General features: G+C 43.1%; 2 protein-coding genes across 9 annotated transcripts; one reads left to right on the top strand and one right to left on the bottom strand.

Moving 5' to 3' along the window:
* Positions 1-17,150: 17,150 nt before the first annotated feature.
* Positions 17,151-36,038, top strand: CCSAP (centriole, cilia and spindle associated protein). 5 transcript variants are annotated; one of them, XR_003254794.1, is made up of 4 exons: positions 26,798-26,885; positions 28,102-28,209; positions 28,553-28,667; positions 29,758-29,847. XR_003254794.1 is itself a non-coding variant. In XM_026073423.1 (3 exons), the coding sequence occupies exons 1-3, from the start codon at positions 17,205-17,207 to the stop codon at positions 29,929-29,931; spliced, it is 810 nt and encodes a 269-aa protein (XP_025929208.1). In that variant the 5' UTR covers positions 17,151-17,204; the 3' UTR covers positions 29,932-36,038. The 5 variants fall into 5 exon arrangements, 1 of the variants encoding a protein (XP_025929208.1); XR_003254793.1 differs by having other exon boundaries at positions 28,102-28,294; XM_026073423.1 differs by lacking the exons at positions 28,102-28,209; positions 28,553-28,667 and adding an exon at positions 17,151-17,556 and having other exon boundaries at positions 26,602-26,885; positions 29,758-36,038.
* RAB4A (RAB4A, member RAS oncogene family) lies at positions 35,014-64,586 on the bottom strand. 4 transcript variants are annotated; one of them, XR_003254792.1, is made up of 10 exons: positions 64,331-64,586; positions 53,450-53,635; positions 49,880-49,960; positions 48,488-48,602; positions 46,864-46,926; positions 44,945-45,099; positions 43,839-43,934; positions 39,840-40,002; positions 37,513-38,465; positions 35,014-36,720 (listed from the first exon to the last, which is right to left on the bottom strand). XR_003254792.1 is itself a non-coding variant. In XM_026073420.1 (9 exons), exons 2-8 carry the CDS (start codon positions 53,559-53,561, stop codon positions 39,887-39,889), a joined length of 738 nt encoding a protein of 245 aa, XP_025929205.1. In that variant the 5' UTR covers positions 53,562-53,635; positions 64,331-64,586; the 3' UTR covers positions 35,014-38,465; positions 39,840-39,886. The 4 variants fall into 4 exon arrangements, 3 of the variants coding, with proteins under 3 accessions (XP_025929205.1, XP_025929207.1, XP_025929206.1); XM_026073420.1 differs by having other exon boundaries at positions 35,014-38,465; XM_026073422.1 differs by lacking the exon at positions 53,450-53,635 and having other exon boundaries at positions 35,014-38,465; positions 64,331-64,584.
* Positions 64,587-71,083: the final 6,497 nt, after the last annotated feature.

The following is a 71,083-nucleotide window of genomic DNA, read 5'->3' as shown; positions in this document are numbered from 1 at the left end:
TGCTTTCCAGGCGGCAGCTGCCCTGGGCGAGGGCTGAAACCCCGCTGCAGGCAGCCCGGGGAGCCCACCTGCTAAATGAGCATCGTTGTTTAAAAATAAAGAGGGGTAGGTTGCTGCGAGGGGAGAGCAAAGCATAACACGGACAATAATTGCAAGGCTGGCCCCCAGCGTGAGGAGCGCTGGGCGGGGGGTGCGTTAAGGCATGGCGACCCTCACAAGGGCCTTGGACCCGGGCAGATGTCCGTGTAAGGGGAAAAGGGACAAGTCTGCCATAATCTGCAACACAGAAATGGTGGAGGAGGCTTCCAGAGGTCCTGCATTAACACTGCTCTCGGCATTACTTATTACTGTCTGTTCAGGTTAGATTTGACCTATCACTTTTTTCAGCAAAGTGTCAGCACATTTGTCCAGTCTGAACCCTCTGCTGGGTTATTCAAACCCTCGATTTAACTATTTGCCAAAGTGCCGAGCTTGATTCATGCAAGTGATCCTCACTGAAGCCACTGAAAGGATGGCTAATTTGGTTAAAGTTTTAAATGTTCGCATGATCAGGTCCCAGAATAAGAAGTAAAGCTGTAGCAATAAAAGCAATGACAAGAGGAAGGTTAAGTCCAGAACTTGGCAGGGTTTGAGGCCATGAAATGATCAACTGGAAGTAAAAGGCAAAAGATTAAACTGCTGCCTGTTTCTTTTCCTGAAATTTGTTAACTGTATGTCTTTAATCTTTTGGTTGTTCTCTGGGCTTCTTATTGTTGATTTCATGTTTACATCTTTTTTTTTTTATTATTTTCTGTCAAAGAATCAGCCTGAATTAAGGCTGATGAAGAAAATTTTAAAGCGATAAGATGTAAGTCCAGACTGCAGATATTTCATGGAAGTTGTAGGTTTGATAAATAAGATACACCAGTGGAAAAGAGGTAATTAAGGAGAAAATGTAATTTGACATAACTGTAGAACCTGAAATAGTTTTGCCAGTAACATTAGTTTTGTTTTGATCTGGAAAATGGTGCTGAGTTACAGACTGGAACTGAGGGCAGGCTCAGGCTCTGAGGAAGCAATTTCCTTTCAAACCCTGGTTTATCTCTGTCCGGCAAGATGGTAAGTGGCTTCTGAGTAGTTTTGGAGAAATTACCATAAATAAACTGATTGCATATGGCAATGGTGTTTTTATATGGTAAGTGTAACCGTGAGCAGGGTTTGGTATTGCAAAATGAATATTTAAAGTGAATGTCTGATAAGTTCTTCACTGTCAGTTTGACCTGTGAGTCACGTTGCACAGTCCCCAGCCATGCCCCTCTCTATTTATAAATTCATGCCTTGCTATATCTGACTCGTTAAACAAACATTCCCAATTGTGGAAGGGATTCCGGTGGCATATTATGGGATGGAGGGAATAATTTGGAAGAGTAAGTGAAATTAGAAAGGGCACAGCAAATCGCTGCAAGAATTCTGCCTTCGGAAGAGTGGAGCTAATGCATTATTTGGCTTTCGAACAGGGAAACCCTTCCCCGGCAAGTCCGGGAGAGCCATGCCGCCAGCTTCAGTGGGAAGGGGTTTCTCTGTGAGCCTGGTGGGTGTGAGGATGGCAAAGAAGAGCAGAGCAAGGGTTCGCTTGAACCAAGAGCGCGTTAGGAAATGCCACGCTGCAAAGCCCCCCTGGACACCACATCCGTGACTGCCTCCGGCACAGGGTCCCTGGAGCCGTCCTCGTTGCCCCTGCGGAGGAGGCTCCCTGCGCCCTGCCAGGAATTGTGTGTGTGGTTTTTTTTTTAATTCATTAAATGCGACCTCCAGCATCATGGTGCTGTAGGCATTGGAGCAGTGTTTCCTCAGAAGGAAGGAGGAAGCCTCAGGTATTCCTTTAAGGTTTCACTCAAAGGTAGCTCATTCTCAGGTCTTGCCTGGGTTTTGAGAATATGATGCCGTGCTTCATTCTGTGGTAGGCACTTTCCCACCAATTTCTCTGATTCCTGTTTTCACAGAAGAACAGGGAGAGCTGATGTTGGGTTTGGAAGGGAAAGCAGGCCACCAACCAGAAAGAAGGTGACTGCAATGTGAGGTGACCATAAATTTACAATTTAATCTCAGAGAGAAATGGAGACTAAAGGAAAAAGGTGTCTGTGAGATGAAAAATCTAAAAACTTGTGTGAAAAAAATCAATTTGGGGGAAATCTTTTTGGATTAAAAAGTCAAAATAAATAAAAGCTTTGAGATGGCATGTGCATTTAGAATGATTCTTTGAAATCAGTTGTCATAGATAAATAAGCAAATACTAGGCTTTTATGGTTGTCCTTCCAGAGGAAATTTCTAGGCCATTATCTGTTCTTTGGATCAGCCCAAAGTAATTTTATTTAAATATTTTTATACCTCTCTTGAGGGGAAATCTTGATGAACTAGGAGTAAATGTTTTCTCCAGCAAGGAGAATTTAGCAACGCACTGAAGGAATGAAAGGATTATTTCTCTGTGACATTTGTTGGATGCCCATCATTGTAGCTGCTCTGCCAGAAACCAGGAAAACATTTTATGTCCACTAGGATGCTATGGATTATTTCTGCTTCAAAGCGTCCCTGCGTTTTTACCAGCCTTCTGTGAGTTTTCTTGGCGATGTGAAGGAGGACATTACCTCCACAGGAGTATGGAATAATCCAGCTTAAAAGAGCTGCTGTATTTAAAAGCAGTGCCTTATTCTTGTTGCATTCACACTTGATTAAGTGAGGAAGCTGTCCTTGTTTCCTAGGGAGAGATGCATAAAGGTACTCAGTAAAAATTGTGCTGGGGGACCACAGCGAGGGTGCCACTAAATGAAAAAAGGAGAGTCCCGGCCTGCTGTACCTGTCTGCTCTCCAGAGCCAAAGGGCAAAGAGGCACAAAGGCGTTCAAGAGATTTTTAAGAGTGGTTTGGTGGAATACATGATCATCTTGTCACCTGTCAGTCATTTCTCGGTCTGCGAATGCTCTGGGCAAACAAGAGCAACCAGGGCTGAATGAGAGATGTATGCCTTATCTGTGGATCTGCCTTGGGCCTGAGGATCATGTATGCCTTCGAGGAGGGAAGCACCTTGAAGCTAATGTGCTTTAGGAGTGGCCTGTAGCCCCTAAGGTCTTTAATAAAACCCAGTTTGGTAGGATACGTGGTAAAAGTGACAAAAAGTCCCCTATACAGTATTTAGACCTTGTGGAACAGTCAAAGCCTTTGGATCGGCTGAAGAAGAACTGCAAGTAATCAAAGTCCTCTTTAAGAAGCCAGCTCAGACTGGGCCTTCCTATTTTATTCCCTGGTGACTCTGAAGCAGCCAGGCCTGGTGCAATGATGAGCTCCAGTGCCGGGGAGTGCTGTGTTTGCACAGCTGCCCTGTCTCGGGAGCGGAAATCGCTATTTGGTCGCTATATTTAATGAAGGCTCTTTCTACTTTTCTCTCTTGGCCAGAGCTGTGCCCTGAGGAGCATCCGGGGAGAATCTCGCATCAGTGAGGCCCTGCCGGCACCGGGGGCCAGGGAGGACGATTTTCCTTGTGGACACCACTTGTCTGCCTCCCTTGGTGTCTTAGAGGGCAGCTGTAAGGTGGAGAAGACCAGCGCAGGAAAGTCCAGCACATTCCTGGCCTGTCTGGGGAAGCAGGGCAGGTGTGCTGCAGGGAGAGCTGCCCGCTGCTGCGACGTTAGTGATGGAGGCTGCCGATCTTATTCTTGTTCTCCACTTTCTGTGCGTTGCCCAGGGCTAATGGCTTTTTGCTGTGCATTGGTTGATCCTGCGGTATGTTACAGGATGGCGATTTCTCTGCTACTGGGGTTAGCGAGGCTGGGCTGCCGCGGAGAGCCCATGCATGCTGCCGGGGTGAGCAGCCAGCCCAAGCACCGCCGGGGCAGCGTGCCGAGACACATCTGGGCTGTTCACACAAGTCTCCAGGGCACGGGGCAGCTGCTGATGGATTAGTATCTCACAGCCAGAGGTTGCTAATGGAAGTCCAGGGGAGGCAGGGGCCCGAAGCAGAGCGCAGAGTCCTGAATCCCCCGTCCCCTGCCTCAGGTGTGAAACCATCCGTCTCGTCAGCCAGTGGSAGCAAAATGCACAGCTTAATTCTGCTGGTGGATGATACCCGCATCTCCTTTTGGCGTCGGATGAGCATGCGATTGGTACCAAGCTTGTCCAGACAGCTCGGTTCAGGGCAGCCTTTTTCCTTCTGTATCCCTGAATTTCCTCCTGCTCTCTGTTGGCGCTGACCCAGTGACGGCAGCCAGCCTAACGGGAGTCAAGTATTTCTAACCAAGGACTCAGGTGAGCTTCAGCGTCGGGGCAGAAGCGGGGCGGATGAGCGGGCCCAGAGCGTGAGCTGTGCCAGGCAGCGGTGGGTTGGGAGAGGAAAGGCTTGGCTCCCTTGCGGCTTGGGCTGGACGCAAACCAGCAAGTCAGGGAGATGAAAGTTAGCCTAGCACCGCTCTTCAGAGCCAACAGGTTCCCTGTGCCGAGTAGATAATTCATTATAAACAGTATACACAGATGTCAGCACTCTCGAGGGGAGCTGCTCACAAGTGGTGCACTATTTTTTTTCAAGGGCATCCATTTGTCAAAACCATTCCCGAGATAATTTCTGGTGCACTGGGACAATCGGATATTTGAGCCTCGGACTTTTCCCACGGGACGCGCAGGCCCCTCTGGGTGTGTTTGCTTTGGGTCCTCTCAGGATCAAAATCCTGGCAGCGACCTCTGTGATGGCAGATTGGAAATTTCCTTTCCATGAGGATGTTGCCATGCCTGTAAGAGCTGTTTGAGAGCTGCTGGCCTTTCTGTGACTGTGCCGGTGGAACGACTGCTGCAAAGCAGGGGGCTTTAGGATGGGGAACACCAGGGAGGACAAGCAAGGGTCTGGAGACAAATTTATTAAAAATTTAGAGTGGAGAGGCCTGGAAAACTTGCTGTAGTGTTTGCTTATCTGTATTTAAAACTGGTTCTGTCTTTTCCTGAACAATTATGCCTTCTACCAGAAAGTGATAAAGGAGCCTTTAAGAGGTGATGGAAAACCGTCAGCAAAACGGCAACCAGTGCGAGGGGCTGTACGGAAAGCCCTCTCCATGGCAGGTGAGCCTCCGCACYGGCGCCAGCCTCCCAGCGCAGCCCTCAGCCAGCCGCGGACCTGCATCTCCCCCTGCTCGGGGCAGCTCGCGGTGGGGTGCTGCCGCTGGCTCGGACACGTGGGCAGGGCCAGGCTGACTGCAAGGTTCAAAATTCAGCCCGAGCTTGGCCCTTTTGGAAGGAAAACTGTCAATCTGATGCACAGGCAGCAGCGCTTAGCACATGCACGCGTGTTCGGGCTGGAGCCGACATCGCTGCAAAGCCGAGGGAAGAGGCACCATAAGACTTTAATCTCCCTCACAGCTAGAGGCTAAATTAACCCCGAGCACACTGGCACTTTCCAGTCTGAGAGCCAAATGGCTGCAGAAACCCACACATACAGGATTTGCACATCTGCAGACTCCAAAGGGTTAAAAATAAATCCCACCCTGCTGATGGCCCACTTTGTGTCCATTTAAAGGTGTGCCATGCTTTCCCTGCATTTCCTCCCAGTGCTTCTCTGTGACACCTGAGAAAATGCCTTCACGGTGGTGACATTTTGTTCGAGGCACTTTTTTCTTAACGATCGGTATCTGGCCTTGCTGCTGTGCATCATTTCACCAAGAGTGCATTTAGTGCCTACATGCCTTCTTCTAAACTGGGAGCTAAAGCATGTTTGCTAGCACATTTATGGCCCTCTCTGCTGCTACTGGGGTGGCGGCTGCTGCTGCTGCCACGTATTTGGCAGCTAAAGATTTTATATTCCTGAGCTAATGGCAGAGGAAGGCAGGGACTTGTTCCATAGAATGATTTAAACCTTTTTCTTCATTTTTCTTCTTCCTTTTCTTTTTCTTTTTTTCCTGATGCTCCAGTGCAGAGAAGACCTGTTCATAAGAGTGCTGTCCTTTCTGACACATCTATGTTAGCCGATTAACAATTAAATCTTATGTCCCTTCTGATGCTGGGACCCCCAAGGTGATACAGCACTGGCTGGACCTCTCCATCAGGGCATGGCGTGCTGCGCAGATCCTGCCTGTGGCGGCAGTCGGCAGGATCTTGATAAGAAAATGACTTTTTGGAAAAAGGATAGCAATGCAGAACAGCGTGAACGGGTGCGGGCTGGCCCCGCAGGAGGTGTGGGGGCCGGTCACACAGCGTTTGGCCTGGGTGGCCTCCCCAGTGAGCTGGGAAAATGAGGAGGAGTTATCTGGATGTCCCACCTCAGCTGAAATATTAACTTGTCTCCAAAAGCAAGAGGCAGGCAAAGGGAAAAACTAGCAGTATTTGCATCGTAATTGGTTGTTATTAACATCCTTGAAATGAGTGTGGGAGTGTTTTGATCAGATAGCAGAGTTACAAAAGACTAGTAAGATCTGGGAAGAGGTAGCGTGGGTGTCCCAGCAAGGGGAGACACTGGCAAAGGTGCCTCAGCATAAGGCCTTGGGGCAGGATTGCGCCCCAGGAGAATTGCAGACCATCGATGAAGCTTCCTGGCAAAAAACAGGGGAGCAACGGGGGCAGTGGCTAGCATGAGAGAGTGAGTGAGTGCGTGAAATAGTCAAATAGAGTAAAAACGCTAATCCTATGAAGGGGGCCCTCCAGCAGGAGTGAGTGTGTGTGTGTGTGTGTGTGCCAGCATGCTGCGCTACAGTGCTCATCACTGTAATGCTTTGGGGCAGCAAATGTGCAGATCATCTGGCTGGTCGGAGTCTCCTGTGCCGGTGGGGACCGCGCTGGGGATCCCTTATGCCTTGGGGCAGCAAGCCTATGGGTCTACCGGCTGGATCTGCGCAGCGTGCCGTGCCCTGACRGAGAGGTCTGTCTGATGCTGTATCATCCTGGGGAGGTCCCAGCATCAGCAGGGACATGAGATTTGATTGCTAATCTTTTCTTCCACTCCTGTCTTTGAGTATTCTGATTAAACACTGTGTTATACTGAAAGACTTGAGACCCAGGGAGAGCCTGTCCCTTCCCGGTGCACAGCAGAGGTAGGGGCTGGTGTGGCGGCGCTGCTGTGCACATTTTGAGGAGGCTGCAGCGCTGGCCGTGGCAGAGGGGGAGGTTGAAGGGAGAAAGGTGGGAAGGGATAGGCAAACTTTCTGATATGGGAAATGTGCAGGGAGAAGAATTCAAAGAGCTCCTTCCCCATCCCAAGGGAAATGGCATAGGAGGGGAGAGGAAACCCATTGCTTGAGTGTTCATGTCTCTTAAGATTAAGCTTATACTTTGTGGAGAGGGGAACTAAAAGCACAGCAAAGCAGCAAAGCATAACAAAGTAACTGAGCTTTTAAGTGAGAAGAGGTGTAAATAGGGTATAAGGTGTAAATCCAGCTTAACTGCCAGAGAGGATGCGCTGGGACTGCTGGGGCTGGGTGCAGGAGGATGCAGGGAGCTTGCAGTAGGGCATTGCCAGCAGGTATTTTCTGCAGAGCAACACTAGCAGAAGCTGTGTGCTGCCTGAAAACGGACTTCCTCTGCCAAAGACCCCCACGTCCTGGTCACTGTCAGGTCACACATAGCCCAGGCAACCTCCCAGTGCAGTGCTGAAACCCAAGAAAGCCTGGATAATCTCCAAGAGGCGCACAAAATTCCCATATTGAGCAAGCCTCCCTCTCTCTCTGCTAAATCCCAGGAGGGTTTGCATTCATGGGAGGACCTGGGTGCTTTTATAAGGGGCCCCCGTTCCTCCCGCGGGAGCCCCCAGCCAGTCAGCACAGCTGAGACCATATTAGGGATGCCATTCACCAAACCCCGTCCCATCCCTGACCCCAACCCCGGTCCCCGTCCGTCCCTGCAGGAAGGCTCTCCGGGAGGTCCCAGCTCCTCTGACTTAAAGAGGGAGACGAAGGTAGCAGCTCGCTGATAAGACGCGGGGAGGACCGGGCGCACTAATCCTCCGGGCCAGCACGCTTCCCAAACGGGTAAAAGCAAGGGCAAGCCCGGCACCCTCCCGCAGCGCACTCGGGGCAGCTGGAAAGCCTGCCTTCGTGACCCTCTCCTCTGCTCCCCAGTTTCTCCCTTCTCCCCCAGGTGCGATTTTAGGAGCTGCAGCTCAGTCCTTTCTCCATTCAGCACGGAGGGAGATAAACTTTAGATATGAGTCGCTTTATCTGAGACCGAACCATGACCCTGTCAAGAGATGAGTGTCCAGCCTGCTGCATACCCCTAATGGCAAGGAAAGCAATTAAACCTAAGTGCTGCTGTCTCTCAGAGCCTCCCGTCTGTGCCTCCTGCCTCCGGGTCACGAGCCCGCACCTTGCTGCGCTCTCTGCTGCCGTCCCCCCTCGCGCTGAAGCTGGCAGCTTGTGCAGATCTGCAGCCGCTCTCCTTCTGCCACGGCACTGAGGGAGGGAGGGGAAGAGCTTTTAATAGCCAGGCTTTTCTGAAGTGGTGCTGGAAGCGCTTCAGAAAAAAAGTAAATTGGTGTGGCTGCTTTTATGGAAGACCTCAAAGCACACGGACATGCCACTGTGGCCTGTAAAGGGAGTTTATGCTGGGATGAGATTTGTTCTGCGTTGAAGACCCACAGCTTCCAGGGGGAGGAACAGTGTTTGCCATGAGATTAGGTTACACAGATTTTACAAACTGACAGTGAAATCGGGCAAGACTCAACACTGAGCTGCCACTTTTTTCTGGTGTTTAGAAACAGATTCAGGAATATGCTGTTGTTGATTTGAGTTGGGCTTGCTCCTTAGCCCTTCAGTTGCAAACTTTATGAAGATTTTTCAAGCATTAAATTATTTTCCATGACTCACACATTATTACCCATCAATTTGCTGCTAGGGAAACTGAGGCCCATCACAGAGCAGGCTGGTGTTAGATTGCAGATTAGTGCTGAGCCCCAGGACAGGCAGATGCCCAGTTTGCCTCTGGGGGAATGGTAGGGCCTGCAGGCTCCTCTCCAGAGATTAGACCAAGACTACAGAGGGGCTTATACCACACCTGTGCTGTGAGGCACCGGCCCTTCTCCAGTGGCCTTCTGGATTTCTGCAGAACATAGGGTTTCTGGCAAAGAAGTGAAACTCCCGTCTAGGTCTGAGCAAATGAGGATAACTATTTTCCTGAATTTGCAGCTGGCCATTTTGGAAAAAGCTGCCCTAAGCAATAGGGGGCAGGCCTATTCAGACCACCAGGAGCTACCGCTGGCCCAGGGGTGACAGACTTAAATGCAGCTCGCAGTGCTGGTGATTTCAGCAGGGCTCCCTGGTGCCATGAGGTGGTGAGCAGGCTGCAGCCCTGGCGCATCCTTTCCTCCTCTGAGGTTTCTATACCCCCGGGACGGGTTGGCTCTCAGAGGTGGCCAGCCCATGCCAGAGGCTGCTAAACCCTTACCCGTGTCAAATCAGTGCATCCTCACTGAAGCTGGGCCAGCTCTCCCAATTTACCCCATTGCTGCGCTGCTAAACAAGAGGAAGAGATGCAGGAACGAGCTAGGAAGGTGCAAGGTGCTGGACAGAGAGCTGGGGCAGAGGCGCAGGAGCACACAGAGATGCTCTTCTGGAGTGGGATCTTTGTGAGTAGACCCAGGAAATCCACGAGAGGTGACAGCCGCTGAGTCTGCCYGGGCTACGTCGGCTGTAACGAAACACATCCTGTTCTGCAGGAATTAAAGGCAAGCGGGCAAGGCCGCCTCCGCCGCAGAAAACGTACACGTGCGTAGCTGAGGCCAGGCTCTCCTGCACTGTCCGGGCAGGGCTAGCAAACCTGAAAGCTGATTCCTCACTGTAGCCCCAGAAGTTTGCCGCCGGGCAAATGTACCCAGGCTCTCCCGCCAGCACGCTTTGGCTCCGACCTCGAAGGGCCATTTCAGGAGTCAGGGCAGTGCAGTTCGGTCTGCGAGGTCTAGCCAGCCCCTTGGGTACGGCTGGCGAGAGAGAAATGCCTGTGGGGAGCTAACACGACGATCGCCTTTTGGAGGGCATCGGTCATTTCCAGCTGGTGCCTGAGGTGAAAGGGCTCTGCGTCCTGAGCTCTCCTGTCCTCTACACAGTTAATTCCTACCAAAGCAGTGATATGCACTTTAGGAATGTTTAATTCACCGATACCTGGCTCTGCAAGGTGGGGGCGGTCAGAGAGGCTGTCGGCCTGGACAACCCCTTGCGGGGAAAGTCGCCCGGGCAGCCCTCCAGGCCGGAGCGCCAGGGATCAGCAGAGGCGCCGGAGCGCGGACACTGGGCTGTGCTTTCTGCAAGCCTGTGGTGGGGAAGGTCCCCAGCAAATGTGGGGTGGGAGGGTACATCTCGCTCCCCTGGGCTGCCCGGTGAGGGCAAAGGAGGGCAAGCAGAGCAGCGAGTCTCTCCTGCTCCCCCTGCCTCTCTCTGGGCTGGCATGTAAACGTGGGTTGTGTCAGGCTGAGATGGAAGTAGCAAAGGTAAGGGGAGCTTTGTGGCCACTTTAATTCCTCCTACAAATATGCTGCTGAGGCCAGCACCTTGAATTCACCCCCTCACTGCTGGCCGCAGGATCTGCTCCCTTGCAGGGGCCCCCAAGAGCCATCAGCAGTGGTGGGCAGCTATTAAGGAGCAGGAGCCAGGAAGAAAAGAAAGGGAAAAAAAGAATTGATGCTGGTAAATAGGAGGAAGAAAAGAGAGGCAAGCTCACTGATAAGTGCAGAGAGCTTTAAAAAAGGGTTTGAGCTCCAGCAGCGCAGTGGTTCACCTGTGGCAGTGACCACCGCTGTGGAAGTACAAGCTGCTCTTTCAAAAGGCGTGGGACGAGCAAGACTATTTTAAAGCCCGTGTGACCTGTCACTATCTCAGACTGTCAATATTCCCTCCCTCTGCTGTGCAAAGGAATATGGCTTTGCATTAATAAATCTGCAGGAGAAATCACAGCCCTTTTCAGCCTGGTGCTGCTCAAGGGACCTCATTCTTTGCCCGCTGTAACAGTTTAAAGCTGGGAGCCGAGCTGCAGCCACGGCACGCAGTGCAGAGCCRTATCCCCAGACTTGCCGTGTGCCCCGCTCAGGGCTCGCTGCTGCAGCGACCAGAGGGTGGCTCGGCGGTGGGGACACCCTCTCCCCTCGCTCCTTGCCCCTGCCCGCAGCCGCAGCGCGCCGCCCGAGGGGCTCGCTCTGTGTCCACCTCTTGGAAAGGTGCCTGGAAAGCGTGGGCCTTGCTAACAAGACTTGGAGGAACCACTGAGGTTGTCGTAAACTGTGCTGATTTAGGTGCTTGGAGACGCAACCAATACCGTGCCTTTGAGCATGTGGTTTTCTTGTAAATCTTCTTTGAGATAGATGTCTTTTTCTCCCCATATGGTAAAAGATGGTTTTGTGGGCTAGTGACAGATGTCCAAGAGCTGCTGTTTAGTAGAGCAGCCAGGATCCCTGCTGGGATCCTGTGATGTGCCTATAGAGGGGTGTCCGGGATACTTTCAGCTTCTGGGATCAGTTGTGCTGAGCTCGAAAGAAATTGTTTGTCAGGTATAAGGGTTTATAGAGATAAGTGGGTTTACGCATACACAGATGTTAGGCAACACAAAACAACCTACAAACTACAAGTATAATAAAGCTAAAAATATAAGAAAGCTAAATAAATATATATAATAAAGCCCTATGGTTAAACCAAGGGTGCACGGTACAACGACTGTTCTTGACCTTTCCTTGTCTTTATGGGGTCACTCCTCCAGTACAGTTTTCCCGGGTTTGTTTTCACCACACTCAAGCTGTGCCTGGATGATTCGTATCCTGCCTGGCAGTCATCATCAGGGCTGTCTCCACTAATGGGTGGGTTGTGGGGTTCACAGGCCAGCTGATGGCGAGTCTGAGTCCGCGCAGGGGTATGTGGCTTACTTTCTTTTATCCTTCCTTTGCCTCTGGGTTTAGTTCATTATCCAGTCGAACAAGGCCAGACCACAACTACACAGCACTCGTATGGGCTCAGTGGGTAACAGTACGCCTAAGAGCAGATAACCCAGGGCTCAGTGGGTAACAGTATGCATATCAGCAGATAACCCCGTTCTGAGTCTCACCAGTTTGAGCACTTTTGCAGCAAAGTGTGCTACTGAGGGGCAACCTGCCTTGCAGAGCATCTGAACCAGCTCTTCTGATCTTTCTCTCCTGACAGTGTTGCCCTGTGTGCARCTGGTGCAAACCTAAAAGGGATTATAGCCCATGAAACCAAAGACCCTGCATCTGCTGGATTAACTATTAACAGCGTGCTGGCTTGTTTTGCGAGGTGGTTGGGACAGCTCCCCCTGGGCCTTGGCAGAGTTTCGGTGATGGATACACATCTAGGAAGTCTCTGTAATGGTTTTACTTTCCCTGACCGTCAAAATATTCTTGCCGGTTTGGATTTTATGCTATTAAATACTTAAAAATACATCTCTTTGTGAGAAACAGCTTATTTCTTTTCCCTGTTTTTCTATCTCCCCCCAGGTTTTACCTAAGAGGTAGCTCAGCAGCCCAGTTGCAGGTTACCACTGCTCCTGTTTCGGCTGTGTGGCCGCAAGACAGGAAAGAGAGGGTTGGATACCGGTGTAGAGAGACACATATAAACCAGCTGCTATCCTCCCTTATTACCTAGAAGCACCAAGAAGTGCCATGGCAAAAGATTGCAAGCCAAAAGTGTGTGTAAACCACACACATAACGGCACTGCATCTTTCTGTGATTGCATTGTGCAGAATAACCTCTGGGCTCCTTTTTTATTACCCGCTACTTTGTGCATAAGAATCAGATGCTCTTTGCTGTGCCTGCTGACTTTGTTGCGCCAATTTTAGACCAAACTACAACTGTTTCCTAGCTGAGGCTGCACTCCCCTCTTTCCTGGGAGAAGCAGCGCTGCTCCCATGCAAACTGAGGCAGTGGAGGAAATCAGGACGCCTGGGTTTTGTTCCCAGCTCTGCCGCTGATCTGCTTTGAAACTCTTGACTTACCTAGCTGCCTGCTTTTCTATCTGTAGATGAGCAATAGTAAGTATTAAGTAGCTTAATTAAGATCCTTATGGGAAAACTGCTTTAAAAAGAAAAAGTATGTTTAGAATTTCAGTGTTACGGTATGAATGGTCTCTTTCCTTAATTTTTAATGAAGAAAAAACCCAACAGAATATGCAAGGGTGGAAATTTTCAGACATTTTAGCATTAGTATCAGCATCATAAATACTGTAGAGTCTCATTCAGGAATCTGTAGGGCTGGAGGTATTTAGTAACTGAGGAGTTTATTAAATACTCTCAGCCTGTGGAAGTCTCTGCCACAAGCTATTGAAGCCAAAAGCTCATTAGGATTAAAAAAAAAAGGAGTGTTTATGCAGCTATCCTGAGAGCACACAGAGCTGCTGCGGTGAGGCCCAGGGACTACTCTTGAGCAGTGCACGCGGAGGCACCAGGCTCTTGCCAGAGGGGCTGGGGAGCAGCTGCCTTTCGCCCAGGACAGGGCTTCGGCATCTATCCCTGGTGCCTCTGAACGTGCTCCGGGGCCAGGCACGGCCGGCCTGGAGGAACATCGGGCCCTACTGCTCGGTGGAGCCTGTGCTCCTAAGCCAGAGGGCTGCACACAGGGCAGCTGCGGCACCGTTCGCCAGCCGTGGGGGAGCACTGCAGTGCCCAGCAGGGCCGTCTGCCCCACYGCCACTCGTTGCCCTGCTCAGCAGCCACCACCACTGCTTTCCCCAGCCCTGCCTCAGGTGCATCTGATTTTCAATATCCCCATTGCAGGTGTTTTTATACAAACGGCACCCCACTGCTTTCCAAGTGCAGCTGCTGCTGGTTGGCCCCTCACGGTGGAGGTAGGTGCAGGTGGATGGGAGGGCTCAGCTGTGTGGAGCAACTGGTGTGGTGGTGTGAAGGTGCAGCTCCCTTGTGGCACATGGGTGGCTCTGCTCTGGCTTTCATGCCAGCAAGGGATAATGATCCTAACATGGTCCAGTGGAGGGGGGCAGATGGAGGCATCTAATAGCAATTTTGCAGCATTTCTGAAGCGCTGACATCCTGCTGGCCAGTGAGAAGATGAAGGCACCTGCCCTGAAGAGTGCAGAGTCTAGGGAGAAAATGCAGAAAGTGGGAACTGGCAGGGTGCATGTCAGGTTGGAGCTCTACAAAAGGTGAATCCTCTCCTCTCTGGCAGCAAGGGAAGCTGCCTGATGGTATCCCCTTCCCCCTGGTGTAGCTGTGCCTTCCTAAGTCAGGGACAGAATTTCCTCTGAGAGGGAGAAGCAGGAAACAACTCTTGCTCTAAAACAATACCTGGGGAGAATAGCAGCGTTTTCATGATCATAATTGCCAAGCTACTATTTTGCAAATCAGCTCAAAATGACATTTTGTACATTTAACTGAAAACAGTATTTTCTAGACACAAAGCAAATATTGCAGACTTGAGACCTTGACCATTTATATGAAATCCATTAATGTCATCTGCCCAAAGGGAGTGAAAGGAATATCAGAGCAAGAAATCAGTGTCCTGGTTTATCAAGGAGTAATCAGCTCTCCTGGCTGACCAAGGGCACTACTGGAGCCTACTCTAGCGATGTCTTCAGTTACAGGTATTTTTATACAAATTGTACCCTGTTATTTTCCAAGAAACAACTGCTGTTACGACAGGTGGTGCTGAGGGCATAGCTGGATTTCAGTGGGATCAAGGAGGTATAATTAAGGGCAGCAGGGGATGGGAGCAGAGGTGACCCAGCTGCTCCCAGAGCTGCCAGCGGGGATAATGAATGAGGGAGAAAGAAAATAGGTTGGTCGCCCCTCCTGAATGTAAAAGCCAGGCTTAGCACTGAGAGAGGAAAGATGGTTTTATGGCTCTGTATCACTAGCTTCCTGTGACATTAAAGCCATGGATACTTTTGTTAAATTCTAATAATCTGGGCCAAAATTTTCCAGTGTGGCTGTCTGTGTCAGCTTGGATTTTTTAATTTGCACCAGGTAAGGCAGGCTAGCCATTTATTGCAAGAAAACAAGGAAAAATATTGTTTTCTCCATGCTTTAAAAAAAAAAAAAAAAGTTTCCCAACTGTTTCTGCAAAGCTGTCAGTGCCCCCATGTGTTGGAGCGGGGATGTGGAGGCAGCGGGAGCCCTGCTCCACCAGTCGTGCCATGGCCTGAGCCCATGAGGCTCTGCCCCAGTTTGTGGGGCGATGAGCGAGGACGGCACTGCATCACCCAAGAGGGGGTCGGTCCCCGGGCTGGGGCAGCTCAGAGACCACGGTGGAGAGGTGCGGAGGGTGTGTTTGGTCAGTTGATGCGCTGTAAAATCCTGTGTATGGTGGAGGAAGAACAGACTTTTAAATGTCCAAAATGGAGCATTTACAGCCTACTGGTGTACACTGGGGCTTGAATCGCTCTCTGCTCGCTGTACCAGCTGCAAAATGAGGATGATAACACTGTCTAATCTTAGATGAGTGTTTTGAAGTATTCCCAATACTGTGGCGATGGCACCATAGCAACCAACCCAAGGAAAATAGTAATTCACATGCAGGATTTGGGTGCTATGCCTTAAATAAGGATTGTGGCATGAGAAAGATAAGAAGAAATACCTGGTAATTGCTTATGGAGTGAGCGATGCAGATGCAGGATGGAAAAATGGTGTGTGGTCATGTCATTAAAGGCTGTGTTGTGCTGAAAGTATACAGAAGGGCAAATTATTGCAAAGGCCCCCTCATTTCTGCATTTACCTTGGAAGTGCTTCATTTCCCAAGCAACCACACCACTGCCTTCACACGCAGCTTGCCTGTGCAGCGCTGGATTAGGAGATTCCTGTTCCTGGTTCCCCGGAGATGGGTTTTAAAGCAGATCACAGCCAAGGGGCAGACACGGCTTTTGCTGCAGATGCCTGCCTCCCAAGGGCGGTGGGCAGTGCGGCACAGCTGGCGTGGGCCAGGGCTGGGTGTGGGGGACCGGTCGGATTGCAGCTGCCTCCTGCCCACCTTGCTCCTGCTGCCAACTTCCTTCCCTGTGTTTTGTCTTCAAATACAGCTCACACACAGAACTTAAATCCAGTGATCATCCCCGCAATGCTGTAGCACAAAAAGGGGATAGTTACTGCAGGTACACTAGTTCAAACGCTTTGTATGTACCTCATGGTTTTAAATATCTCCTGGCACAGACGGGGCTGTATCATGCCATCATCTCGCCAGGGACACAGAACATATTTCTCACTTGAGCCAAGGCAAGGGAAATGGGCTCAGCACGCCTGAAGTCTGACACCATTTATTTAGGGACCTGAATACAGCTTTAGGAGGCTAATGCATGGCACCCAGTTTTGCAGATTCAGCCATCTGATTTTAAATTGAAGCGAGAAAGATTTGTTCTTGCATGTAACRTAGGCTGGAGTTAAGGGGATGAGTATGCTATGCTTTAGTACGTTTGCAGAAATATGTATTTGTATTGTACTCAGAGAGCAATCCCTAAACACTGAAGGACAGGACTGCTGCCTTGTTTTGCCATCTGACGTTTATTTGCTCTTCTATGATTTTTCCATTTTGTCCAGCAGAAGAGCAGGACTGCAGCATCCTCCCCCTCTCACAGGGACAAACTCGGTCGAAGCGGAGCATTTTGAGCCGGGCCACAGCGTGGGAGCTCCCTTGGGCAGCCAGGAGATGCGAGCGGTGGGCACGTATGCTGCATGATGCGCTGCACCGAGGGCTGGACCCCTCCGCTCTGATGTCAGGGCAGGAAAAGGCGATAGCAAACCCTGCCTTGAGATCGTTCCGTTCCCAGCGACCTGAGGTGGTGCTGAGAGCAGAGGGTAGCGAGGAAACCAGAGAAAAAAAAATCTGATTTTTAACTGTGATACTGCACTGTAATTCACTTTATCCCCCCCTCCCCGATCGGAGGCGCTGGCGGCCGCGATGGGGCCGTGCCGATCCGATGCGATCCAGGCCGGGCCGATCCGATCCGATGCGATCCAGGCCGGGCCGATCCGATCCGATGCGATCCAGGCCGGGCCGGGCCGGGCCGCGCGCCCTCGGGTCGCTGGGCGCGCCCCTCCACCTCACTCCCCGCCGGCATCCCCGCGTGACGACAACGTACGCGCCGTGACGCCACAAAGGGCGGGGAGGAGGGAGGCAGCGGCGGCGAGCTGCGATTGGCGCGGGGCGGGGCGGGGGCGGGCGCAGGACGCCGCTGTTTGGATTTAAACGTTGCAGCGGGAGGGGGCGGGTTCTGCGGGCGGCGGCGGGGGCAGAGCGCGGAGTGGCGGCAGCGGCTCCTGGGCCCGCCATGGTGGTGCCGGCGCGTCGCGTCAAGACGGAGTACATGAAGCGTTTCAAGGAGCCCAAGTGGGAGTCGTGCGGCGCCTGCTACCTGGAGCTGCTGCGCTACCGCCTCAGCCGCCGCCTGCTAGAGCAGGCGCACCGGCCCTGGCTCTGGGACGGCTGGGAGCAGGACGGCGGCAGCGGCAGCAGTACCGCCGGCTCCCCCTCGCCGCCGGTCGCCGCCAGCCCCGCGGCCGCGCAGGAGGAGGAGGAGAAGGAGACGGCGGCTGCAGCGGCGGCGCCGAGCGAGCCGGCCGGCAGCCGCGCCGCGGAGGCGGGAAGGACGAGCCCGGCGGGGCCCCCGCGCCGGAGCCCCGGTAGGAACCGAGGGGAGAGGGGGATGCGGGACTCGGCCTGCCCGGAGGCCTCGCGGGAGCTCGGGGCTCTGCGGTGGGGCCGGGGGCGCGGCGGCGCCGAGGTGCGCGGCCGTTAGCGGCGGCCGTTAGCGCCTTCCCTAACAGCCTCCGCCGGGCGCTCCGGCGGGAGCGGCGCGGGGCCGGGTTTGACCCCCGGGGCCGCTCCGCCGGCCCGGGGCGCTGGGCCGCCGCGGAGAGCCGGCGGGGCTGCCCCTGCCCGCGCGGGGAGCAGGGCCTGTCGCGGTTGCGGGCGGCAGCGCGGTGGGGACTGCAGGCTGAAACTGCGTGTGAGCGAGCTCGGAGGCTCTGCCTGCGTCATCTGCCGGGGGTGTCGGAGGTGGTCCCGTGCCCTGGTCTTAGGGACGTGCCTGGTGCAGCGCAGGGTTTCAGGTTGGCCCTGCTGTCTGCGTGGCTCCCGGGACGCTGTAGGAGTGTGATAATGTGGCCACCGCTTGGCTCTTCTTCCTAGCAGCGATGACTTGCCTTAGGTCAGTGATGCCCCCAAAGCATTCATCATGGCTCTGGCTCGCGATGGAGGCCTGAAGGATGTTGAAGTGAGTGAGTACTGAGTGACCAGTGCTGAGGAAAAGCAGGCTCAGATTCATGTATGGAAGAGGACAGATACATTACACATTCTGCATTGCACTCTGTGAAGGAAATATGCTGTGCATAGACCAGGGCATGGAGAGCATAGACCAGTAAGTGCTCAGGAATAAAAGCTCTTAACAGCTGAGGTTCTGGGACCTTTGTGGCACAGTAACTGTTTCTGAAGTACTAGCCCTTGTGGATTGAAGGTTGTATAAGTGCTGTGTTCAGGTTGTCCATTAATCAGGTACTTGCTAGGCTAGCAGAGAAGCTGTAGCTGCAGCATCTGTGAGGTGTCTCTTTAAAGAAACAAGTTGTGGTAACTCTCATCCTGAGTCACAGCTACTTATGTAAACTGTTGCCATGGTAGCAGTGCATCTCTGCAATTATATAAGCAGGCTCCCTGGCAAAAGCAGCAGCAAGTTAGACTATGTGCCAGTGACTGGCACTTGACAGCATTGCTTTTCTGGATCTGCACACACAGCCTTCTGTCTCATCTAAATGCTTGGTTCCTAGAGGTTTGTGGTCATGGGTTTGTAGCTGAAGTGCAGACAACTGCATGAACCTAATCGGGTGCAGAGCTGTTAATATTTTTCTTTTTTCTAGAATGTCACCTTTTGGCTTTTGAAGAATTAACTATGCAGATTATGTTCTGAGTAGGCAGGTAACAGCATTGTCAGTCAAGCTCTCTAATGTCTCTCATAGCATATTGGCCCTTAATAATGAAAGAAAATTTTATCTGGCAGCCATTGGTTGTCCCTCTGCAATGTATATGGAATCAGTTGTATACCTGGTATCGCCCAGGAGCAACTCTGTGCAGGAAAAGTCCTTGAATTGTTTAGTTAAGCTTTATGCTGTCTGCAAGTTGTGCTTGACTTGATTCTGGGGTTGGATATGTGTTTGGACTGAGGAGACTAATTCACCTGCTTCAATGTGCCTTGCGGTCAGAGCTTACCAGAATGATCTGTACTCTGATATTCCTGGCTAAACTGCATTCATTGTCCTTAAGTACTGTGTTATACCAAAGCTTTAGCTATGCTGTTTATCTAAGGCCTGATGTTTCAGAACAGGCTAGTGTTATGGAGTTTTGTAGCAAGCTGTAATCCTCAGTTGTGTGGGCTTGCGTGATACCCAGCTGCCATATTAGTTAGCTGTAGTAAAATGCTATTGAGCTGAAACATGGTGACTCAGTGTTAGGAGAAAATGCCAAGGTATCAGAAATGGCCATGGATACTCTTAAAAACATAGTCCACTGGGATTGAAGAGGTTGGAGGGTACACAGCTGTTGGCTTGCAGGATAAATAACATTCCCTCTTCAAAGCTGTGCAGTGATAAAAGCACCCCAGTTAACTTGTGTGTAGCAAAGTATTAGTGTGTCTAATTTTGCCCTCCTCAAGCAGGGTTTGGTAGTGCCTTGAAAGTTAGACTGGAGTATGTGTGGAAGAAGTAACTACTTAACATTTCTGTGCAAAGAAGTGCTAAGGAACCCCACTGTTGGCAAAAGAGTGGGGAAGGGTTGTGTGAAAAAAGGAAATGCATTCTGGTGGGACAGGCTAAAGGCTTAGCTTTTAGCAAAAGGGAGTCCCTCACTTCTGGGAATCCCAGAAACCAGAATAGAAGTTGTTCAAGCTGGACTTGGAATTTAAGATTCTTAACTTTCTGATGCAATTTGAATATGAGCAAGTCTGGGGCAGCTATGGTAGGGACCAGAACATTGTTCTTCTCCTGATTGAACTGGTGGGGTAGAGCAGGTAGCTTGTAATCTAGACTGGAGCAGCTGCTGCTACAGGCTCCTTGTTTCTTGCCAGGAGGACACTTTGATCAGCCTTGGCATGCTCCCTGCTGCTCTCCCTGACTATTCTCTGGGAGTGGATCAGGTTGGTGGAGTCCCTTGGTAGCTTGATTCTAGTTAGATCGGTTTTGGCGGCTGATTAAAACCTTTAGTTGTAGATGTGCTTTTCATGAAGGCAATCAAACAGGTGTGTTACACAGTCAGATAGTGTGTGACTATTCAGTACATGCATAGCCRTCTCCTGCTGTACATGCATAGCCTCAGTGGCAGAGGGATTGCAGAGCAACACTGGTCTGCTCAGTTATGAGGTTTAGAGTGGTTGTGTCCATAGGTGATTCAACTTTGTCATGGCCGCTTTAATAGCCCACCTAATGTTCTATTACTTTCTTGCTACACTGCACTTACAGTGGAAGAAAAATCTGTACCTAATCTTCAATTCCTTGCCAAGTGACTTAGGATAATTATTTTTCTAAGTTCTGCAAGTATGTAAGAGCTTTAGCAAAATGGCTGAAAACAACTTGGCTTATGCAGTTGAATTAAGTGGAAACTTATTGTATATTATTCAGTATATAGCTTACAGTACAGTCAAAAGCAAGTGACTCATTCAGTATTAGACAATTATAAAGGTGTATTTTTCTTTTCCTTAGTGGCTGGATCTTTAAAAGTGCAGAGGAGATAGCATAGAAACTACAACTCCATGAATCTTGCATTATTCAACTGCTTTTTTCTGGAAGAACTTAATTATACTAAAGTGCTGTGGGGGTAGCTGAGTAACAGTTCATGTCARTGACATCTGTCTTCTGAATCTGACATCCACCCACACGCTGCAGCATCCTCATGGGGGCCTGCAAGAAGAGACCTGTGGACTCACTTCTGTGAAGAATTTGGTTTCTGGCTAAATGAGACCTAATGTGCTTATGGCTTAGCATGTTCAGCCAGCACTAATGTTGCCGAATATCTGAGGTAAACTAATTCTTACAGTGCATGTGGCTGGTGTTCTCTCTTTCCCCCTTAAGATGAACCTGCCTGTGTCTTATGTCAGTTCAGGATGCTTTTCATATGTCAGCAGGTTCAGGCCTGGTGTTCTGGCTACAGTTGACAATATATGCCTTCAAGTTGTACTATTGCATGCGGCAATTTTCTCTAGTAGAAACAGAATTACCTGTTCCTTATGCAGCTCTTAACCATAAGGGTGTATTAAAAGCAGTTTGTAAATGCTTCTGTTGTATGTAGACAAAGCTAATGTCTATAGTTTGACTTGAAGGTTTAGTGATGTTAGTCTAAAGTACCACCAGCAAGAACCCTGAGATGCTAAATAAGACAAATGCATTTCACTGTCTCTATCTCATGCTTAAGCTATAGCTGAATGATATCAAATGGCTCAGTGGCAATTTTGGCTTAATTCATGCTGGCCCTTCATTTGCAACAACTGCTTGTGGGACTGTTCTGTAAAACATGTCTAAGCATTGATGTGCTTTAAACATAATTCAGTAAAATTTTAACCTAAATCAACTGGTCTAGTGGACACATCCTCAAAACTGTCAGCAGAACCAGTTGGCTGGTAAGTGAAACAGCTCTTGACAGCAGCACTGCCCAACCTGTTGCTTTTGAAATGATGATACTGCACACAAGTACAGGATAAAGCCATCTTTCCATCCTTATTACATTTAGCCTTGAGCATTTTTGTACAGACATCTTAAATGACACCAGCTTGTCACTGCTGTCAAAGCAATTGCTGCACATGATAACCTGAAAGCCACTGATCTGGATTAGTCCAACTTAGCAGAAGACCTAATTTCAAGCTGTCATTCCCTAATACCATTTGCCATAATGTTGTATGTGTATTTGAGCTGGCCCGGGGACCTGGGAAGGAGTAGCTTATGGTAGGGAAGGAAGGCAATGGTGTCAGTTTAGGGGTTTATGGTAATATGTTACAAAGTTCCTTGAGTTTTTGTGTTGGAAACCAGCATCAACATCAAGTCAAGACAGCTGGGGCTTTCTGAACTCTGCTGAGGATAAAGCTTGCGTGAACCTAATGAAATCTGAACTGCTGTGCTGCTGGTAGTTCAACTACTATCCCAGTGCAATACTTCATACATGATCTTGCCTGAAGCCATGACAACCTGTTCCAGCTGTAGTAGATGGTAACTACTTTCTATGCAGCTGTAGTAAGCTCATATGCATTACTGCATACATGCCCCTTCAGTGGCCCCAGGGAAAACTCCCTCTTTGGAGAGGTGTATATTCAGTCCTTAGAACTGTCATGATGTGCAGAGGGGATGTTGCTTGAGTTATGCCTGCTCTGGGAGCTGGTTTTAGTGCTAAATCTGAACAGGAGAGCTCTGAAGATGACTTGGGCAGAACCCAGAGTTTCTAGCTTTAGTGCAAAATGCTCCTGAACCTGAGGTAGTGATGTAGAGGGCAAACACATGCATATAAAGATTGTACTGTTGACCTGTGGGTCTGACCAGAAGGTTGTTGATACTTCTGGTAAATCAGCAGAGCCTTAGAATGAGGTTCATGTCTGCCTGATAACACATGCAGTGCTGTGGAAGGGAGAAGAGCTCCACCAGCTCCTGCCTGAGCTGCTGTGAAGGGGAGCTGTTATGTAAGTTGGGCAACGCAGGGGGATTTAAATGACTTTCTCTGGGCAGGAGCTTTCCATGGTCATGCTGGGTTGGCCTGGCAGCCTTGTTCTGCCTGCTAAGTGCTTAATCCCCTTCTGTCCAGTGTGCTCCACTTAGCATCCCTGATGCAGTTTTAACATGTTCCTAGCTTTTTCTCTAGCCTATCTCATCCCTGTAATGCCACAGTCAGTTTTCTATTCTATTCATGGCATGCACTACTGCACTTAGTGGTGTCTGCTTGGGCTGGCACATGGCATGGAAGAGATGGGTAGCTGTTGCTGATGGTTGTGCTTCCTGAGCAGCTGAGTCTAACTCCTTCCTTACTAACAACTGCTGTTTTGCTACCTTCCTGTGAAAAGGAAGGCCTAATAAAATAGGTTGGATATCAGCTGTAGTTTTAGATAAGATTAAATCACTTATAGAATTCAGTTTGTGAAAATATCTTTATAAACTGTAGGAATGAACTGATAGACACCTGATATCAGAGTAGATATTTTAATAAGGTGCTATTGTGTGCTCAGACATGTGGCATTTACTGCAAAACTACATGTGCAGTACTCAATGCCATTTACCTGTATGCTTTATTGCTATTTTGGCACAAGCTGGCTCAAATAATCTCTATACCACCTGGGTTTATAGCTCAGTGAGTGGCATCCAGACTTGTCTGTTACTTGCCTTGAAGTAGTATCTCAGTGCTAGAATATACATTCAATTGCAGAGATGCTACTTTCCCTTAATTTGAAGTCTCCATGGGGCACCACTGCTGCTCATGAACTCCAACACTCCTCTTTTGTGCAGAAGGAAGGAAGGTGCAGTTTCCCTTTAAGGGAGGATGGAGTGGCTTCCCAAAAGAAAACTATTCTGTTTTAAAGTTGACAACAAAATCTATCCTACTTCAGCATCTTATTTTCTGAGACTTTTCACTGGCATGCTCAAAGGTGTGCCACCTCCTGATGTGACCTCCCTTTGAGGGAGGCTTTGTGCCCATCATGCCTGCCCCCCCCCCCCCCCCCCCCCCCCCCCCCCAAAAAAAAAAAAAAAAAGAGATGTAGCCAGTCCTTTCTCAGGAACAGACTGTGTAGAGAGACATAAAGACAAAGTGGATTTTGCAAAGGGATATGTGTATTGCCTGTTGCAGCTGTGATGAAGGAGCCCTCTTGCCAGAGGTTACCATGTTGAGGTCATTTAGTTAGCCAAGGCTGGATAAAAAACAAGAAGGCAATAATGGCTGAAAAACTTTGTGCACTCAATATTGAGGTACTTGAAATTCCTCTGGCTGTTTTTTTTTTTTTTGCTTATCTGAGCTTGCACTGCTTTTGCTCTCCCTTCTCTACTCATTTGGCCCTGGCTATTCTTCTCAGTTGTTTCATAGAGACACTTGATTGAACTCTAACAAATACAGCTCGCAGTGCTATAGCACTGCTAGCTAGTTTTTGACATACTTAGCCATACTGCAATAGCATCTGTAGCCAAATGCTGCACCTGCGCAGCTTGGAAGGCAAGTGTGTATAGACTAGCCTGGACAGTGCCCAGCACCAGGGCCTCTGTGCTGGCTGGCAGCAAGTGACAAACCTGCTGGCAGGACTAAGCTAGCAAGAGAAAGCATGGGCCTTACCTTCACTGCATGCCCCAGAATTCCCCTAGTCTTGGCCCCCTTCTCCTCCAAGGGCAGAGGAAGTGTTAGAGTAATGCACCACTAGATGCTTGAGCAGCCTGCCAAGCTGGTTGCTTCTACTTCAGCAGAGCTGGGTGAATGCAATATCGAATTAAAGCAGTGTAGATGGGGTGTGCGCTTGTTTGACTAGTTAAATTGTAGCAACTAGCATGGATGATTGCTGTTGTGTCACAGGATGGATAAGCCCTTTTGTTTAGGAAGATACTTAATTAAAACTTGTTCTAGTTTTGTCTGTGGTCAATCTCTCAATATATAACCAAGCTTTAAACTAGATGAATTCCTCCTACGCCAGTGAATGCCAGTGGTGGCTGAAGATGCTGAGACTTGGAGTAGAAAAGTAGCTTGCAACAGGTACCTGTTTTCTTTCAGTGACTGTATTGGCAGGCTGTGGAGACAGTCTGGCCACAACCACCTAACCCTCTAAAGCAATTTGCAGGTATTTTCTCAAATGACTGCCTTCTCAAAAAACATCTGTTCTACTATGCTTAAACAAAAATCGTGTTTCCTTTTTTTAAAAGCAGCACAGCATTCTGAAACACAGATGATTACTGCAAGAAATCTGCACTCTCAAAAGCATACCTTCTCATCTCCAATCCCTCAGTTGAGGATAGGCCCCTTTCTCCACTTCTGTACAGTGGTGGCTTCCTGAAGAGGAAGAAATAGACAGTGTGGCAGAAAACACTCTGGTGTTCAGCGTGCTTCTGTGAGCAGAGTTTGAATGCCTCACAGTGTGTGCATCCAGTGGAAGGCAGCATCTACTGCCCAAAGGTGGACACTTGAGAAGGCAGGTTACTTACTAGTGAATGTCTGATAGGCTGTTTGGTTATTAAAAGGATTTAGCTATGTTTTAAACAAAAGGCATACTTGAGTTAGAAGTCATGGGAAGACTTTGGATCACAATGCCTGCCTGTGCCCATGATGCTTTTGGATTAAACTCAGGGTCTAGCACCCTTCTCCAAATTGTGCAGATTACTGGTGAGGATTTGCAGTATGGAGAACTAAAACGGGGTTCTGTGTATTTGCTTTTTCCTGAAGTCGTGTTTCACTAAAATCCTCTAAGCAGAATATTTTGCTGGTATTAACAGATTAAAGACCTTTTGTCACCAATTCTGAACATCTTACAAATCTCAAAGGTGACAAAAAGCTTTGACCATTGTTTTCTTAGTGATTCCTATCCTGGGTGCTCACTTGACTACTTATTTAAGAAGTTATAAATCAGACTTGTTCAAAACAATTTATCACTTTGATGCCTTACAGCTCATTAGTTTTACAATAAATTCTTACTAGTCTTTCTGTCTGATTTATGAAGTATTGCAGTGCTATACCGGCTATTTGCTTCTTTCACCTTAGATGTAAGACCTGATTTATCTTGACCTGAACGGAGATAAGTGTTCAGGAAATACTGAGTGTTCGGTGCTATTGGCTCTGAGGTCCCAGGAGCAAAGGAAAACTAGTTCCTTCATAGCTCTGTAATGCAAGAAGAGCAGATCTTGCAGAACAACAGTTTCCCTTTGTTTTATCACTTAATGTCTTATATAATGCTGATTCAGCCTTCAGTGTTAGTCTTTGCCTGCAAGTTTAAGAAAGATGCATATTAAATCTTCCCTCACAAACCTCTATATACCTTATGTCTGGAGGACAAATGCTGGACCCCTTATCTTGGCAGCTTTAAAAAGCATATGTGGGGGAAACAAACCTAGGATGGTGTTGCCTGCAGTATGATGTTTTAAGTGTAAAACATACTTCACAAAACTGATAGTATGGGTGATGTTGCTTTGTAAATTTTTGCTTCACACTTACCCTTCCCATAAAGAAAACCTTCATCAAGATGTATAATCAAGGAGTCTGAAAATGAAGCACAAATTCCTTTCTTTCAGTGAAACTTCATTATGTGAAGAATTTAGTATTTTATTTACTCTGATCAGACTTGTTCTTCAGTGACTGGCTGGCAGCATCTACATGCCACTCAAGTCCATCTTTGCTCTTCTGAAAGATGGAAGGATGAAACAGTGAGGACAGAAGATCACTGGAAACAATCTTGCAGCATTCACAATACTGCCTGGGGCTATTAGGTATTTGTAGCCTCACTAGTGAGGGCATGTTTAAATATGAGGACAGTGATGTACAGAGGGACTTAGAAATTATATTGTGGTTACTAAAGACAGCAGAATGAAGTTATTTTACAAAGGTATACCTCTACTGTTAAGGAATTGGTAACCTCTTACATTTCTAAAAACAGACTGCCATGATGTGTCAAGAGAGGCTCAGTGGGTCAGATGCAAGTTCCCAATGACAACATATTTAAACTATAACTTTATTTTTTTTAGAAAAAGAGAGGGAAGATCAAGAAAAGCAGCAGAGGGAAGAACAAGAAAAAACTGTAGAACACACTTCTGTAAAGGAAACAGACAAAACCAGCCATACAGGACGACGTCCAAGTCAAAGTGCCTTGTCTAGTCGCAATGATCGAAGGTCAGCCAAAAGTCCTCAAAAGACAGATGCACCAAAGGAGAATAAACATCCCTTTGCTCTGTATGGGTGGGGAGAAAGACAGACAGATACTGGAAGCCAGAAAACTCACAATGTCTGTGCTTCTGCTTCAGTGAATGAAGTAAGTGAAAACTTTTGATTCACACTTTAAACTGCTGCTGTATTTGAACTGTTGCATCTGCAGGCTAAAAATGTCTAATATCTAGGTGAAACTTCTTAGGGATGCTTTTATTTGTGATCTTGCAGGGAATCGTGAGGACTTCAACAGCATCTGTGTTTTGCTGTGGGTGATAATGTCTTGTAAGCACTAGCTTATTGTGGTCATGCTGTATTATGCAGGAAGAGTGAGTTAGGGGCTTCTTCCCCTTGAGTCCTTTGAGTCTTGGTCTCTTTTCTCCAGGTTTGATCAAGACTTGCGCTGTATGCAAGTGAATCCCTTCAGGTAGCACTTAGGCAGTAGGGTATCTGTGAGAAAAGGCTTTCAAAGTGTCCAGGAACAAAATCCATATCTTTGGATGCCTAGTTTTGCACTCCTAAACCCTCTTTCCCAAAGACAGCCAGTTTTCCCTAGCATCTAGTTGAGTCCTCAGATTTTTGTCTTGAGGACTAAGATGACAATCCCAGAAATCCTCTATTTCTATATTTAAAAAAAAAAAAAAAGGCTTTTGCACTTCCCCTGCATCAAAATGGAGTAAGCACTAGTCCTACCTACAGCCTGCTAATGCTGAAAGTGTACAGTGGAGGCCTGAATGCATAAAATGTTTCAGGACATACAGAACTCTCTTTAAATCTAGGAAATGCAGAGCCCTCATTAGACAAGGAACACATCTGCCTACAGCTTTGATTGCCAGTGTTGCAGGAAAAATGATAATTGCCACAAGTAAAGATGAGTATAACAAGAATGCTTTTGTACAGCTGTGATCAAGGCCACTTAATTTTATGTGAAACATTAGATACAGGCTTTCATACTAGCTGCAGCAGGTATCTGCTTTTTCTAGTGATACAGCTATAACTTGTGGTCCATGTAGGAAGCTGTTAATGCATTTCTCACTAGAGTTAACACTTCTAGATGGTTTTCAAGAACTCGCATTAGGCATGGAGGAAGAAGTAGAAGAAGCAGTTTAGAGAAGTGTGTATTAACTGTTGGTAGGACTGACAGTACAGCATTGCCATTAATATTCTTATATCAAAAATTACTATATCAATAAACCTGAAGAGGTTTCACATGTGCAAAGCCAATAGCTTTTAACTACTAATCAGTTTTGAAACTTTTCATGTTTGACCAGTATTTGCAAATTCTGATTAATGTCTGGTTATCTTGTTTCTGGCTGTTACAGTGCTACCAGCAAAACTGGCTGTTATAAATGTATTTCTGCATTCTGAACTTCATGACAAGAGAAAAGCATCAGGCAGTTAGCACCAAGCATCCCAAAGCAGGCAGACAGGTACAGAAACACAGGGATAGTGTTTAAGCTGTGGAAGAGTGACTTTCCTGGGGCAATCTTTGGGAACAGGAGCTTCACTGAGAAGGTACGAATGCTTTGCTGCTAAAATGTCTGTTAGCAGCCTGCTTCAGCGGGTTGACARTGGGGAGTTTTGGCAGCAGAACAGTCCATCAGATGTCTGGTGCATTGCATGGTTGATGTAGACATTAGCAAAATAACATAATTAAAATGTACATCGTCATAGATAGTATCAGAACTCTAGTGCAGCAGGTTGTTTACTTGCTTAGCAAGCAACATTTACCTTACTGCTACAACAGTTCCATTTTTTTTTTTTCTTTTCTAGAGCTCTCCAAGCCCGGTAAAACAATCAGTAATGTGTCCCTGCCTGTCTTGTTTTATTACTGCTAATCTAGACTCTGAATCAATGACTGAGGAATAAGGAGGATGGTGTTCTTGATGTAAGATACAGCTGACTGCTGATGGGCAGTTCTGGGAAGGGCTTGAAGCAGTAGAGTCTTTCCTTTCCTAGATAGCTCATCTCTGAGAGAAATGAGGAACTCAAGGTCTTAATAATTCTTGAGAGAAGCTACCTGTCCTGATAATGGACACTACTTGCAATGGGATCGATAAGCTTTGGTCAGTGTTAGAAATAGCTGAGCAATGATTTGAAGCCTAGTAACAAGTTGAAAACTGTCTTGAGTGTTATTCATACTTTCAAAGACTTACCATTTCTTATGCTAGAAGCAAAGCTACAGAACCTTAAAGATAAGGGCTTAGGTTTGGAGTGCAAGGACAGGACACTTCTGAAACACTTACAATTATGCAAACCAATTACAGAGTATTTTGTCAATAGGGATGTTTCTTTAGGTGGGAACTGACTACTTACCAACTGGGTAGGAGGACACTTTTCTTGAATGCTTCAAAGGTGTTACCGTCCCCTAATTGAGATGGGAAACAGTGATTCAAATCTTCTGGAGATGAAAGCAAGTGAACATAGTAGCTGTATCTTAAAACTGAATTTAGGGAAAAATGTGATAATTTCTTAATATAGAAAGATGTGCAGACATTCCTATAGCATGCTCTCAAGATTAAGTTCTTTAGGGTCCTGTAAGGGGTTGCTAAGGATTAGTTTTACTACAGCTTAGTAAAGGATGCTTGGTCACATTGAGGGATGTTTAGGAATTTAAAAACTAAATTTAAAAAAAAAAACTAAAATAGTAAAAATAGGTTTTAACAAGGTTTTAAGAAGTGTCAGAACTTAAGATGCAAAGAAACATTCAAAATCTTTGTAATTGCTTTTTAATAGCATGAAATGGGAGAAATGTAGTGCAGAATTGAAGCTGAGATGTTTTTTTTCCCCACAGTTCTGTATTTCTCTTCTGTTAGTGGTATAAATAATAGAAGAAAATGCTACCAAAACAAATTGCTACCAAACCCTATTTCTTCAGGATGGGGGGCTGGGGGAAATAGGAAGTGACCCTCAGCTTTTGGGGGGGAGGGGGAATCAGAGGCTGTTTTCCTACTGTAACACTAACTCTGATCTTTTAGATTCATGAATCTGCCCTACGAGCAAAGAACAGGAGACAAGTGGAGAAAAGGAAACTTTCTCAGAGGCGAGTACGATCTGCAGAAGCAGAGACAGCTTGTCGAATAAAGCCTGCCCCACCAGATAATCCCTGGATGACAGAGTACATGAGATGCTACTCAGCAAGAGCTCGGTGAATTATGATTTCCTTAAGCATCTTCAAAAAAAGTTAAGCATATCAGGACACTGGTGCAAGGAACCAAACTACTTATGCAAGGTTTTTACAGGGAGTTTCCAGCTGTTTGTTACAATATTTGTATCTTGGCTACCTACCTCACAGTGGGGTGTATAGTTGGAGCCATAACATTTAAAGAGGCTTTTAAATATAGTTACCCAAATTTTTAAACAGTTCCCCTTTTGGGAATCTAAGTTTCAGGGCCTCTTCTGAAGGTGGGAGGGGAGATCCTTGGAGTACTGGCAGCCTAAGCAAACACTTTCTTGATCTTGGTTACAAATAATTTGTTGACCCTTAAATTAAAAGTTAAGTGCTCCAAATGATCAGGAGGTGGTTTTGGGGGAAAACTTTAAAGGTGTGATGAAGGAGCATTTGCATTTATAGTACTAACTGATTCAACACTTCTCCCAAAATAAGTAGATCAAGACAGGTAACAGGAAAGACAGCGGGCCTGGTAAACGGCACTAATAAATGTGGATGCTTTATGTAGATAACTGTCAAGTGTGGTCTGTATATAGAAACTTTCCCCCAAAAAACCCCAAAACTTGATTAGTGAATTTGCTGATATTTTCTTATTTTTTTTTATTGATGTTTCTAAGGTCATTGGAATAAATTACTTGCCAGTCTTGGAACCACTTATTTTCAGAGCAAAGAACAGTTGCAGGATTACTTTGAGTTGCTGTGACTGTTATACCAAATGACTGATGTAGACAATTGCTATGTGATAGCTGCTGCTCAATAAGCAGTTGCTTGTTGTACCAATATCAACTTGGCATCACTGTATTGAGCCTGTGGTCACACTTATTTGTGCTTAATCATTTCAATGCCAGTTTATCAATGGAGAGGGTTGGCTTCTGTGCGGTGAAGTCTATTTTTAAACTATGAATATCTTTCTATGCTCAGTGGGGTCAGAGTGCAATATGCATTCCATTTGGTGGTATTGTATAATGAGTATGCTGTTAGAGGTTTTAAACTTGAAAATCATTTTGATAAACCTTGTAGATGAAGTTCTGAGAAGCTTTCTGCCTCTCAAAATTGGTGCAGAACTCCTCGCTGAGGAGATGAGGATCAGAGGAGGACAGAAAGGTAACCTTTAGTAATCCACAGTATATAATGAAGAGTGAACACTTTCTTTATTTTTACATAGTAAAACAGTCATTTGTCAGTTTATCAGTGTGTTTTTTCCCTTCAAGCTGCTGTAAATGAACTTTTTCAGTTTGGTAGCTGAGCTTTAGCCAGATCACTATTGTACTTGTGAGCTTCAAAGCTTTGAAATGTGCTGTGTTACCTTGGTTCTGAAACTCATTTTTTTTAAACACTGACTAAACTCCAAACTTCTCACAAGAAGCACCGTTGCACTTCGGCAAAAGCCTGGACCAGTCTTAGCTTCATTCCGCAAACCAGTACTTCATAAAATATGACTATTTCATCATATAGCTAAATCAGATTAGAATTTTCTAAGACTTTAGACCAGTGCCCCAAACTGAGGTTAACTATTCAGCTGGATGCCTTTATTCTGAGTTTTTTTTATTACCCAGTATGCTGTTTTTCCTCTTTAAATAACTGCTATAAATATGCTCAAGTTGCTTCTGACGCTGTTTTATTCGGAAATCCAACCTAGCTTTGAACAGTAGCGGCAGAAATCTAACAAGCAGTATTTAATAGTCCCACTGAATAAAGACTGCCTGTTACTGTTGCCCAGAACACCATCTACACTTTTGGCTTTGTAGACTTTTAAAGTATGTAACCATAGCAACTGGACTGTGCCCTCAATCCATTTGTCTACATTAAATAACTTAATTCTGTGGGGCAGGACTCATCTTGCCATACTTTCAAAAATGTTTCTAGACTTCTCTTCCCACTGAGAATGGAGGAGCCTAGAAGACCATGTGCCTACCTACCTTAAGTACCTATTTTAGGATAAGAGGGATCTCCCACTAGATGTCRGCCTTTCAATAATTACAGAAGGTCTAAATGTCTTCTGCCTTGGATACAGGGTACCAAACTCAAGCCATCTCAAATGGGGGTGTTCAGGTGTTCTGCAGAGCATGAGAACCTCAACTGCATCAGGGCTGCTGGGTACTGAGGAGTGTTCTAAGAGTTCTCATCCTTAATTTGTCTGGTCAAAAGCTGTCCTCCACCAAAAAATCTCCTAGAAGGCAGCAGTGATGCTAATCAGGCCATGTGAGTCACTGTCATGCTTTTAAATAGTCTGTAGCTAAAAATAGTCATGAGTGCTATATTGGTACTTTTTTTAGTACTATAAAGCTTGAAGTGAGGGGCAAACTATTCTGTAGATCAGGTAGCTTTCCTGTATTTCCCAAAGTCCCACATTATTCGACTCTTAAACCCAAGGCTAGCAGATTTGCTTTGAATATGTGAAATAATATAGTCCTGATCACTGCAAGCTGTATATTCAAGATATTTGGCATGTGACAGACTGAAGTCTGGAAAATAGCTATCAGTGTTTTGATACAAATTCTGACAAAAAGCTAATTGATTTGGAAAGCAAAACACTTCAAGTATAAAAGCTTTAACTATATTCTTTAGACTTACAGAGAAGTAAGGCTGTCTTGCATCAAATCACTCATTCAAAGATGGAAAAACTAGTGAATATTTACCCAATCAATTAAAGAAGTGCTGAACTTTATCTTGCATGGACTCTTGAATTCAGCCATGTGGTAAATGCTTCTCACTCCTGTTTTAAAAGTAAGACTTTGATATTCATAAGAACACAGAAAACAGTTGTCCGGTCTTCATTAAAACAACTGTCTGTTCCTTTCAGTTTCTGAAAGCACTTAGCTTAGTGAAACTTTAAGATTTTCAGTGTGTAATGCTGCAATTTAATTATTGTGTTGTGAAGCCTAGTGTTTACAATGTAAAATGTTGCAATGAAAACTGTGTAAGGATGTCCCTGTAAAATAGAGTAGCATGCTTGTGCAGTCACATCTTCACAACTATAAATTACAGATTTTGTTAGTGGAAGCTAAGATAGTCAAAGTGATACTTAAATTTAGAGACAAACTTAAACCTGTGAGGGACAGTCCTGAATTTTTGGTAAAGAAAGAACTTTATCCAGGCAGCAGATGCACATTTTAATCAAATTTCTAGTTTGTAGGGAAATACATCTGCCCCCTGCATTTTTTTTTATGGTGTAATGCACTGACTCTGAGTTAAAGGCCTCAGATTTGTTTTTTAACCAGGATAGGGACCAAAAGCTAGCAATCTGAGGGCCTACATGCAGTAACCTGTATGTTCCAGCTCAGTGCACACAGCAGCAAAGCCATATATGGAGCCTGACTCAAGACCTTGCTGGTAGCCTCTATAAGATTAGGGGTAGAAGGGAGTAGGAAGCTGCCTCAGCTGTTGTTAGCACTGAATTCACTTTAAAAACTATAGGGAAATACCATCTAAGCTTGAAGCAATATGTGATTTTTTTTTTAAGAGTTTTTAATAGTATTTGTTTTTTAAAGCTTCTGTATTGTATGTAATAGCATAGTGTCAACTTGCATATGTGAATAAAATAAGTGACACAAAGTGCCTTGACTGCTTGTACTGTAGTATTTGGGGCTTGGATTTTTTCCACTGCAGGGCTCTTGCAGACTCTGCCTGCTGATTACAAACCCCACTAACTCTGGCTTCACTGGCTGCCTGCTTTTCCCATGTCCTAGCCCCTCATGGAGAATAAATGATACAGGTTTCTGATAGGTGCTACCAGTATAAAGACTAGTGTAGGGTAAAGCTAGATTAGTTAAATCCTTCAGAGCTGAGCTTGTCTCCTGTGTTTCTAAAACATACAACTATCTTGGAAGAACTCTCCTGTGGATTCTCTCCTGCTACCCTTTTCCCAGTGACTGGCTTTCCCCAGCAATCACTTAGGGGGAAAAAAATGGAGCCTACATTCAGACAGGCACTGTCTGAAATGCTATGCCACCTGACGCCTTTGTAAAATGTTGTTTAGAACTTTGGAAAAAGGACGTAGTGTGGGGAGAAAAGCAGGAAGGTGCATCTTCAAAAATTATAATCTTGCAAGTGTTTAAGATTTAGGAAAACTTATTAAGGAGTGGCTACATTAAAGTCCTATGTGCTACTGGCCTCTACAGAAAAAGAGGAGACAACTAAGACTAACTGGTGCTTTTTTCACTCTATGGTTTTATAACAAACTTAAGTGCACCATTTTCTTTCATGAGCTTTTTATATGCTTTTCTTCCAGCATGTAAAATGCAAATACAATGAGAATTTTTTTTCAGCATATAGAATGTAAATACAAATGAGTTGCACAAAGTAATTGGATTTTTTATAATACTCCTTTTTTAAGGTTCTACAGGAGCTGGGAACATCTGAGCCCAGATTCCTAGTTGGAAGAGACTGACAAGATAGAGGCCAGCTGTGTAATTCAGCCTGAGTTGCCTTATATTCTGGGTGGGAGTTTGAGAAGAGCAAATACAGAATTCAAGTTGTACAGAAACATCTGTGTTGTTTTTTTTAAGCGTTGTTAGCTTGTAAAAACACATTTTGCAGGAGATCTACACTGATGCTTCAAACTTTCCTAGAAAGGAACTGTCTGTGCACAGAAAAGCAGATAGAAGGAAGTTAGGTGCACTTCATCCAGCTTTGCAGCCATAAGCACTAAAGGACAGGCACAAATGGAGAGAAATTAAGTCTGAAGACACCTTGCAATTGCTCCATGTCTAACTTGGAGTAGCAGCAGCAGAGCTCAGGTGCCTGGGCCTGCTGTGCCAGAACTACCTGAGCTGTGGGGGGCCCCAGGAAAAGCTGGGGCCAGAGGGGCTTCAGGCTGAGCAGCAAGACAGGTGGTGCACAGGGCTGGGGCAGTGACTGCTCTGCTTCCAGCTCCTGGGAAATGTGCTGAAGCCCTCCAGTTCTCTTTGCTGCTGCTTTCCTAGCCCAGTACTGACTGTACCATGACTTTAGCAGAAACATCTTGTTTTTTCAAGACCATCTACAGTTTGTCTTGTTTAAAGAGGTAGCTTAGCTGGCAAAATTTGTACAATAAACAGTTTGCTATAGAACACCTAGAATATCAAGAAAAATTCTTTATTCAGTGTTAGATATAAGCATCAAATGAAATAGTGTAGTCCCAACAGACTCATTAAAAGGCAAGACAAAGGCTTTTATATGACATTTAAACCTTTTAAAGTTTGAACAGCTAAAGCTCCACAACCAATAAATTTTAGTATTTGGGTGTCTTGTATATTAAAACCCTAAGCCATTTTGCTTTGGTAGAGTAAGAACTTCACTGTATGCTAAAAACATACATGGGTTAAATATATACCACTTGATATTTAGGTGAGCTAGGGCTTGGTTTACCCTGTGAACTGTAACAAAGTTTAAAATCTACCTCAGGGCTGTTACTGGCTTGATGTTTATTTTTATAAATATAAAATCCTTAGAGGAGAAATAGTAAGCAATATAACATGCACTGCTGAGAGCTATTTCTTCTAATAGCATTTCCCTCAGCAGTTGCTGTATTAGAAATTTCTTTTTTTATGTTATAGTAAGATATGCAGCATAAAAGGTGGTAACATTTTACAAAGCATTTATATTAGCCTGCTTAATGTGTTCTAGTAGCATAAGGGTGCACTTTAAAAAAAACAGTAGAAACTATGTCAAAATGGATTATAATGAAGTTATTCCTTCTTTCCTCATGAGGAGAGCTTAAGACAACTGGTTACAGGAAAAAGTGCTTACTACTTCTTAACCCCAAAACTTTATCAAAATGATCAAAACTACTATGAACAAGAGGCCGGTCTTCTAGATAAAGGAAAAGGTGAGTGTAAAAAAATAACAAAAAACACACCACTGCAAAACCCTGAAGATTTAAGCAATACACTGCTGAAAGAAAAGGAACAGAATTAAGTAGTCCTTCCCCTTTCCTTTCAAAGGAAAGAAATTCTGATCAAAAGCCAACTCCATTTCAACCATGGTAATAGTGGCAGAAGAGAGACTGTTACCTGTGCTATGTCAGAGCTGATAAATGCTCAGCTCTRTTTTATCAGTGTACCAAGAACTTTGATTAAATTATGAGAAAGGAGGAAAAAAAAAAAAGACTCCCTGATATCTCATTTTTCTAGCATTTCAGCATTGGTTTGGGGTTTTTAGAAACTCCTCACCACCTCCAACCTCTGGCAGAAATACAACATAACTCATTTGAATAATATTCTATTTGGATCGGTAGAGGAGGTAACTACATCCAATACCTAGTTCAGTGGATTTGTTTTTTTGGTAATTTGTTTCCACTACCCAAAACTGGAAGTAATTACTTGAATGAGGATTAAGACAGGTAAGTTCTTGTAAATGCCAGATTAAGCTGCTTCAAAAACAATCTACGATCTTAACGGGAAGGGAATGCTCCTTCAGAATAATTGTTATCAATTATGTAACAAATCCAACCTTGCATGAGATAGATAGGCAATAGAGAAATATATAACAAAAAAACTCTTTGGACCCAACAGTCTTCTTAAGACTCAACCTAGGCTTTTCCAGTACAAAGCAAATACAATTCTTTATAGACTTTTAATTCAGAGATGACTTAGCTGTATAACTTCTAGAAAAGCATCCATCTGAACCAGAAATGTCAGGGTAAAGGGAATACCTTTAAACAGAATTCCTTGAAAGATGGTATATCTCTCTGCAGCATTCTTGCCTTGCTTTTGTGCTATGACTGCCCTCTGAATTACAGCATCAGTTGGGTTTTAGTTGGTAAGTGTCCCTTAAATACAAAAGATTCCTATATAGAAAATAATAAAGCATATTTGCCCTTGAGATTTCAATAGTAGGTTCCGATCAACTATCTTCTGTGTTAGCATGCATTCCCAAGGAGACATACAATTTCTAGTTCAAGTAATTAAGTAAAAATGTCACTAGTGATTTCCATCAGTGCAACTATGCTGGCCCTGCTCCCATTTCTTTACTAGATTGCATTTAGATATCACTAGAAACACTAAGCTTAAATCCACAGCTCCTTGTCTGGCAATACAAAAGCCACAGATGTCTTAATTGATCAATTGTCATGACACTATAAAAATGATATGCAATGTTTGTGGTTCTGGCCTCCCTCTTGAACCTCTGCAAGTCTCTTCCTCTTCTGTCTCCAGCAGAGCAATGAGGACAGGATTTCTAATTTGTTGTCCCATACCTTTTCCCCACAATAAAAAAAGGGTAGGAGGGAAGTCCAAATTGCATGTTTTAACATATTAACATCAATACCAAGGCTGAAAGTCCCCTTGATGAGTTTCAGGGGAACAAAGAACTACATAAGCAGTGTGCTTATTTTTTCCCCCTCCGTTATGTGAATCTCCTGGGGGCAATGCAGACAGCTCTACATGGAGTGCACTCACAAAGTTCAAAGGTAGAGCTCCAGCAAGATGGACTGCAAGTTCCCAAATGTAAAGTCTAATTTTAAACATTCATAAAGTAAAACTAAGAACTTGAAATTTTAAAACCCAAGAAATTGATATTTTAAATTTCTTACATTCAGCATACTTTGGAAGAACCCACTTGGGTTCAGTTTGTACCTTACCAGGTATGCTTTCAGCAGAAGTCTCTCTTCCATAGCTGATTGCTTTGTTAGTGATAAGAGCTTAAGAGAACTCTTACCATGATCATTTTCTGTAAGCCCATGCCTGTGGACTAGAGTCACAAATAAACAGAATATGCACGGTTCCATTCACACATAAATACTACCTCATGACATCAGTGCTATACAAGGTATCAGGACCAAGAAAACAGAAAAATCCAAAATCCAAGTAGATCCAAGTAGTCAACAGCCATTTGATACTTAGAAAGAGTTCTTTTCTAAACCTTTGAAGTTTGATAAAAGACCTTTGAAAGAGATTTATTTAAGAATTGTGAGAAAATAGGATAGGTGCACTTCAATAAAAATGTCTTTCCAAATTGACGTATTAGTAAACATAAGTAAGTGTGCTAACCATATGTTGAGTATTAGTCATGTAAACAGCTTGTAGAATGTGGCAAACAACTAAGGAAAAAAAATCCATCACTGACAGTCAATGCCAGTGGCTTTGTAATTCTGGTAATAAATATAACCTATTGTGCAACAAACAAACATGATAAAGCCTACCTCAGTTAAATTTTAGTTTATATGATAAAAAAATAAAATATTAAACTGCTTGTAGTGCAACATTCTATCATCATATATAAGTATACCATGCTTTGTAAATTTACCGTTACATTATATACAGTATAGAGCAATGCTTTAAACTAAAGATGAAGGAACAAAAATAGGTAATGGAAAATGTTTACATACAGGTATGAGCCTTAATATTGTCCACCAAATTATAAGGTTTGTTTTGCAGTCTTTTGTGTCACGTGCACATTCCTGCATCACATTACACAGTTCACTGTCAGCAGTGGTCTGCTCCTGTTTATATATAGTTGGAAGATGTTTTAAAAAAACTGCATAGCCTTCAAACCTTTTCTGTCTGTTTCTTCAAACACCATTTGCATCGACAGCTGAAAAATACACAAGAGCTCCATCACTTTTGTACATCTGATCAATATTAAAACTCAATTCCTGAAATAAGATCAGTGAACATTCACTCCTGTACAGTCATAACAGAGTCAGAGTAAACGGATGCCCTTTTTACCAGTCTTTTTGTTGAAGGATCATATTTTATGTAAGGAAAATGGGAGGAAAGGAATTTGAAGATTCCTATGTATTATTTAAAATTCTGAGCTTTAATTGGGAGCTAAGCTCCCAGAATATACAAAGAACAAAAAGTGAGATTACAGAATTGAATGCAGCCTTATTTAATGTTCTGTAAAATTTTTGCTGGCAGTTTCAGTAACGTGGTGTGCATTGTTCAAAATGATCAAAATGAATACAGTAAAAACAGTGTAATAACTCTGCTTTCAGTACTAGTTTAGTTTGATATCGCTGCCCTCATTTGTTAGAGAGGTGAGGATTAGTGATGTCAGAATAACTACACAGCAATTCCTTAATTATTCTCATTATTGACTGAGGGAGAAAGCACTGTCCTATCCATTTATATACTGCAAGGAGTTAGTTATCTAAAAACTGAAAGGTGTCAAAGAAGGATAAGTGTTTATGAGAAAGACTAACTACCAGGCTGTTTTAGGGGGTAGATTATGAGACTTCAAGCTCTCTTTGCCTATTACCGCTAAAGGGAAAAATCTCTTCCTCACTTTCCCTGTTGGGTGTCTTTGGAAGCCAGCACTCCCATGCTATAGGCTGCAAAAGCCCTAGGGAGCAGCTTGCTTGAAATAGCAACACTGCTTAAGCAGCAAATATTACTATTCTTTTGTTGACATTTCCGCTCATGGCAGTCAGAAATGGGAACTACTTTGGGCTGTTTTTCCTTTTAGGGACACAAAAAGTCAGTGGAAGTTTGGAATCCAATACTACCTTTAATTTTCAAGCCTCTTAGTCTTTAAACTTTGTATTTTCAGAAGAGACTATACAATAGCTTTTAACAAGATTCTGGTGCAAGATACTGCACCATACATTTCATGAATTCTCATTTCCAAGAATATTTTCCCATGATACCATGGATTCACCTTCTCTTCAGTGGATTAGGTAACTATAAAGGGTATAATGCTTTTCAGGGATTCAGAATTTTTAAATGTTTTCAATCGCATTACTCAGAATAAGTAAAAAACCCATAAATATTTAGAAAGACCATTAGTCTTCCTTTGGTGGGTAGATGGTAGAAGAAAAATCAAGTATAAAAACTCAGTTCTACTGTGCATTACTTCATTAGAATCTATATTGTTTTACAGGCTAACTGTGGAAAAGCCAGGCAGCTGAAATAGCATGTTTATGAAATAAGGTAATTTACCAAATGCCCCAAGATTTTGTAACCTTACCTTCTGTATCTAAGGTCAGTATTTGGGATTTTTTGTATTTTGTTTCTTTAACACCCACATTCCTGAGCACTTTCTGCTTGCGCTCTTCGTGGTGATCTCAGCTGTCTCAAGGCTGCATCGCCATACTGAATACCTGAGCCCATTCTTTCTGGATCTAGTTCTCCTGATGAGAAACAAAATGGTCACAGAAGATGGATCACTTTTACTTACTTATAGATAATATATTCTAAGTTAAAGACAACATCAGATACAAACAATGACATTCTGCTCTAGTGATGAATAGATCTACTGCAATTCTGGCTGCCTTCAGGCAATTCCAAACCTGAATCATTTTCTCCAGTAATTTCAACCGCCTTAATCATAATGAGAAAGCAGTTGTCTCTGAGTTAAACAACTGCAACAAGAAATCTTTTTGCACCTACTACTTCTAACAAAGGAAATGTCTAAAATATCTGCAAACACTGTTTCAAGTTATAAGATACCTGGTTTCAAAGATTAATTTGCAAATAAAGAAGTGCTATAAATCTCAAGCCAAACAAAAATGGATCAATCTGACAGTAGGAGTTTATAAAGCAATGCTGTCAGAGGAAATAATAGTCTCAACCTTCCCTGTTTCTGCTATTCATTGCTATAACTAACTTGGTTACTCCATCCCCTGTGCCTTCAGAAATGTTCTCACAGCTACATGCTGAACTGGCCAAGGTTAGAACTAGTAAAAAAAAAAAAAAAAAAAAAAAAAAAAAAGTGAAAAATCCCTTCAGTTCAGATCACTTAGGTTAGCCACACACATGTGCACCCTCAGTAAGCTAGCAGCTGACACTGCATTGAGGGGAGCAGTTGATAGCTGGAGGGCAGCACTGCCATTCAGAAAGATCTTCACAGGCTGGAGGAACAGGCTACCAGGAACCTTGCGAAATTCAGCGCTACAGATGCAGAGCTCTGTATCTGCAATGGAACAACCCCAAGCAGTGGTGCAGGCCTGGCACTGATAAAGTAAGTAGCAGCGCTGCAAAAAAGGACCTGTGACAGGGGGGGTGAGGGTGGGGTGAGGTGGGTCCTGATGGACAGGTTGACCATGAAGCAGTAGTACGTAGCTGTGGCCATGAGGGATAACAACACATTGGGCTGCAATAGCAAGAGTGTAGACAGCAGAGAGAAGTTGAGAAAAGTGATTATTTCCCTCTACTTGGCACTTAAGAAAGAGTACTGTGTTCAGTTGTGGGTTCCCCAGTACAGAAGAGAGACACTGGAGAGAGTTCAGCAGAAGGCTGAACATTAAGACAGTTAGGGACTGCAGCACATTCCTGTTAGGTTACGTGGTCAGAAAATAAAAGCTCCTCTCCACAAGCACAAAGGAGCCAAGAGAGACAACGGCAGGCAGGGAACCCAAATAACACCCTGTCCCAGCTACTCCCATGTCCATCACTGGAGAGTGATCAGTCCATCAAGGGCTCATTTCCACAAGCCCAGAGGAGCACAGAGGCACAGTGGCAGGTGGGGAACCTGAATTACCTACTGAGAGGAACAGACACCCTGTCCTGCTCCTCCCAGGGCTGTCCCAGGAGATCAGCCCCCTGGGCCAGGTGCAAAACCCAGCATGATGAATCAACAGGAGCACCTTTTGGACTGAGGGGAATTACTGCCTTGGGGCATGGGAAACATTGTGGGATGCAGGGGAAGAGCATTTCTGGATTGTGCAAGACTTATTATGGGATGTTTAGGGGAGGAATCAAAGGCAGAGAACTAGAGGGATAAAGAAATAAAGAGGGAGTGGTTGCACATAAATGATGCTGGTCAGTACACTTGTCTAACCTTGACCTGCAATCAGTGCAGTCTGTCCTATCTTCTTATTAAATTCCTTTCTAACTGTCTTACTGGGTGAGGGACTCTATTCTGTGTGCATGTGTGGGAGGCAGGTTTAAGTGCCAGCAACTGGAGTCAGAACACATGTGAGATGGCCCATGTGTCTGCAGTGCCTGCAACTGGAGCACATGAGGGTGTGCAAGTGAGTGGGTGCTCACTAGCAAGCATCACACCAGATTAGCAGGCAGTAGATGAAGTGACCTGGGAGCCAGGTGTGTGTGTGGGTCTCTAAGGGGGAAGCTGGCTACCAGAAGGACCAGGGGAGTCCCAGTCCCCTACCACAGAGTGAGTGAGGATCCAAGACCAGCTACTGGCTTGACTGCACATCAAAGGCCAGCTGCTGGAGGGATCTACTGTGTGTGAGGGTGTGGGTCTGTACTAGCAACTGGACTGCAGCTGCAGCCTCAGGGGCTTGTATGTCCAGGGGCCAGCTACTGGGGAAATGAGGGATCCTGTGTATCTAAGCCCAGTTGCTGGAGGGATCCATGTAATAATATATGTATGTCACACTAACAGACCTTCCTCCTGCTTGGCTGGAGAAGGCAACAGGGTGAGGCTGTTGGTGCTGCTTGAGTGACTGCTGGGTATGTCTGTCTGTGTATGGGTGGTATACACACACACACACACACTTTATATAATTAATCTGCAATATTTTACATGTATATATATATAAATAAAATATAATGTTGTATATGCCTGCTTGTGTGGATGCTTACTGGAAAGACATTCTCAGCCTTGCTACCGGTTGGATGTGGGGAGGGGAAGGCTAAGGGAGCTTGGTGTGTACAGCCTGGAGAAGAGAAGGCTAAGAGGTAACCTAAATGCAGGATTTCATGACCTTAAAAGGTGGAGGTTTAGAGAAGACTAGAGCCAGACTGCACTCAGAAATGCACAATAAAAGGACAAGAGGCAACAGCCAAAATTTGCCAAAAGAGTTTCTGAATGAACATGAGGGAGAAGAAATCTTCACCTTGAGAGTGGTTCAGCAGTGGGGCACGTGGCCCAGAGGGCTTGGGGAATCTCCATTCTTGGAGAGGTCTCAAAGCATGCCTGGGCAAGGCCCGGAGCAACCTGCTCTGACTTTGAAGCTGACCCTGCTTCAAGCAGGAGTGACCTCCAGCGGTCCCTTACACTCAATTTTTCCATGATTTTATGGCTGCCTGCTGCCACAAGGGAGGGGACAAGCAGTCCACAAGAGGCAGGACTTAGTGCTGTCTTAGTAATACCTCTTTAAACCACTCATGGAACTACGGTATCATGAGAACCTAGCTAAACTTTGCTTTTTTTTTTTTCCTTCCCTTTTCTTGCTTAAAATTAAAGGTCTTGTTTAGCATCTGGTGCAGTAATCTGAAAACACTATGTTCTTTAAAATTAAAAAAAAATTTGGGGCATTCAAAATATGTCTGTCAGGCAGACTTCAAAATGGCAATTCTTTAAAACTATAGAGATATCAGGTAAGTAGAAAATAAGAGAAACTGGAATGCAGATTAGCTCTAATGACACTCTGAGCACTTAAGAGCCTGTTTCTGACAGAAACATGCCTGCTTACACTGAGAAGCTCAGAAACAGAAATAATTGTATAAATATATTTCTATAGAAATAAAGAAAATTATGTACAAATTATATTTCTAGGTCTGCAAAACAAAATGGTTTCAAGCAGGTCACTTCAGAGAAACAGTTGTTAGGGAACACCCCTGACTTTTTCAGTGTTATTGTTCAAATTCTCATTCCGCTTCTCATATATAGCGGGGAAATATGGTCAAGAAGTTATGTGTGCCCTGATACTATGTTCTTATTCTGCTTTGCTAAAGCCTGATATTAAAAGGTTTTATGTTTGTAGGGACATAGCAACCCACAGAACGCGCAGCCTATGCTTAGAGCTGACTATTAAGGGAAATGCTGTGTAAAAAGATCCACAGATTTCCCCCTTCCCCGCTCCCCTTTAGGTATACAGTTCTGACTTGAATGTTCATCTTTATTAAAACATATGGGAAGTGGCTGTAAATCAAATGGGCTATTTTATTACAGTGAAATTTTGATTAATTCCGTTACAGAACTTTAGATGGTGATATTTCAGGTATATTTTAATTTTCAAAAAACAAAGCTTTAAGAGTCAGAATATTAATCTCAATTTACCTGATTCAATTTTATTGAGTATTTTTCTTGCGCACTGTACAAAGGCCTCTTCAACATTCTCCCCCGTTAGTGCACTTGTTTCCAAGAACATCAACTCTGCATTTGACAGCAGAAGAACAATCTCAAGTCAAGTCTGAAATATTCTGATATAGTAATTGAAACTATGAACATTTACAAAAACAATAAATTTTTCTTTAACTTGAGAAAAATTGTCGAACAATTTAGTCCTGAAAATCATGTTTTGAAGGCAAAAGTAAAAAAAACACAAAACATTTTCACAATAAAGCAAGCTCCTCTCACCAACACCACATATATTTCCTCTGAAATTTATACATTTCCCTTAGAATGTGAGAACCCAAACTGGGCTTTTAGCCTGGGCTGTGCATGCAAAATAGCATATAAAACCAATTAAGGAGCCCCATATAGTTTTCGATTAATAGAAAGTGATATGCAAAAGGACAGCCAGCATCTATAGTAAAAACATAGTTGAAAAGACTATTTATAACCAATACACAAGACCGAAGAGACATTTTATTGATGGAAGGACTGTAGCACAACAGCTCAGACTGAGATTGACTTTAGCTGCCACAGAAGTACGCCCTCAAAGACTGAAAATTCTGAACACTACAGACCAGGTAACAGTCCTCTGGATCCATGCCATGCCTGGAACTCACTTTCCCACAAGTAAAATGCATTGCTTCCATCCGTGGCACATCCCATCCAACATTATCTATAATCTGTAAAATCTATAAGAAGCTGAAAACTAAAAAATATTACTCCTAATTTTCTCTCCAGCCCTTTGGAAGCAAGATAATGCCCAAAGTCATATATATTTGCTAAGGAATATTTCTAACTACGGAAGATATCCTTTAAGTAGCAGTTGTGGCAGGAAGAATCACTGGTAATGGGAATTGAAGAGTACATATAGTTCTCATTACCAGCACTTTTCTCCTCCTGTGCCTCATGTACTGACAGAGCTCTCTTTTCTGTGGATATTTGACAAGATACAGTGGGCAAACATATCCATCCGTAGCTGCACAGAAACTAAATCACTTTAGGTATTAAGCATCTTTCAATGCTACGTGAAGATCTTATGTACTGCTTACCATTTTCTTGTGCAAATCGGGACGCTTCTAAAAAAGTAACTTCACGATCTGCATCAAGATCCTTTTTGTTTCCACACAGTATTATCACAATATTTTGACTTGCTAACATTCTTGCATCTGTCAACCAATTGGTAAGAGCATTGTAGGTTTCTCGGCTGTGTAGAAAACAACATCCTTTAGTAGAGCATAAGCATTTCTAGTGAACAGACTAGGAAGTCAGACTGGATTAGAACTCAGAAGGCAAGAGTCTACATTTGTGGCAAGCCACAAACTGCTGCTATGCAAGCCACCTATAGATCTCAAATATGCCAGCTGTAAACTGGGAAGAGTATCGAGTTCCTTCATAAAACTATTTAAAAGCTAAAGTTTTTAAAAAGCAAAATCAAATCAACCACAGAGGCACCCAATTTCTTCTCAGCAGTTTCTGCGCCAAGAGAGACTAGCCAAGAGATCAAAGCCAAGTGCTGTAGTCTTATGCTGGATCCTTTAGAAAGCAGTGCCCTTCAGCTTACTTCTCATTTTTTTGATTGTTCTGAGAATAAAGGGCATAATGCTTCACTGCCTCAATTCCTTTCATCAGAGGACCCTTTTCATTAATAAATTCCGATCTAGACACTAGGTCCTATGAGGTATGCTTTACTAAAACATGCCCAGTTGCAGCTCTGAAGATCTCTGGAACCGGAACCTCTTTTAAACCACCACTAGTATGGTTCAGAGTGACAGTCCCAGATGAAAGGGGAATAGATGACCAAAAAACATTTACACATCATGATGAGTTAGATTAGTCTACTTGCAGCTTCTGAGAAGTAGCAGTTTGTTCCTCTGTTGAAAGACTTCAAAATAAATAATAAAATATCCTGTTAATTCAAAAAGCTAAAATTTTACATGCCTAATCTAGTTTCAGCCTTTTGCGCATGAAATCTAGGGATAACAGACTGAGTTACTGGTTAACATGGAATTCAACTGATTCTGAAGTTTTAAAGGGGATGATAAAAACTTCTTATTCTTATGGAAAAGTCATGGTCCTGAAGTTTCACCTTTGCGTCAAGACCAATGATATCACAGGCGGTTAGTTACCTGTACACACCATTAGTCATTGTGGTGGTGGTCAAGAGATATAGTCCTCAAGCAGTAAGACTGACAAATGAGACTGAACTGACTTTATACACAAAACACAAATTTCAGAGACTGCTCAGAGGAGAACAGTCCACTCGAGGTGGGGGGTGGGGTGGGGAGGGGGGACCGACCTAGTGAATCATCATTAACCAAACACCAAATTTATCTGACCAGTATCAGTCAATGGTGGCCAGAAAAAAATTTGGAAGTGTGTAAAGGTAAAGGTATTTGATTGGTCAAGTATGATATAAAAAAATTTAAGATGTAGAGACAGAATTTTGGCCTACAGTTAAGGAATGTGCAGGCAGAGCCAGTCTCTCTAGAGGATGTTCTGTTATACCAGTGTACTAACAAGCAGTTTCCACAAAGAGGAATGTACTTCCTTGGTTAAAAGGGGCTAAAGTCTGCGTTTAGTTTCTGTGGCATCCTGTCAGTGTCAGATTATTATTTGTTTTGAAGCTATGAAATTGAGCAAAACCACAAGTGTAAAGGACACTTGGAGAACAGCATAATGACATGTGCACAGTGATCTTTCCCAAGTTTATTCAGTTTCCAACAATCAATGGTTGCAAAGCTTCCCGAGCCAGTGGTGGTATTGCATGTAGTCTGCCATGATTAAAACAGCTACCGGTGGGCCAGCCCCCATATATTTGTCTAATCCTTTTCTGAGTCTGTTTACATTTATGGACTTCATACCATCACATGTAAGTTCCAAAACTTAAATATGCATTGTTTAAAACAGAAATATTTTTATTTGTATCCAATAATTATTAAACAAACAAATGAGTTGTTAACTTTATTACCTGGTGATATCATAGACAAGCAAAGCACCTGCAGCACCTCTATAGTAACTTCTTGTTACAGACCTGCAACAGAATTAAAGATGTACGTTTTTGTAATATCTTCATTGTTTCAAATCTGATTTAACATAATATAATCTACACATGCAGCTCTCTTAGAAGTTTTAAATTAAATAACATGAAATAAGTCATATTTTTTAATAACCTCACTTGGATTTAGATAACATAATCAGCTATGCAGCAGCAGCAACTATTTATAACTAGACTTCTGATGAAGCATTTTCACTAAATGTAGCCATATAGGGGTTCTCATAGTCCATTATGACCTGTGTGCTGCTATAGGTACACATATCTTTGTATTATATGGTCCAATACAGTACCGGGAGCTGATGGCTGTACCTGTGGCTTGAAAACAGCACAAGTAACTTATATTTGAACTCTCAGTGATGAGTAAAGACTGAGTGGAGTAGCTGCCATTTTACAATTTAAGACTCTAAGCTGAAGAGAAGGAGGTAAGGAAAGTGAATGTCAAAAGGTAGAGGAAGAAAAAAAAACAACTAAGTACACAGAGGTTTTATCAACATTAAAAAGAAAAGAACTAGACAGATTACAAAAAGCAACAGGAAAAACAACTTGTAAGAATTTGAATGCTTTGAACTTAAAACAGCAGAATTTGCATGAACCTCCGAAGTACGCAGCCTTCAGTCTCCTAAGACTCCCCAGTTATCTGGCCAACAGACTGGTGAGATCTCATTAATGGAGACTACACATCACTGCTTAGCTTTGCAGAGTCATATATGTATCCAATAAAACTTGTCTGACAGAGGGTAGTGTTTTGGAGGGCAGTGTTTTATCTGGATTGCTGCCCACTCAGCCTCCCATTACCCAGACTTCTATTGCTAAAGTCACCTTTGTTAGCCATTGCTGACAATCAACATCCCCTTGCCAAAAACAAATAAAACCCCCAAGCCCCCAACCCAAAACCACGAAGCCCTGCGATGGTGAATGTACTCAGGAATACAACAAATCTCAACTACTGAGTTTGAACTATACCTCAGATGTATGATACAGTGTTAAAAGTACATCGGCAATTTTAAGTCAAACACACTTTTTCTTTAAAGAAAGATAGAAATCTCAGTCCATCTAAAAATGTGGTTAGCTAAGTGAGCACAAAAACTGATTTTTCCCCTCTGGTAATATAACATAATACTATGAATTGTTCTCATGCACATTTTGATTGGCTTACAACTTCCTAGCATTTACTTGTTCCAACCAAGAGAAGATCTAAACAGAGTTAAGCATACATACTTCAATTAAAAAAAGTTTCAGTTTGGCTGGTGAAGAAGCTTTTCACTGTGTATTCCACTTATATATTTTAACTATCACACAAAATACTTTACCCAATGAGAAGGGCAGAAGCTCAGTTCCCACAAGTCAGCACTACTTTACTGAAATAATGGATCTTTATGCCCAGCTTGGAAGATCTGGCCTAGTTAACAATGGCAAAGCAGACATACAGTTCCACTGACTCAGAAACCGTGCCTATTTATAAGCAGAGATAAATATTATCCAGCACCCACAATGCAAGTTTAACAACAATCAACATTTAATAAAATGAAAAGGGCACCTGAATCTCTCTTGTCCTGCTGTATCCCATATCTGCAGTTTTACATATTTACCACTGACGTTTATGATCTTTGAACCAAATTCGACTCCTATAGTATGATTTGAGTCATCTTTGACTAAAAAAGAAAAAGAAAAAAGAAAAACAGACAATATTTAGAGCAAATAATTAGTTTTACATAATCCAATTCAGGCAGGATCAAAACTCTTCAGTGTTCCAATTACAAACTACTTCCTGAAAGATCAAAAAACCTCTACGCAATTCATAAATCTATTGCCACCATTCAGAAACAAATACTTCTTACAATATTTTGAACATCCTATTCAATTCAAAATTACTAGTAGCTTAATCAAACTACTTCTTGCTCCCATTAACAAATTACTGTATGGGACAACTTCTGCATACCCCCTTCAGCTGCACTTTCTAGTACTTTGACATAACTTAAAATTGTAATTAATGGAAAAACACAACACAAAAAAAGACCCTGTCTTGCCCACAAGTAAGCAAAATATATTTCTTTTTTAAAGCAAGAAGTTAAGACACTTGCTCTACATATGTTGCTGGTATCACAAGATTCTCAGCAATGTACATCTGCCTATACCAGAAGCAAGGTCATGGCCCAAGTTCAATTACAGGATCATACAGTGTTCCTTGATAATTATATATTATCATCCTAGAGCTGGTCTTCAAGAGATAAGATGAATTACCATTCATCTGAGAAAGATAACAGACACCTTGGATTTAAAAACATTTCCAAATGCATATTAATTGTGTCTAATCATGATATTAACTCCACTACAAAAAGGGAAAATTTTCTTTCCTATCTATCCATATCTAAATAACATTTAGTACACTACAGCAGAGTCCCTACCAAGTATTTAACATAGGACATATTTAACAAAGCGCACAGGGTATCTAGCTATTTTAGAAAGAGACTGGATGTTGAGAGATTGGAATTCTGTGCCATAAGCTTTTCAGATCTACTCATGCAATTCAACTTTTTCTTTCATCTGCTCAGTATCTTTATAGAAGGTCTGAGAGCCTATCATTTATCTGGGGAARACTATAACTGCAAAATTTAATTTTCACACAAAATAAGTATGTGTTTTCCATCAACATCCTGTTATGTTTAGTTGACCTATGACAGAGATACTGCTCAACATCAAGCTTTTGATCAGAGGGAAACTGCAACAAAGATTTACAGCATGGTTCTGAACGTAGTTGTCAGACAAAACTCCCATCTACCCAAATTCATGAGAGTTATATACTTCCCTACAAAGACGTACAAAGCAAAGAATGGATATTCACACATCTTACACTTACAAATACTCTTACAGAGTCTTCATCTGTTGTACAAGGTAATGGAGAACTCTTACCRTGCACATATATACTCACATTTCTTCTCAATAAACTGATGAAGTAAACAGGATTTTCCAGTTCCAGCATTTCCTATGACCAAGAACTTAAAAAGGAAATCTGAAGATTGAAACAAACAAACATAAGCTCATTTGCTAATTTTTATTATCCACTCACATTTTTGGCACAAGACCAAGTATACAAGCCAGCTACTGTCTATAAGCTGTAGCTTTTAGCTATAGCTAATACAAATATCCTACATAATGATGTYAATTTCTTAAAAGAAAGTTAACAGTACAAAACCATCCAGAATTTTTTCCCCCTCCATTTTAATAAACATTGACATTAATGTGAATAACTGCTTAATTCTCATATTCCACTGTAATATTCAAAGCTGGAACAAATGGAATATTTTTCCTATACATTTACAGGCAAGTAGTAACTTCTATTCTGGGTGGTTGCTCTCATGTTTCCTCCACACAGTAAATTAAGATAAAGTTACTTCTGACACTTTACCTACTTATGAACCATTTACATCAGTGTTCATTTAGCAATATGTGTATTGAAGATCTATGGCCTGTTTAAATTTTTAACAGTTATGTATACTGCTTTAATAATACCTCTCCGGATCGACTTTCACTTTTGCCTAAAGATCAAAGAAAGTTTCCTTGTCTTATTTTCAAACCACTGTGATTAGAAAGTATACAGTTTTTTCCCCAATATACAGCCATCCCAACAACTGTTACAGTTATTGAAGGAGTCATGATTAATTTTTATCCCAGCAGCTGTTTTTACAGTTATCTTTACAACTTTATTGTACAATTTGTATTATAAACATAGCAGGTTGCTAGAAGACATCACATAAGCAAGCGATTAAAGGATTTAGTTTGTAATATCAACAAAAAAAACCTTTTAATTAAACATTAATTTTGTTAACAGTTCAGAGCTGTCAAATGGGTTACACAAATATTGGCTCATAAGGGTAGGGAATAAGAAAATTAGACTATACCGAGTATGTCAAAGCACTGATATATTATTCTATCAGAGCCCTGGTGGAGCCCTTAGTTTTATAGCTTTCTGTGGGCACATTAAATTCAGTCTATTTGCTCATTCTGTTTCATGCAGGAATAGATATTTGTTATAGTGTATCATTAAACATCTCCTAGTAATGGTAAAAAGAACAAACAGGTTTCTCTCATGGTGAGTAAATTCCTGATGTTGAAAATGTTGTCAATGGCAGAACAGAGGACTCTGAATCCTGAGAATGTCCACCATCCTTTGCTTTCAGTTGCCTTCCAAATTTTATTAATCTTTACAAGAAGGTAATGTTGTACAAAGGATTTCTGTTATTTTACAATTTACCTTTGCATGATTTTTCTCATTTCAAATGTTATAATAGGCTTTGATATGGATTCCATTTTCTGCTCTCCTCAGAAAGAAGAGATTGCCTTTTCTTGCTCACAAATATGATCATTTACACTCTCAAGACATTCCGTACCAAACTCCTCTCATTCTTCACGCCTCCACCCAGCTGCTCATGCTTTCTTCGCAAAAAGAGTTAGAAAAGGGATCTTGCTGCTTTATGAAAATTCTGCATATTATCTCCTAAAAAGTAGGGCCCTTCATCTTGTCATCTCAACTGCAAAACACACTGATGCTCTGAGAATGCTTCATACTTCAGACTATCAAAGCTTCACTTTTAGTATGAAACATACACATATCATAAATAGCCTCAAAGTGTTAGGTTAAAAAAAAAAACTAAAAAAAAAAAAAGACTTAAATTTCTCTTTCTATGGACCAACTAGCACTAGCGTAGCACCAAACAGCCTTTTTTTTTTAATATATATAAATACATATTATATTTATATATTATAATATATAAAAACCATTGTGTGTGTGTAGCATGTGTAATCTTACTGATTTTACCACTTTCAAAGAGTTCCTCAAAATGCGTGAAGATGTTCTGGGACACAGTCCCAATTAAAATAATCACTTTCTGGTCTCTGTAACTTCTCCAAAAATTAATAAGAAACCCAGCTAAAATGCGTTGTCATATATCTCTGGTGAATGTTTATCGGGTTTTCTTGTTAAAAGCTATTTAAAAAAATTCAAGTCTTCCTTCCTTTTCTCCATGGAAGTCTCATATTATTGACAGTAGCATACCAACTAATGTCAAACTAAAACACGAGAAGAAAAATACCCAAACTCTATTCCTACTTTAATTTGTTCTTTCATTTTGAGCACTGTTTCTTAATGGTGGTTCTTGAAGCCCTATTTCACCATCCACAAAATCATGCTGAACAGCCAATTTAACAAGCTGCTCCATTCTGGGCAGACAGCCTGTAGGCAGGTGAGAAATTCTGAGCCTTGTCAGTGGTGTCACTGTTAGGGCCTGGGACCGATATGGAACAGCTTCAGAACACCAGTGTATTTTTCCTGGGTTGTTCTAAATTGAGGTGCCTGAAGTTTTGCTCTGAACGCAAGATTGACATTTCGAGAGTTTAATATTTGTTTCTTTAAATTGATACTAATAGCACTTACAATAGACTCCCAATTCCTATCAAAATTCAATTGTGCCATACAATTATAAGAGACCTTAGCTAAATGATTTATTTGCATAAAAGATTGATCGTTCAACACCTACTTGCTTAGAAGACAAAATATGTATATATATTTATATATATAAACATATACTTAAAAATATATATATAATTATAATTTCCCAGCTGCTGAAATAGCAAACAGTGATTCAAATGATCTGTAGCAACAATTTTTAAGGAAACTCAAGTTACCATTCACTTGATTACAGCATGGAAGAAAGAAGAATCTGTTTTATTCTCCCATAGAATGGAGTACAAAAAACCTTCTAATAAAAACTGAAGGCTTTTTGCACCAAAGAAAGCAGAAGTGTTTCAGAATGTGCATATTTGTAAGGTGGAACATGCAAATTCATAAAGTAAGAAAGTGACATTTTGATAGAATTGCTTTTGTGAACATAACTGCAACTTAATTCTTCAATTCTTCAATTGTAAATTCTTCAAATGAACAAAAGGCTCTTAATCAAATCTTTTTGGAAGTAGTTTACCCATGAGTACTGAATAACAGATTTCAGAAAAACATGGAATATTTTGCACATTTAATTTACTGCAGGGAAGGACAAGAAGAGGCATTACCAATACCAAAACTCACAAATATGAGTATTTAGCAAGCAGAGAGACTTCTAGCTTCACAGCCTAGCATACAAATGAATAAGATTAGCTATTATCTCCCAGATAAGAACAGGGAGAATATTTCTTATTTTGTTATTTTGAAACTTTTTTCTTATAATGTCATTCTGTGGGACAACGGCCACCATGTCAACACCATTTTTATAACTTTCCTGTTGTTTGATTTAGGACACGAAATATCTTGTCTCTGAACTGTACAGATACATCTGTACATGGTTTAGCATGGTTCAGACATACAGAAACTGAACAGGATTGGATAAATAGCTTCTTCTGGCCCAACTGCAACATTATTGTATACTCATAGTCAGTAAAAACTTCTAAATATTTATTCTTTGTAATTGCACTGAACGCAATTCATTCTAGTTTTTGTACTACTGCTTAACTGCTGTAGTTTTTCTTTTTGGTCCCCTCTTCCCAGAGGAGTTAAGTGACTTCATTTCAAAGCCTGTTTTCTCTTTCTCTGCTATTGACAAAGCAGCTCTGAGCTCCAACATTCCAGTTAGCTGCCAAGGCTGTCACCCTASAGAAGTTTTTCTTTTGAACTCTTGTTCCTCCTTCACAGAAGAAGCTGAAAAGGAACATCATTAAGATGTTACAAATTCCGCTTATCACGCTGGATACTAAAAGGCGTAGAAAAGTTAAAGTACTTTGCCTGTAAATAACATCATTATTATACAGAGAGGATTTAGGAACAAAACCAAACTCTGTCCCAAGAGGAAAAAGGGTTACAAGACATGCACTACAGAAACCTTCAAGAAATAAAAGATAGCACAGCATGCCTATTTAAGGAAATCAGGGAATATAAAGAATCGACTTACTCCCCTGTGTGAGCCACATGCATCACCCAGTCCTGTACTGGGTAGGGGGTACAGGGAGCAAAGCAGTTGGACTGATCCTTATTTTCTAGCATAGGTGGAAAAGGATTAAATAAAACCATGACTCCACCCCAAAGATACATCAGTCAGTAGATCTAAATTGGGGCGGGGGGGGGGAGGGAGGAGAAGGAGAAGAGAGACAGTTGTGGGTTTTGACTCATGTACCACAGTAGAGCAAAACAGATGGCTGACGTAGAAACCACCCTCAGACATCCAACCTCCTCCTTTGACAGGAGTCTACTCCAGCAGCAGGAATAACTGAACAGCTTCTGAACTACATTTTCAAGACTAAGTTGCAGTAATGTGAACTAAATTGTTCTTGCTGATACAGAAGGGAGAAAAAAAGACCAAATTATAATCTTCAATCACAGCTTAGTCTCCTTCCAATTCCTTGATAAAGAGTCAAACATATGTTCACTAATGCTGAGCCTTTGGAAAGTGGCTCATTAAACTCATTAAAAAAAGTTTCCTGGCAGTTAGACTTGTTGCCTCCCCATCTCTTCCTCTGCAGAAGTCTGTATAAGAAAGGAGTGCTCTGAAGCACTCCTACTGGCAGATGCTGCCTCTAAATGAGGGAAAAGGACTTTTTTCCTAACTACTCCTTTATTTAGCAATAAGAATTAACAAGATAAACAGATAAACCTGTATCTATTCAAATCTGCATACATAATGCTTGCAAGAGGGAAGCTTGGTTTCCTTACAAGCAAAAGCAGAGCCATGTCCTCTAAGCAACAAAATAAGCTTTGAAATAAACTGAAGGCCATTGTGATAAGTGCAAGGACCATCTGATAAAGGGAGGCTAGAAGAAAAGCATGAATTGAATACTCCAGACCAAAAAGAAATATATTTAAGAAATGGCAAACACCTTATGACAGTGGCAGAGATTGATAAACTCATGCCTGTGACCATTCTAGCAGTAATAGATACTTTCTTGGAGAAGATACAGGGAAGCAGGGACTAAGGACATTCGACCAGAATCTTACATATCACATTTATGCAAAGATAATACAATCTTTTTTCTATGCTTCCATCATTTACAATCCAAAGGTTGCTTTGCATTTACCTATTAAGGGAAAGCTATTTTAAATTAGTCTATATTTACTGGAATGCAAAGATGCATACATTTTGCACTGAGAAGGGGGGATAACAGAGTCTGTGTGTACTTTATAGCAACTGCCTACACAGAGACCCTCACATCTTAATAAGCATGAATTAGAGCAATTTTTCTATGAATATAAGACTTGTTTCCAACATTACAACAAGATATGCTTTTTAGAATGATCTCCTCTCCCAACAGCATCAGTAAAATGCTCTTTCTAAGTTGAGTTTCAAAATTCATGAAGTTTTCTTATGCTCATCACTGTTTTGGATTTAAATTATTTTTGGCGCTTTGCAAGGGAAAGAAATTGATCAAGTAGGAGAGGGATAAATAAGAGATTAGAAAGCTAAGAACAGAAGATGGGCAATGGATGAAATAGATCTATGTGAAAGAAAAAGTGTACTGTGAACAAAAAACTTAGGGCCAAGACTAAATGAGAGGTTACAGACCCTGGTTTGAAAAGAGTATGAGATAAGAATCACAGTAAGGGACAGAAATAGTAGGGATAATCAGGTGAACAAAAGAGGTTGCAAAAAAGCAGAATCTGAGACAAAGAAAAGAACCCAGAGAGGAAAAAAAACATACATAGGAAGAGAAATGTAAAATAAATGAGACAGATAATGAAGTATTAGAGGCAAGAAGGACAGACTCGAGGAAAGCCTCTTCTCATAGACCGAAGACAAAAATTGAAAACACACCCCCACCTTTCAGAAGAAAGAAGTTCAAGCTTCACAGCAAAATTAAAGTTATATAAAAGCTAGATAGCAAAATGACATTTAAAAAAGTCAAAATGTTTTACTGAACAGGATGAAGAGCCTGTGGCTACATAAGGGTGGTCATAATCCAGGTGATAAAAAGGAAAATCCCATTCATGGATAGGCATTGACGTGGTTGGTATCAACAGTGATACCAGCACTGAGATGATACAAAGATCACTGATCAAAATAAATCTCAGTCATTGGTGGGAAACTTGCCACCTGCTGCCTCCATACTTTTACCATTCTTCATGACCACTCTAACAGTCTCAGGTGTTGCACGATCATTACTTTCCTTAAGAAGGTGAAAACAGTTTCAAAGCGCAGCCTCTCCTCTTTCGTCTTGCTGGGCATCAGATAGCTGGTCAGAAAAACCATTCTTCTTAGGACAACGAACACATTATATCCCAAAGACTTCATCAAGCACATAAGACCCATGTTTTTATCACATGGGATTGTTTACTTCTAATTGTCAGATTGGGCTGCTACATATGTGAGGTATGTATTTTTTTTAAAGTCGGTCAGGAGCCATACATTAACTTTCAGATTTAATGGGGTTCACTGTTTCCCTGAATGTGTTCTAATACTGACTGCTTATTATTGACTTTTGTTTAAATACCTGCTTTAACAAACATGCACATGATTGTAAAGCAATAGTATTTCTTTATTCTATCCATTAAGTCCAAGTTTATATGAATAACTTGGAAACTTCTTAAAGCAAAACTCTGACTTATCAGGAGGTATGGGCTTCAAACCAAAAAGACGCTAAATCAAATGTACGCTTGACACAAAAGTTATCCTGCTGGCATTTAAAAATACTCATGGAAAGGAGAGAAAAAAAACCAAAAAACTTTGTCCTTGCTTTCTTTCAAACATACCTAAGATGCTTTAAAGAAATAGTATTTGTAGTGTCATGAAGTCAGCTCAGCTAGAATATGAGACAGCAGACAAAAGAAAGAACTAGTTTGTTAAGATAATACTGGCTGCATAACAAACTGCAAGGGGATTTAGCATCAAATACCCTGCACTCATTTAGGAGGTAGCAAGTATCTTTTTTTCCCTTCCTCAGAGACGACAAAATGTAGTTTTATACATTTGTGGCTCTCATTCTTTCTTTCTATAAGACGTTAGATATACAACAACCTTTTTTAAAAAAGTGTTCACTTATTCCCAAACACTAGTTTTCAATATGTATCTCATAAAGGTCAGGAACAAATATGCCTCTTCCCTTGTCTGTGCCCCCTCGCCCCCCTCCCCCCCAAAAGAAAAAAAATAAAATAAATAAAAAAACACCCCAAGCCACCACACAAAAGTTCAAAGGTTTTTGCAAATTAAGAAACTGTCTTAGTTTAGAATGTACTGGACATGAAACAAATGCAAGATCGGAGAAGAACTAAGAGAGCTTTAATATGTATACAATATAGAATCAGGACCTGGTGTTAAAACAGGACTCGTACTGTAAACGGTCAGAGGGAAAACTACATGGAGTTTTTCTTTCATCCTCTCCATGAAGATCAAGTTGTTCAGTTTTTTTTCCCCATGGGCTTCAACATTTTTGCACCAGCCTAAAATATCTCAACTCCGCACCTTTTTTCCAAACAAGGTATTTTTTTTCGTGTTACTTCTGTATTAGATGATAGTTGTATGAATATACAACTATAATAAAAGTCCTTGCTCGCCTCAATGTATACCTCACCTCCATACCCTACCAGTCTCATTTTACTACTCCAAATGGAGCTGAAACCTGGGGGAGGAGGGAAAGTACACACTACTAAAGAGAAAAATCTCGTTAGTTATTCATTTTATTATGCTATAGCTTCCTGAAGAATACTTTGAGCCATCACATTCTCATACTGAAACATCATAGAGAAAGGAAAGGGYAGTATTTTGGTGATATATTAAAAATGAGTTATGGCTGTTTGTCTGATGACACCTATTAGATTTAAAATAGCATTAATATACTTAGACATAAAGAACTAAAGACTACCAGTATAAGAGAAGAAAGACGCAAATAAATTTAAAATAGTTGCATGAAGCAGCCATTAAAATTTGAAAACATAAACACTATTTTTGTTATCAGTTCATTTCACAAGCTGTTGCAGAACCTGGCACTAAGTTCTATAGGTCCTCAAGCTTAGTRTTCCATGGGTAGCAAAATTCATTAAGTAAAATGTTGCTGATAATGTTACATTCACTCTCATATCTAATTCTGCTATAACTTTTCATTCCCCATTGCTACAAGCATCATAGTTGTAAAATGATGGGTCCACTGCCATGCAAGCCCTCTCCTGCCCACCGTTCCTTGGGGAACATGAGTGTTTGCTTAAAAGTTATTTGTAATCGTGACAATACTCCAAGAAGCCTGGATACCATCATGTCCAAAGCCTCAGAAAAGGATGAATAGAATAAAACTGTGAAATTAAAACTTGGAGACATTTTTTAAAGGCATTTAGCAACAGTAAGAGAAAGGAGAAGTATCCTTCCTCATGAGATTATCACTCAAACTGTAGGTAACTTACAATATTACTGTTAAACAGAAGTCTTGCAGAGATCTTCCTAAAACACAGTTGAGCTAACTGATTACATAATTTCCAAATCAAAGCTGAGGTTAAAGTAGCATAATTAGTTATGTAAAATAGTTTTACCAAGCAGAATAATATTTCTTAAAATTAATCTATAAAATTAAGATTTCCACAGTAATTCTGGGCAACAGCAACAAAGGCTTGGCTAACAATTCTAGTAACTGGATGTATCTTGGAAAGGAAGAGGGTGAGGCAATTTTCTTCTAAATAACTCTTAGAAATACACTATCTGAATTGTTTTCTCAGCAAGCCAAAACATTTATTTAGATTTGTCTGATTACCATGAGATGCTACCTCCAACTATTCTGTAGTTAACTGTTCCAGGTTATTACTCAAAAAGGGAAATGCAATGTTTATATGTAGTTAGTGTATACAGAGTAAGCAAACTGCACTTTCTCTCATGATGTTGAGCAGACAGTTAACGCACAGTCCCCAAAATAACGGCCATCCAATCCAGACTGTTAAAATAGCTATCATCCCTTAACTGAGACATAGTTAGTAGCAACTAACCATGCAAGAGTTTCTAGTCCTTTCTAACACAAGAATGATGGTGATTTAAAGTGTTTTTGTTTCAAGCAATTCTGTTTTATTTTGCATTCTTACTGTCAGCTATATTATCTGATAGAGAGGTAGGCAGGGAAGTTACTAAGAGCTGTAGGCTGCTAGCTCCAAGTGGACTGCAAACTTCTACCTGATTATACTCTCCCATTAACTTTGCTGCAAGTTGCAGCCTCACAAACTCCCTGGGGGAACAGCCACACAAACAAGCTGCAGGTATTTAAGAAAAACATGTATACAGTTTAGCTAAGGCAGTGTGGGTTCTGACGCACAGGTAAGTTCCTCTGCATCAGGTACACTGCTGTAACTGTGCTTGTGCAGCAAATGTTGAGGTAATTTATCCTTCTCTCACTGAATTACTGTGAAGTCTTCTCAGGATAGGAGCAGGCAGATATACATCTGTTTGGGAACAACTGACACACAGTAACATATGCATCAGTGCCCTGCATGCAGACATACCTTGTTATAAAAACTCATGCAGCATAAGACAAATCTGTTATGATGTCATCTCTATGTGGTTTAAACTGGTGCAGCTTTTCATTTAGACACTGCCCTTACACACCATAAAAATCACATCATAAGACAAGATTTATTATAATGTTTGTCCCATGCATGCTGGGTTCATCTTAGCTTTCTAGGCTGGATTTAACTACATTCATTAACTTTGCTAAAGCTTTCAACAGCAGGGTTGCAATATTGTTTGAAAACTTGGTCTGGGCATAACTTGGTTTTACCTACAGTGCTGAACCAGTGCAGGGTGCAGAAAGAGGGCACAAATCACACTAACTTTAAGCCTCCAACACTACTTTTATCACAATGCAGAACAGGCACTTTGATATATCCGTGCTCAAGAGCAAGTCAGGGACACAGCTGGAACTGTAACACACAGGTTTGATTCCTGCTTTGATCCTCAGTCCATCAGATCATACTGCCTCTGAAATATTCGTGGATATGACTCAACAAATCCATGAGGCAAGGTTTTGTTTTTTCTTTTTAAAAAAGAAGAAACTGAATTAATTAGCTCTCTGTACTACAACTGTCTACCAGACCAACTTAATATTAAAGACTACAGCTGCACCTGACACCTAAACACCAAAGCCCCAGAACTGTTCAGCCAAGCTGTTTAAACTGCCTAGGCAGCTAGATTTTTTACATTAGATTCAAGGAGAATACTAATCTTCTTTTTCTAATGATGCCCTGAAGTGCCTCTGAGGGTGCTTGGCACATGGCTTAATCCTGAACAGGATCCAGAAACCAGCATTCTCCCGCCTACTTCCATTGATGGATTTGGTCAATAGGTATACTCTAAAAAGATTTACTGATTAACATGAAACACAAAAGTCTATTTTAAAATTAGAGTGGTGCTGCTGCCGCCCTTCATTTTTTATCCCAAAACAAAGAGGACAAAGTGCACACGAGTTACAAAAACACAGTTTCTATTCTCTCCTTTGTTCAAGAGGATTCAAGCTCATAAGACTGACTTTATTTTATCAGACCAAAGATCCACCTTCTCCAAAACTCATCAAGCGTGCTGGGCTACAGTCCCTCCTCTAAAATCTCTTGAGACTCTTGCGGCTTTCTGCCTCGCTTGCATTTTTATTCATAGTCTTCTGAAGCACCACTGAGTTGCAGAACTTCTCTGTCAACCTGCATCTGGCCCTGGCCTAGCCAACCATCCAGAGCTCCACGAAGAAGAAGCTTTGTAGGACAGATTCCAGCAACTGCGGAGCCTGTTTTTGTTTCTTTGACTTTTCACAATGCTAGGCAAGACCACTGGGCAACAGCCACTGTCATCCTGAATATCCTAAGGGAGCTGTGGGCAATGACTAGTGTTCTTCTTGATGGCCCCTCTGCTTAGTTTTGATTCTCTGACCCTTGTCCTACTACATTCACTGTCTCCCAAAAACACTTATTTTTCCCTTGGTTTCTTTTATTTGCTCCCTCCCTGCTTCAGGGAGGCTCTGAGAATTTATTGGAGGTAAGCTACTGCTTGTCCTTAACAGGAAACCAACAGGAACAGTGCCCATAAGCAAATGCTTAGGGAATGATATGGGAACAGGCAAGCATATAATGATACTGTCCCTATTTCTCTCTCAGTCCCTAAATACAATCAACTTGGGAGACAGTATCTATTTAGTATCCATTTAGTGACCTTCAATGACTTTTCTTCCATGAAATCATCCAGTCTTCCCTTGAACTGTGTAAGTTTTTAAACATACACATCTTTCAGCATCAAGTTCCATATACCTACTGCTAGTTGCCTAAAGAACCATCTCCTGTTGTTTTGAACCTGGCTACTAGCTTCATATGATGCCCCCTACTAGCATGAGAAAGAAAAGAGTGCACAGTAAATTCCCATCCATTCTCTACATGCATCCCAGGTTTTTGCAGATTTCTATTATAGCCCTCATCAGCAGACTTCTGTCCAGACTGAAGAGATCCAACCTAGTTTAACAATTCTAGTAACAAGCTTTCCAGACCCCAGAAAATTCAGTGCTTTTCCAAGTCCAAACATCTACTAAACTAAGAGATAGATGTAAAGTGCCAAGTCAAAAGGTAGGATGCAGGATTCAGTTCTTACCTTCCCCTTCACCCAAATTCGGAAAAAAAAAAACAAAACCCACACACAACAGAACTGGAAAAGCATCAGAAAAGGGCAAAAAGGATGATCACTGATATGGAACAGTTTCCATAGAGGGAATGACTAAAAAAGCTATTTAGTTGGCAGGGAGGATGGGAGGGGGGACAAACATATAGAATATCATGTAGGTCTATTAAATCATGAGTGGCATGAAAAGGAAAGACAGAGATAAATCTTACACTCTCTGTTCCATTAGAAGAGCTAAGGGTAAGCAAATAAAACTCAAAAAACAAGGAGACAGCTCTTCACAGAATGGGTAGTTTATGTGGGGAGCTCCCTGACAAAGGATGCRGTGACTGCAAAAAGGTTGAGTTCAAGGGAAGACTGGACAAATACACGGAAGAAAAAAGCCACAGAGGGTTTTTAAACAGAAGCCATACCTGTGAAGCCACTTAGGCAAAAATAGTTGGAGGCTGAAGAATATTAGAGAAAGCATCAAACATACTTTTCCTGTTCTTATGCTCTTTCCAAGGCACCAATGGGACATTGTAAAATTGCATACTGGCTACCTCTTTGGTCAGAGATAGCACAGYTATTGTTAAATTCTATGCCATCTCATAACTTACATTTTTTGTTCTTCCATTTATCCTAAATCATGACACTATCTTAAGTTTTCTAGCTCAGAATTCCTGTCGCTTAATGTGTATAAACAGAACAAACACTGAAACTCAAAAGAGAAATATACCCCCAAACCCGCCCCCCCCCCAAAAAAAAACACCACAATAACCCAAACCCTTCAATTTAAGGGCATGTTTTCTAGGACATCAAAACAATCAGAGAGTATCAGCAATGATAGTGGGTTTAAAACTACTATTTTGCATCACTGGAACAATGCAAAAAGTGTTGAAATGTACTTAAGATGCAATTATTTATCCTGATGCTGTAAGAGTGAGCAGATTAAAGAGGAACATTGCTGGAATTATCTCTATCATCTCTGGTTGTCTACCCATCCATGTGCTTAGACATTACAAATCCCACTATAAGCATAGCCAAAGTGATCTCAGTCCTTAATCACAACGGTTCAGATCATGAAAAATTAGCTCAAACTCACATCTAAACTAACAAAGCACATCTCTTTGGTCTGATTTCTACACATGTGTTTTGCACGTGTGGAGAAAATATGGAAAGAACAGGGTTGTACTATCCTAACACTTGCATTTCAAGGGCTGCCCCACACTCTCRCCTCATTTTCCCCAGTAGTTCTGTGCTTTTTCTGTATACTGAAGCACCCATGATAGTAGGACAAAGCATCTTAACACTCATGACCAGGGCATTGAAAGCATACAAAAACTCAAACAACAGTAACAATAAGATCAGCTAACCTACTAATAAGAACTGATGGCAATGCCTGTTTCCCTCAGATCAACGAGCTTTAGCAGTTAGTAGACTTACCGCATCTAATTTCACTGTAATTATCCAAACTATACATTATTTATCAGGATTCTGCTCTAAAAAGCAGAAAGATATGAGTGCAGCTCCCAAGTTTGAACAACTACTGAAGACAGTTTGCCTGTGACAGACAAAGCCAGAAAACAACAAATAAAGGGTTCATCACAGTATATTCAATTCTGATCTCATTCTCCAGCAGTCCAACACAGGGACTCTAAAAATGTTTACAGGTATGTCAGGATTTTTATGTAGCAAAAAAAATAATATATATATATTTATATATTTTACAGGACACAGAACTATATGTTATGGAATAAGAAAAAACATACAAGATTAATTCAGAAACTCAAAGTTATAAATACGAGAAATTAATACTATTCAGTCATTTCCCGTATGCTCCACCTAGCCAGCAGTACCAGCTCTACCTACCTATTTGACATGCCTTTAATGCACTGAGTCACCCTGCCAGAGCTTGCACTCYGACTTACACCTTCAGATGTTTTTCTACTGTAATGCTCACAGGAAACACCACATAATAGTTAAATGTCCATGCTAATACTGAGATGAACAAACAATCATTCTTTTTYTACTTACTCATCCTCACAGTTTGTTCTTTTTAATGTTTGCACACCTAGGAAAACAAGACTACAAGCCTAATTTGAGCCTCAACAGAACACTGTCCAAATTTTAAGAAAAACCCCAGCTTCCTGGAGGCCATGCACTGCAGTTTTCCTTCTGAATTAACTTAAATATTACAAGTAAGCAGTGCCTAAGTTTCCTAGTTGGGATTTCACTTACATTTCAAATAGCTGATATGTCTCAACAGTGAAAAATAATTTAGAACAGGCACCGTCACATCATTCTGAGCTGGGCAACAAAGGGAGGAGTAACAGTCTGTAGTGAACACTGCTAACAAGAGCAGGAAAAAAAGAAAAACAAACAAACCAGAAGAAAAGAAGCCTGTCTGAAGCGCAAGGCCAAAGAGTTGCCATAGCCTAGAACTTCAAAACTCCCTAACCCTGATCTACCACCTCTTCTCTGCTTTCTTCAACAGGGGCCATGGCTCCGTACTCCAGGTGGTGATTAACTGGACACCGCAAAGGGCACAACGCCAGACACGGACGCTTTGCCACAACCCTTACCCCACCGACACTTCGTTCACCCACTCGGGCTCGGGATAAACCCCCCGGTCCAGAGCCGGCCCCAGCTTAGAGTCTCGGCGGAGGCATGCTCGCAGCCCTGGCTCCCTGGCCGGCTCCGGCTGCGGACAGCGCGGGAAAGGGCCGCACCGCCGGGKCCGGGGTCTCCCGCTCGCAGCGGCCCCTCCGCGGGGCGGAGGCGCCCGCCTCGCCCCCGGCTCCTACCGTAGGTCTCGGACATGGCCGTCTGCGACATTTTGGGGGCGGCGAGTCTCCGCTCCCCGCCCCAGCCCGGGGACGGCGCTGACCGGCGGAGGTCTGCGGCCCCTCAGAACCGAGCGAGCAGGCCGGGAGGGAAACGGACAGAACCCCGCAGCAGCCACCGCCACCACCACCAAYGGCGCCGCCTCAGCCCAGCCAGCAACGGCAGCAACGTCCACGGCCGCGCATGCGCGCCCAGGCCGCTCTGCCCTCCGCCCCTCGAGGCAGTGGCGGCCGGAGGGGGGGGAGGCGGGGAGGCGAGCACGGCCTCCCTGCGCAGGCGCGCCGGGCTCGCGCCCCGCAGCCCCGCCTCTCCGCCGCTCCACCCCCAACGGCCGTCACCAAAACAAGCCGCACGTGCGGGGCTGCGCCGCCGCGGAGCCGTTGGGGGGGCGGGGCGCGAGGGCGGCTCACGTGACCGATTGCTCCCTTCCCCCCGCCCCCGGGGCCAAGGGGGACCAGGTCGGGGCTGGTGGCGGTTGTGTTTGGCGAGTGTCTGTCTCTGTCTGCTCCCTTGGAGGCCTTCGTCCTAGCCCTAACCTCTTTTTCCCCAGTGTCAGAGGGCTTTTCTGGTACTTCATCCGGGGCTGTCAGGCATCAAGGAACCCTGGGGGCTACCAGAGCTAATACAGTTTGGATGTACTGTGTGCTGGCAGGCTGGCCCCAGTGTCTCCAAAACGTGCTCCGTTTGCTGTGCGGTCGCAGGCCATGTGCCCAACAGACCTCAGACTTTCAGGAAACACGGCTTCACTGCAGCTCTGCTGTGCAGGAGCCCAGTGCATATTAGCTGTAGCTGTCCTGGAAAGCCCAGGTATATGAGACAGCTGTACCCACAAAATGTGGTAGATGTTGGGGCTAGCTGCAACTCTGCCAAGGTACAGATGTTTTGGCTGTGCGTGCACTGAGGTCTTGTTGATTTCTAAGGCTTAAATAATCTTCAGATTTTCCTTGTCCACAGAAAACTCCATTATTTAAAGATATCCTATTCCATTCTGATGTCTGTGCTGGAAGTTGAACTGTGCTTATATGTTTAAAAAGTTCCCTTCAATTCTTTCTGGAAAATAACAGCTGCTGAGGCAGTTGCTCTTGGGAGCTGAGTGCTCYTGTTTGTCTACTTGTTAGACTGCTGTCAGACGGTATAGGCCCTGAATTCTAGTATATTTTGAGCTGCTCAGATCTGAGCTGATTCCAGTTAATTTTCCTGCTAGTGAGTCTTCAAATGCTTTTCCCCAGGTACAGAACTTCCCTGCGACAGTCCTTCCTGAAAACTGTAATCCACTGTCCAACTTTAGTCTTAAAGTGTCTGTTCTAGATTTGTTAAGATCCTTCCCCAAAAAACGTTGCCAGTATTTTAGTCAAGGGGCTGAGCCTTTCGTTGTGTATCATCTTTTTGAGGTACGTGGTATGTATAAGCTAACAGGCAGGGTTTTGTTTTTTGGAGAGCTGACTTCACCATTGTTTTTCTGACCTCCAAGATAAACCCCAAGAAAATTCAGGCTGTTGAATAAACTTCCTGAATGCAATAGCACTTGATTTGTATTATTCTTTCTTTGATGTCTTACTAACTCCCAGCCTGATCTGTCTCCAGTGATCCTGGTTAGTGTGGCATCTTGGGGCACTAAGGCTGATCCCTCTGTTATAACAGCCGGTCCATCACTTCTCTCCCATGACAATGCTTCCTATGTGTCCCTTCACACTCTTATTTTTGCCAGTCCTTTTAAAAATTCCCCTGTTATTTCTGGCTTTTTAATCTTGTTGCTCATAACTTGCTGTTCTTTCCATTTCTCCATCATCTCCCAAGCAGTAGGAAAAACTGCCCCTGCCCTTCCCAGCCATTTCCTTACTGCGTGTATTGCTGGTCGAAGGTCAGCTTTTAAGTTTATATCTCTAATCAGTGAAACAATACATGGTGAGCCAGCATTAAGAACCCCTCAGAGAATCTGCTGGTTATTTTTAATGCTGTGGGTACACATTGACGAAGAAACTTGTTACAACAATTTTCAAAGAACCAACTGCATAATAAATTCATAATATTAACAGTAATTAGAGGTTATATACACAGGCTYCCAAAGTTGTCACAGCCCAAATATGCTAACTATAGAGGCCAAAAATGTCACATGTGAGCATTTGCCCAGGGGTATCTGTTCTCCAGAATGGTGGAGGAAGTCGGGGAAGCTTTCACACAAGCTGCATCCCAGTGTCACAGACCAGAGCTTTGTAGCTGAAAGCTGTCCCCAGAGATGATACTTTTTCACAGAATCTCAGAATGGTTGAGGTTGGAAGGGACCTCTGGAGATCATCTAAGTCCAACCCCCCTGCTCAAGCAGGGTCACCTAGAGCATGTTGCACAGGATCGCGTCCAGGTTGCTTTTGAATATCTCCGAGGAAGGAGACTCCACAACCTCTCTGGGCAACCTGTTCTGGTGCTCTGTCACCCTTACAGTAAAGAAGTTATTCCTCATGTTCAGATGGAACTGCCTGTGTTTCAGTTTGTTCCCGTTGCCTCGCATCCTGTCACTGGGCACTACTGAAAAGAGTCTGGCCCCGTTCTCTTTACATCCTCCCTTCAGATTCTTATACACATTGATAAGATCCCCCCGAGCCTTCTCTTCTCCAGGCTGAACAGGCCCAGCTCTCCCAGCCTTTCCTCATATGACAGATGCTCCAGGCCCTTAATCATCTTAGTAGCCTTTCACTGGACTTGCTCCAGTAGTGCTGTGTCTCTCTTGTATTGGGGAGCTCAGAACTGGACACAGTACTCAAGCTGTGGCCTCACCAGGGCTGAGTAGAGGGGGAGGATCACCTCCCTCCACCTGCTGGCAATGTTCTTCCTAATGCAGCCCAGGATACCATTGGCCTTCTTGGCCACAAAGGCACATTGCTGGCTCATGCTTAACTTGGTGTCCACCAGTACCCCCAGGTCCTTCTCCACAGAGCTGCTTTCCAGTAGGTCAACCCCCAACCTGTCCTGGTGCATGGGGTTATTCCTCCCTAGGTGCAGGACCCTGCACTTGCCTTTGCTGAACTTCATGAGGTTCCTCTCTGCCCACCTCTCCAGCCTGTCCAGGTCTCTCTGAATGGCAGCACAGCCCTCTGGKGTATCMGCCACTCCTCCCAGTTTTGTATCRTYRGCAAACTTGCTGAGGGTGCACTCTGTSCCTTCATCCAGGTCATTGATGAASAAGTTGAGCAGGATTGGACCCAGTACTGACCCCTGGGGGACACCGCTAGCTACAGGCCTCCAACTAGACTCTGTGCCACTGATCACAACTCTCTGAGCTCTGCCATTCAGCCGGTTCTCAATCCACCTCACTGTCCACTCATCTAGCCCACACTTCCTGAGCTTGTCTATGAGGATGTTATGGGAGACAGTGTCAAAAGCCTTGCTGAAGTCAAGGTAGACAACATCCACTGCTCTCCCTTCATCTACCCAGCCAGTCATTCCATCAKAGAAGGCTATCAGATTGGTTAGGCATGATTTCCCCTTGGTGAAGCCATGCTGACTACTCCTGATCACTTTCTTGTCCTCCACATGCTTGGAGATGGCCTCCAGGATGAGCTGCTCCATCACCTTTGCAGGGATGGAGGTGAGGCTGATTGGCCTGTAGTTCCCTGGGTCCTCCTTCTTGCCCTTTTTGAAGACTGGGGTGACATTGGCTTTCTTCCAGTCTTCAGGCACCTCTCCTGTTCTCCATGACCTTTCAAAGATGATGGAGAGGGGCCTAGCAATAACATCCGCCAGCTCCCTCAGCACTTGTGGGTGCATCCCATCAGGGCCCATGGATTTGTGGGTGTCAAGTTTTCTTAAATGATCTCTAACCCAATCCCCCTCAACCAAGGGAAAGTCTTCCTTTCTCCAGACTTTCTCCCTGGTCTCTCCCTGGTTTTGAGGGTGAGGTTGGGCCATAAAGAAGTTTGGTCTTTGAACAAAATCACTGAATGTCACTGAATCCCTGATAGATGTGGACTATTTTTTCTCTTAAAAATTAAATTTTGATTAAAAATTAATATTGTTTAACACAGAAGAAGACAGAATTTACTAGGTTACTAAAAATTTGTCATGTTACTTCAATAAAGGAACATGGAGATTTAAACATCTTGCACTGTATAAGCAGTACTTTAGGCTAAAAGACAAATTAATTCTATCTGATCTTGCTTTTACTATGTGTATCTTGCAAGATGAGCTTGCCTGTATGGAGGTTACATTTAATAGATAAGTCATGGTACTAATGCCACACTCTTCAGCCTCCAGGCACTCCCAATTAGTTAATATGTACATGCCAATAATATGTTTTTTGAAAATAATGCTTTCTATGAAAGCTGTTAGTAATAATGAAGAGAAAGAGGGGGGCTGGAAGAATTTCTGGTGAAGCAAAGACAGGAAAAAAAGGAGAGAGAGATAGAGTGCACTGGGTGTTTCAGTATTTCTGCTTCAAAGAGGAAATGAGAACAAAGAGTAAAATTCAGAAATAATGAAAAAAGATTGCACTAGATTAGGAACTACATAGCGGATATCTCTGCATTTTGAGAATAGAGGCTACTGTTTGTTAATAAAAAACATTCTTTCTGAGTAATCAAAAAATAAATAGATAGAACTGAGAGTGTTCATCTTGATTGTGAGGGTGAAGAAGACCAAAAACCAAATGTTTAACTTCTGATTTATGCCTTCTGTTGGCTACATCCTCTAGACACTCCTGGCTCATGTAAAAAGAGATATATCATGCCAAATTGTGAAATTTAAACCCTATCATTTCTTCCCCAAATTAGCTTCACCACAATTATTGTGCCTATAATTGGTTGTGGTTGTAAAATTGCAGCCCAGAAGGTCATGTTGAGGTTTCTCTAAAAATAATGCTAAGCTAATTTTTAACTAATTTTTACTAGGCAGTGTTTCAGAAAAATGAGTGATACCTCATTAATGGAGAAGGGCCCTCAAGATCTCCACAGAGACAGACTTAGGACAGAATATTCTGTGAAAACTCCTTCTTCCAACATAAAATAACTCAAATTTTAGGACTTTGCAAATTTAGACACAGCTTTTAATGACCTAGCATTGCAATTGGCCAGGTCTTTCWGTTTTCCTTTGCGCTATTATAGGGAAACCAAATTCAAACTGGATCTGAAGTTTGGTGATGTTTTGGATCCACCTTCACTGTGGACTCAAGGCTTCTGGCTAGGGTTGAAGTGCAGTTAAAGGTGTGGTGGACTATTAGTTAAGGAAGTAATAGGACATATCCTGGGTTAGTCTGAAGGTGGCACTACAAGGCCATATGTGAAAGGCACTACGTTAGTCTGAGAGGGCGCACGTGTGTTTTCTCTAGTAATTCTCTAGGCTGTGTGGCTTATAGACAGCCTGAGAGACTCAGGTGAAGTGAGGAATAATGGATTCTGCCTCACCTTCCTGTCTTGCGGGCTGAATGTGGAGAGCAACCAAGTGTATGTGGAAGCTGCAGGCCTAAGCTGGATTTGGATCAGCAATGAATTTGGCACCAACAACCCAAATGAAATATGAAAGTAGGTGACTGATGCTCTGAGAAGCCACAGAGATTTGGGTGACCTGCTTATACTCAACGTCACTGGTGAGCTGACTTCGTCTGAAAACACCTGACATTATCTGAATGCTGTCATCTTTGGCTTCCGCAGAAGCTGCCCTCAGCCTCTGAGCATAGCTGTCAATTAATGTAATTGCAGTTACTCATGGAAATTTATGGGCCGAGTGCTTCTAAAATGTGGGCTAGTTCCTCAGCTATTAGCTGTCAGTAACTGGAGATGGTGAAGAGGTAACTGCAAAGGTAGGTTGGTGCTGTCGCTGAACTCCTTTATCTTGCCCCATGGTGAACTTTTCCCAGAATAAGTAGGAAGCCTACAAGCTACACTACCACAATGGCAGCTGGTGCTTGCTAGAGGACAGCACGCTGTATGCTGGCTGTGTTCTTTTTCTTTTATCATACTGTTCAACGGTGGTAGGAAGAAGACACTGGGGGGATTGCAGGAGTGCTGTGTAACCTAAGGGAACTTAGTATTCATGAAGAGTCACCAGATGCTGGGATAAGCTCAGTTTAGGATAAGCTTATACTAGAATGCAAAAATGCAAATTTGCCCTAATGTGGGATTGGGTACTATCTTTTTTTTTGTCTTGCAAAACACTGTGTAGCATTTCTAGGTGCTTTGTCCAGGAAAATAGTTTTTAACATGCTTTTATGAGCACAAAGGTACAGAGAAGCCTTATATTAAAAAGAGAAATGCATAGTATAGAAAAAATACTTAAAAGGAAATCAGAATATAGACTATAGCTTTCAAAACAACTAGCGATTTAATTCTGCAGGAACACTGTAAATACAGTGAAGGGGCCTTTTTCCGTATTTCAAGAGAGGCACAGGAAAATGGAGACAACAGAAATTTGGGACATATTATAAAATATATTATGCACATACAATGTCTAGAAAACACACAGATTGTGAAACTTACCTGTATTTTGTTAACTCAGCCTCATGATGTCACTGATTAACTGCTCTGCTGGTGAATAATACAGTGATAATGGGATGTAACAGGCTGTATTTGTTCACTTTTAACAATAGGAAATGGTTGAAGTGTTTGATATTTTTAACATCACTTACTTGGAATAGAAGATTTGTTAATAGATTGCTCAGGAACGCTTGAGGCCATGCTAGTATTCCCCCTCCGGAGCCCAAAGCAGTTCTCTCAGCTCCGGAGAAC

This window comes from Apteryx rowi, unplaced genomic scaffold (genome assembly GCF_003343035.1).
Source record: "Apteryx rowi isolate R43461 unplaced genomic scaffold, aptRow1 scaffold_368, whole genome shotgun sequence".
NCBI classification, from domain to species: Eukaryota; Metazoa; Chordata; class Aves; order Apterygiformes; family Apterygidae; genus Apteryx; species Apteryx rowi.
Note: the sequence above shows the minus strand (reverse complement) of the source record. Positions and strands in the feature narration are given on the sequence as shown.

Bases quoted from the DNA above. Each gene is read 5' to 3' on its own strand.
- CCSAP (XM_026073423.1), top strand. From the start codon at position 17,205: ATGGTGGTGCCGGCGCGTCGCGTCAAGACGGAGTACATGAAGCGTTTC. The intron at 17,557-26,601 runs GTAGGAACCGAG...TATTTTTTTTAG, and splicing joins GCCCCCGCGCCGGAGCCCCG to AAAAAGAGAGGGAAGATCAA. The intron at 26,886-29,757 runs GTAAGTGAAAAC...CTGATCTTTTAG, and splicing joins CTTCTGCTTCAGTGAATGAA to ATTCATGAATCTGCCCTACG.
- RAB4A (XM_026073420.1), bottom strand. From the start codon at position 53,561: ATGTTGGAGCTCAGAGCTGCTTTGTCAATAGCAGAGAAAGAGAAAACA. The intron at 49,961-53,449 runs TTAAGCAGTAGT...TTCAATCTTCAG, and splicing joins AAAAAGAAAAACTACAGCAG to ATTTCCTTTTTAAGTTCTTG. The intron at 48,603-49,879 runs GTGAGTATATAT...TTTCTTTTTTAG, and splicing joins TCAGTTTATTGAGAAGAAAT to TCAAAGATGACTCAAATCAT.